The sequence below is a fragment of the Salvelinus namaycush genome, chromosome 35, assembly GCF_016432855.1.
Source record: "Salvelinus namaycush isolate Seneca chromosome 35, SaNama_1.0, whole genome shotgun sequence".
Lineage (NCBI taxonomy): Eukaryota > Metazoa > Chordata > Actinopteri > Salmoniformes > Salmonidae > Salvelinus > Salvelinus namaycush.
The window spans coordinates 20,259,509-20,331,597 of record NC_052341.1 but is presented as its reverse complement, the minus strand read 5'-3'; the positions used below and the strand labels follow the sequence as shown (position 1 = coordinate 20,331,597).

The following is a 72,089-nucleotide window of genomic DNA, read 5'->3' as shown; positions in this document are numbered from 1 at the left end:
ATGCCAGCAAAGCCACTATAAAAACACAACACAACACTAAACAATTCATTAATTGCACTATAACGGTAACAAATGGTGCCCACAAACGGTTTGGGCCTACATAAAGCTGTCCCAACAGCAGAGTCCCAACAGCAGTCCCAACACCTTACCACTGCTGGCAGCAAAACAGTTAATTCTGCCTCATTTACTGCCTTTAAAAAAAACAGCTGATATGGCTGACTTGCTTAAACAAATGTGGTTTCTACTGACATATGAGATGTGCAAACTATGGCAAAAGAGGAGGATGAGCGGATAAGAGGCGATCAGTAATTTCAATTAAGACATTAATGAGCGAGCTAGGACTGACGTAGTCAATATAACTACTTGTTCAGCACTTTCTAAATGTAAAGCGACAGAATTCAGAAGATGGGCCGTTCTTATAGTAATCTCCCGGGAACACCAAGTCAGAGCCGTAGGATAAATAAAGGGGCATATAAGCAGACAATAAAAGCTCTTACAATATTCAATGATTACATTTCTCTAAAACAGGCCATAGGCTACATGTGCACCACCAAGTCAGAACAGTAGGCTAAATTATGAGGGGAAAACTTACCAAATGATTAAGGTGAAGCACATGGGCTACTAACAGCTTACTACACAACATACACTTAGTATTACTTTCTTAGCTTCGGTATACATATCTCCCTGGCATATTACATCATTTGTGCAGCAGCATACAAGACACTTTTGGACTCACCTTGTTATGCTGTGCTCACTTGAACAGGAAGGTGTCGCAGCGGTCCTTCATTGAATCATGATGACGTCAGGGATCTTCAGGTCGGAGCTCTAGAAAGAGGCCCGAGTTACCGAATTGAAATTCTGAGTTGGATGACCGTTGAAAACATATTTTCCCAGTTGGAGTTAGTTTTTTTCCCGAGCTCCCAGTTGTCTTGAACTCACTGAAGTCTGGGATTTCCCAGTTCCTCGTTTCCAGTTGTTTTGAACGCGGCAGAAGTCATGCTGGATTGACAGAGATGATCACCCAGGACAATGGATCTAATCCCAGCAGCCGACCCAAAACAACGGCGCCGCAGAAGAGGCAGACTGAGCGGCCTCCTGGTCAGGCTCCGTAGATGTGCACATCGCTCACCGCTCCCGAGAATACTACTTGCCAATGTCCAGTCTCTTGACAAGGTAGATGAAATTTGAGCAAGGGTTGCCTTCCAGAAAGTCATCAGAGATTGTAACATTCTCTGTTTCACGGAAACATGTCTCTCTCGGGATATGTTGTCGGATTCGGTTCAGCCACCAGGCTTCTCCATGCATCGCACCGACAATGATAAACACCTCTCTGGGAAGAGGAAGGGCGGGGTGCCCTCCCTTCGGCAAATCCGACCACGATGCCATCTTGCTCGTTCCGTCTTATAGGCAGAAACTCAAACAGGATGTACCAATGATGAGAACCATTCAACGCTGGTCTGACTATTCAGAAGCCACGCTTCAAGATGGTTTTGATCACAGGGACTGGAATATGTTCCGGTCAGCCTCAGAGAACAACATTGACCTATACGCTGACTCGGTGAGTGCGTTTATAAAGAAGTGCATTGGAGATGTACCCACTGTGACTATTGAAATCTACGCTAACCAGAAACCGTGGATCGAAGGCGGCATTCGCACAAAACTAAAAGTGCGATCCACCGCATTTAACTATGGAAAGAGGTCTGGAAATATGGCTGAATATAAACAGTGTAGTTATTCCCTCCGCAAGGCAATCAAACAAGCGAAATGCCGGTACAGGGACAAGGTGGAGTTGCAATTCAACGGCTTAGACACAAGATGTACGTGGCAGGTTCTACAGGAAATCACAAACTACAAAAACAAAAACAGCCACGTCACAGACACCGACGTCACGCTTCCAGACAAACTAAACATCTTCTTTGCCCGCTTTGAGGATAATACAGTGCCACTGTCGCGGGTCGCTAAACAAAGACTACACCCCCACCCTCTCCTTCTCCGTGGCTGATGTAAGTAAAACATTTAAACTTGTTAACCCTCGCAAGGCTGCTGGCCCAAACGGCATCCCTAGCCGCATCCTCAGAGCATGCGCAGACCAGCTGGCTGGTGTGTTTATGGACATATTCAATCGCTCCCTATGCCCGTCTGTTGTCCCCAAATGCTTCAAGATGGCCACCATTGTTCCTGTACCCAGGAAGGCAAAGGTAACTGAACTTAATGACTATCGCCCCATTGCACTCACCTCTCTCATCATGAAGTGCTTTGAGAGGCTAGTCAAGGATCATGTCACCGCCACCTTACCGGCCACCCTAGACCCAATTCAGTTTGCATACCGCCCCAACAGGTTCACAGATGACGCAATCGCCATCACACTGCACACTGCCCTATCCCATCTGGACAAAAAGAATACCTATGTAAGAATGCTGTTCATTGACTACAGCTCAGCATTCAACACCATAGTACCCTCCAAGCTCATCATCAAGCTGGAGGCCCTGGATCTCAACCCAGCCCTGTGCAACTGGGTCCTGGACTTTCTGATGGGCCACCGCCAGGTGGTGAAGGTAGGAAACAACATCTCCACTTCGCTGACCCTCAACACTGGGGCCCCACAAGGGTGTGTGCTCAGCCCTCTCCTGTACTCGCTGTTCACCCACGACTGCGTGGCCAAGCACAACTCCAACACTATCATTAAGTTTGCTGGCGACACAACAGTGGTAGGCCTGATCACCGACAACGATGAGACAAAGGAGGAGACAAAGGAGCTGATCTTGGACTACAGGAAAAGGCGGGCCGAACAGGCTCCCATTAACATCAACGGGGCTGTAGTGGAGCGGGTCGAAAGTTTCAAGTTCCTTGGTGTCCACATCACCAACAAACTATCACGGTCCAAACACACCAAGATAGTTGTGAAGAGGGCACGACAACACCTCTTCCCCCTCAGGAGACTGAAAAGATTTGGCTTGGGTCCCCAGATCCTCAAAAAGTTCTACAGCTGCACTATCGAGAGCATCTTCACCGGTTTGCATCACTGCCTGGTATGGCAACCGTTCGGCATCTGACCGTAAGGCGCTGCAGAGGGTAGTGCATATGGCCCAGTACATCACTACTGGCCAAGCTTCCTGCCATCCAGGACCTATATACTTGGCGGTGTCAGAGGAAAGCCCAAAAAATTGTCAAAGACTCCAGTCACCCAAGTCATAGACTGTTGTCTCTGCTACCGCATGGCAAGCGGTACCGGAGCGCTTGCCTAGGACCAAAAGTCTAGGACCAAAAGGCTCCTTAACAGCTTCTACACCCAAGCCATAAGACTGCTGAACAATTAATCATATGGCCACCCGGACAATTTACATTGACACCTCCTCCCCCTTGGTTTTTACACTGCTGCTACTCGCTGTTTATTATCTATGTATAGTTACTTTACAAATTACCTCGACTAACCTGTACCCCCGCACATTGACTTGGTACTGGTACCCCCTGTATATAGCCTTGTTATGCCACTGTGCTTCTATGGCTATATGCACCATACCAATGCCTACTTCATTTGTTCATTTAGCAAACAAAACATAATCCAGTGCCTTTATCACAGTCAACACACCTATATTTTAGCTTTAATAAGCTTAAGAAATGCCAAATGTTCTCTCACCCTCATGGCAAAATGTGTAGAATAGCATGAGATTAGCTATAAAACTGCACCTTTTTTTTCCTTTGCCCCATGGCAAAATGTGTAGAATCTTTTCCATATATATTTTTTGGACCCACACAAATTTCAGCAGGCCCACCCACCAACGAATTTCTGGCTACGTTACTGGTCACGAAAGCTTCTGTTTTCTCTGTGTGCTCTTTGTAAACAAACATACCATGTGACTGGCTCAATCAGCTGCTTTGGGGAACGGCTCTATAATGAACAAATAATGCAACAGGTAAAATTAACAACACCATCTGCAATATCTGCACAAGGTGACTGCAGGATATTTTTTTTATCATACCATGGGTATATATGGTATACCGCCCAAGCCTAGCTGGAGGTGGTCAGTAAGATCAGATCACAATCAGATCACAATGCGTCTTTTAATCGTCTACACCTGTCTAAAAATGTGGGACAATCAGAATTAGGGCAAGATCAGGACAAAGGATACATGTTAGCACTAGGTATTAACAAGGCGTTTTATTTGCACTTTCCTCTTCACAGCGCGCCTACCCATACCCTCCCAACAGAGGTCTTGTACTGTGTTAATGTGCTGACAGGGAGCCTACTCTGTAGTGGTCCATGGGATTATCTCTAAGTGCATACCAAATGGCACCCTATTCCCTCCATAGTGCACTTCTTTTGACCAGGGCACATAGGGTTCTAATGATCAAAAGTGGTGCACTATGTAGGGAATAGGTTGCCATTTGGGATGCAAGCCCTGCCTTGGCAGATGAAAGGTAGCCGTTGGTTATTGATCAGACCTGCCCTGTCTCTGTGTCCCAGAGCCCCTAAACGCATCACGCATGAATTACTGGACCAAACCATCACAGCAGCTTTTAGGAAACAACATGACAATATGAAAAGGCTGGCATGTTTCATATCTCTGTGGTCATCATGTTGGAAGGTAAGTTGATCAGGGAGGGACTTACGGGGTGGACTTCTGTCAGGGAAGTGCAGGAGGTACAGTGTAAGGAACAGAGTAGGGAGGGGTGACATGAATCATTCTGTCTCATAAGTGATCCTGTGGTACCTCTGTTCACTAATCTCACGAGAATGATCTTACATTAGCTACAGTATTTGATTCCTTGTGGAATATAGGCCATTAACGAACAGCTTCAAAACCAAAAACACTTAAAGCATGAGGAGCTACAATACATTGCTGGAGAAGAGAAGTGTTCGGAATGATTTAATGTTACGGATTTAAAGCTGCAATATGTAACTTTTTGGGCAACCCGACCAAATGCACATAGAAAAGTGAGTTATAGATCTGTCATTCTCATTGAAAGCGAGTATAAGAAGCGGTAGATCTATTCTATGTGCACTATTTCTATGCTTCCGGTTCTTCAGTTACATTTTTTTATATTTTACCTTTGGTTGTGTACACCAGCTTCAAACTAGATGTGGCTAGGTAAAATCAATGAGGAAGCCAAGCCAAGCCAGTAGAAAAGGCATATTACAACCTGTTGTGATAATTGCGTTGTTTGCTCTATAACCCATTCGTTCATACGCCACCGTGATATACAATAATGCTGTGACAACAAAAAGACAACAGTCACACAGTAGCGGAATAAATTCAATAACACATACATTTGTTTCATCACAAAACCAGATAGCAACATCTGTCCAGTGAAGTCCACAACACAAATATTGCATATAACAAACAGTTATATCACCTGCAGTAGGGTCAAGCAAGTTACTGTTTGACAGCTTACTAAACAACTACTGATTTAGAACCACAAAGTTACTGTAAGTCAGCACAAAGACAACAGGAGCACTGCCTCAACAATTCAAGCACCATTTCAACTTAAACATGTAAACAACATCAAATCAACAAGACTATATATGCTTAGCTAGTTTAATACACTTGGTGGGAAAAAGGAACTCCTTTTTGTTAAATGATTTAGTTTGATAGGCAACATCTCCCTCTTAAACATCTCCCTCATTTCCCTCTTAAAATAACAAATTATAGTATCTCATCCTCTAATGCGTGGGCTACTGAAAACAGCAGTGACCCTCCTGGTTTGGCTCTAGACACAGCTATTATCTCTCTGTAGAAGCCAGAATGAGTGTGACACAATGCTCACCGGAACTAAAGCTCTTTATTTCATTAAGTTCCACAGGTGTTAGTACACTGTACAAAAAAATAAACGCAACAATGGATATTGATGGGAACTGGAACACACTATCCTACAAGTCGATCAAGAGCATCCCAAACATGAAATCAAACTTTATTTGTCACAGGCGCCAAATACAACAACCTTACCGTGAAATGCTTACTTACAAGCCCTTAACCAACAATGCAGTTCAAGAAAGAGTTAAGAAAATATTTACCAAATAAACCCATGTAAAAAATAATAAAAAGTAACACAATAAAATAACAATAACGAGGCTATATACAGGGGGCACCGGTCAATGTGCGGGGGTCCAGGTTAGTCGAGGTCATTTGTATGTAGGTAAGGGTAAAGTGACTATGCATAGATAATAAACAGCGAGTAGCAGCAGTGTAAAAATAAATGGGAGGGGGGGGGGGGGTCAATGTAAATAGTCCGGGTGGCCATTTAAGTAATTGTTCAGCAGTCTTATGGCTTGGGGGTAGAAGCTGTTAAGGAGCCTTTTGGTCCTAGACTTGACGCTCCGGTATCGCTTGCTGTACGATAGTGGAGAGAACAGTCTATGATTAGGGTGACTGGAGTCTTTAGACAATTTTTTGGGCCTTCCTCTGACACCACCTAGTATATAGGTCCTGGATGGCAGGAAGCTTGGCCCCAGTGATGTACTGGGCCGTACGCACTACCCTCTGTAGCACCTTATGGTCAGATGCCGAGCAGTTGCTATACCAGGTGGTGATGCAACCGGTCAGGATGCTCTCAATGGTGCAGCTGTAGAACTTTTTGAGGATCTGGGGACCCATGCCAAATCTTTTCAGTCTCTTGAGGGGGAAAAGGTGTTGTCGTGCCCTCTTCATGCTCAATGGATGGTGACATGTCTGGTGAGTATGCAGGCCATAGAAGAACTGGGACATTTTCAGCTTCCTGGAATTGTGTACAGATCCTTGCGACATGGGGCCGTGCATTATCATGCTGAAACATGAGGTGATGGCGACAGATGAATGGCACAACAATGGGCCTCAGGATCTCATCACGGTATCTCTGTGCATTCAAATAGACATCGATAAAAGGCAATTGTGTTCGTTGTCCATAGCTTATGCCTGACCATACCATAAGCCCACCGCCACCATAGGGCACTCTGTTTACAACGTTCACATCAGCAAATGAGCTTCCCTGAGACAGTTTCTGACAGTTTGTGCAGAAATTCTTCGGTTGTGCAAACCCACAGTTTCATCAGCTGTCAGGGTGGCTGGTCTCAGGTGAAGAAGCCGGATGTGGAGGTCCTGGTCTGGCGTGGTTACACGTGGTCTGTGGTTGCGAGGCCGGTTTGACGTACTGCCAAATTCTCTAAAACGTTGGAAGCAGCTTATGGTAGAGAAATGAACATTCAATTCTCTAGCAACCGCTCTGCTGGACATTCCTGCAGTCAGCATTCCAATTGCACACTCCCTTAAAACTTGAGACATCTGTGGCATTCTGTTGTGTGAAGAAACTGCACATTTTAAAGTGACCTTTTATTGTCCCCAGCACAAAGTGCACCTCTGCAATGATCATGCTGTTTAATCAGCTTCTTGATATGCCACACCTGTCAGGTGGATGGATTATCATCGCAAAGGAGAAATGTTCACTAACAGGGATATAAACAAATTTGTGTGCAAAATGTGAGAGAAATAAGCTTTTTTTGCATATGGAAAATGTCTGGGGTATTTTATTTCAGCTCTTGCAACATGGGACCAACACTTACATGTTGCATTTATGTTTTTGTTCAGTATAGATTAGACAGCATATCCAATCATGGCCCGGTACTAGGGAGCCACCCTCCACCCCACTGGCCCCATGCCCACAGAGAGTGCACCGTCTGGGGACCACAGAGCCCTCACCTCTACCCCCACCAGCCCCTCGCCACCCTGCCCTCAGGCCTTCATAGAAAACAGCCACTCAGGAAGAACCATGGTTAAAATTGGATGACTGTCACGCCCTGACCTGAGTATTCTTTGTTTTCTTTATTATTTTTGGTTAGGTCAGGGTGTGACAAGGGTGATATATTTTTTTTGTTCTGTCTAGGGTTTTTGTATGTTTATGGGGTTGTTACTGGTCTAGGTGTTTTGTATGTCTATGGTTGCCTAGATTGGTTCTCAATTAGAGGCAGCTGTTTATCGTTGTCTCTGATTGGGAACCATATTTAGGCAGCCATATTCCTTGAGTATTTCGTGGGTGATTGTCTATGGTTAGTTGCCTGTGTCAGCACTATTATTATATAGCTTCACGTTCGTTTTGTTGTTTTTGTATAGTTCGTTCAGTGTTCTTTCTTCATTAAAGAAGATGTACTCAAATCACGCTGCGCTTTGGTCTCATCACTATAACGAACGTGACAATGACAACATGGTTAAGATATGTAAACTCTGTTGATACTTTACTTTTTATTCTGTGTATAGTGTGGATCCATAAAACAATGTAACTATTAATTAAAGCTCTTCATATCTCTGCACAAATTCTGTACTAAAACACAGTCTGCAGGCTGAAGACATACACTCACTAGCCAGTTTATTTGGTACACCACCCCGTTCACGAAAATGGATCGTTCCTACAGTGAGTCACATGGCCGTGGCTTGCTATATAAAGCAGGCAGACAGGCATCGAGGCATTCAGTTACTGTTCGATTGAACATTAGAATGGGCAAAATGAGTGACCTAAGCAACTTTGAGCGTGGCATGATCGTCGGTGCCAAGCACTCCGGATCCAGAATCAGAAACGGCCGCCCTCCTGGGCTTTTCACACACAACAGTGTCTAGGGTTTCCCGAGAATGGTGCGACAAACAAAAAATAATCATGCAAGCTAACATGCGGGCCACAAACAGCATGGACCAACATCCCTTTGGAACATTTCCAACTTGTAGAATACATTCCCCCAGAAAAATTCAGGCTGATCTGGAGGCAAAGGCGGGTCCGACCCGATACTAGATGGGTGTACCTAATAAACTGTCTGGTGAGTGTACTGTACCAAAGTGATGTTGCGGCAGGAGAGGTGTTAGCGTTTTCCATTATTTCCTTCCCTTTTACTTCCTCTGAATTGTCACAGTGCAGTTCCAGGGCTGATTGCTGCCGGTGGGCATGAACACAACTGACAGGGAGAGAACACACATACGTACACACACACACACAGGGAGTTTAAACTCTATGACTTCATCTGTCTGGGTGGGTTGTTGGCCTCCTCCGTGTAAGCTGTAATTCAGTGTGTCATCACCCCCCTGCAGCACGTACAGTATGACACACTGACACACACACACACACACACACACACCACAGTGAGGTAAACATTGCCTCTCTGACATGCCTGATCATCCCCATCTCCTCCTAGACTCAGGAGTGGGATGCAGGGCAGCAGAAAAAAATACTTTCCATTTGCCGAGGGGCGTTGGAGCTCGCACTGTAAACAGTTTTTCACTGTCACTTTCTGCTCCCTGTCTGAGTAGTAAAAATAGGTAACTATTTGTGAGGTTCCCATATATGTATGGATAAAGGGCTGTCTAGTTGTGGATAAACAGGAGTAGGCATCAAGGGAGAAGGGTGCGAGTTTGAAATAAAGACCTGCCACTCACCTTGCACCAAAAGTCTCAGCAACACAGTTCTGTGCCTGGAGAATGTTCAGTGTTTGTTCAGTTAGTCGGCCTGGGAACAGAAGGCTGAGTAACGTTTAACACGTTGTCATCTTTCACACCACTGACTGGACTCCCACTCTTTGAAAGTCAGTGGGGCTTTTTAACAGCAAGTTATAACAACTTTTTTCTTGCCAAACAACCACCTGTTTACTTAGTTTCAATAACAAATTGTATTTATTTTAATTTGAGCTTTTTCACTGGTTTGCTCTTTGTGACTGATTTATGGAAATTGGATGGGTGTCTTGTCTTTGCCATTTCAACTAGCCTAACAAACTGTCACGACTTTCCCCAGTCTTGTATAGACTGCAGCTTCAATAGCCCTACAGCAGTTGGTTTTGCAGTTATGAACTCTTACACTCTATTAAATGTATTCTTCCTCAGGGGAATAAAAAACACAGAAACAGAACAGGTAGCCTCGGTTTGTTTTTCTAAATCTGTCAGTCATCTCTGCTCAACACATGGCCAGCTTGCTGAGTCGCCAGCCCATCTGCATGCCATTACTGTAGGCTTCTTTTGACACTAATGGAGCTATTTCAGAAAGCAATAAACTGTGGGGAACATTAGCTGAGATGCAGAGGGGAACACACTGAAATGAAGAGTAGCTGACGTGCCACACATCGCTAAGATGTCTCCCCCAGGCCTCCAAGGGGAAATTATTATTCCAAATAAAACTATTAAATTGAGAAGGGGGAAAAATGAAAGAAATAAACCACATGTATTCGCCAAGAGATAGAGTAATGAGACGGAAGGCAACGGCTCATGTTGAAGACGTGACAAAAACACTGTGTTGTAATGTAGCCAGTCAGGCAGTCTCACCTGTCGTCCTTTATGGTGCTCTGTCTCTTTAATTCTCCCACATTCCCCTCCATCTATGGTGTTTTTACACATGATTGCATGTGCTTGGCATGCTGACACTGACAATGAATTCCTCCATATCATTAATTGAACGAGCAGAAATAGAAGCAGAAATAGTAGCATGATTAAAACACAGAAATCCAATCAAATATGTTTATTTAATGTAAGTCCACAGATGAGGTGAACTATTCAATAAAGACGTACAGCACACATTTAGAAATAAATCCCTCTCACTGTTCATCAAACAATCCCTTCAACAATGATAATTAATCACACTATCTTTTCCCACACTGGATACATCAGCCCTGGCTCCCCTCTCCAATTAGATTTACCTTCATACTGCAATGTTAGTGTTTGGATTAATTGGAATTACCCAGGAATACTAATATTTTAAATCCTCCTTAGCCTTTGACTCATCGTGTATCAGCCGCTTGACAGCTATCAGGGATTTAACATGCTGTGTTGTGGGGTTTTATATAGTATGTTACGCAAAAATATGCCACAGATATTAGCAGGAGCCTCCCTGTTGGGTTGGAACCCCAGTCAGTCAGTTCTGTGTTCCAACTCAGAGCTGTGGAATGATTCCACCATTCTGGAGATTCTTTCAGAGTTCCGTCAGAGGATTTTTCTGTCCCTGTATGGTCTCCTTTAGAATCTCTGGATGGTTATTAAAACCAAAGAGTAATGGGGCAGAAGTGAGGAGGCAAAGGAGAAAATGAGGATATCTGGGAGAAGGAAGAAGAGAGAAGAGAAGGAGGGGCGGAAGGGCTATTGTTCTCTGCCTTCTCCATCCTCTCCTACATGATAGGGCTTGATTTTCAAAAGGCAGCTTTGTTATAAAATGGGTCCAAAGAGAGGCGACATAGGGACCCAAGTTGAAACACACATTCAACATTTTCCTAGAGCTGGTTGATTCGTCGTGAGAGGAGAGTGACTGTGGAAATATGTAAATGTTCCCTGATACTCTCCCTGAGCATCTTGCCTCACTCTCCCCCATTGTAATGAGTCATTGACAAACTGTAGTGTGTAAAGTGGCTCCCCTGTAATCCATCACTGCAAACACCCTCCAAACCTCCCCACTCTTGTCTCTTTTTCTGTCTGTCTCTCTCTCCAACTCTGTCTGTCTCGCCATCTCTCTGTGTGTCTGTCTGTCTCTCTGTCTCGTATCTGGCAAGCCTTACTGAATTATTCATACAATATGCTTTCTGATTAGTCCCATCACTGCAGTATTTCAACACTCACTATATGTATATTCTTTTTTTTCCCGACTGGTTTTTCTTTCTCTACCCTATTCTATGCCTCCAAACACCATATTTCATTCTCCTTATTGCCATTCACTGTCGCACAGATTTGCTAAACTGGATGTGACAGGGGAGAAGCTTGTTCATGCCTCTTATAAAAGCCATACATTTGGTTTAATGGACATTTCTCTTCCCTTTCCATTTTCTCTCTCTCCGGTTTTCATACATTTGTTCTGACCATGAGGATGCTTCTTTTCGTAAGATGTTTTATTTTAGTTTGTCACAGTGATTCAAGGGCTACCATTTGCATATACAGTACCAGTCAAAAGCATCAAAGACATCAAAACTATGAAATAACACATGGAATCATGTAGTAACCAAAAAAGTGTTAAACTAAACAAAATATATTTTATATTTGAGATTCTTCAAAGTAGCCACCCTTTGCCTTGATGACAGCTTTGCACATTCTTGGCATTCTCTCAACCAGCTTCACCTGGAATGCTTTTCCAACAGTCTTGAAGGAGTTCCCACATATGCTGAGCACTTGTTGCCTGCTTTTCCTTTACTCTGCGGTCCTGTAGGCCAGGTCATCTGATGTAGCACTCCATCACTCTCCTTGGTCAAATCGCCCTTACACAACCTGGAGGTGTGATTTGGGTCATTTACCTGTTGAAAAACAAATGACAGTCCCACTAAGCGCAAACCAGATGGGATGGCGTATTGCTGCAGAATGCTGTGGTAGCCATGCTGGTTAAGTGTGCCTTGAATTCTAAATAAATCACTGACAGTGTCACCAGCAAAGCACCCCCACACATCACACCTCCTCCTCCATGCTTCAAAATGCCAACACAAAAAAGAAATAAAAGTAACAAATAATTAAAGAGAGCCAGTTTCATCATAGCGCTTGATGGTTTTTGCGACTGCACTTGAAGAAACTTGAAAAGTTCTTGAAATGTTCCATATTGACTGACCTTCATGTCTTAAAGTAATGATGGACTGTCATTTCTCTTTGCTTATTTGAGCTGTTCTTGCCATAATATGAACTTGGTCTTTTACCAAATAGGGCTATCTTCTGTATACCACCCTGACCTTGTCACAACACAACTGATTAACTTTTAACAAGGCACACCTGTTAATTGAAATTAATTCCAGGTGACTACCTCATGAAGCTGGTTGAGAGAATGCCAAGGGTGTGCAAAGCTGTCATCAAGGCAAAGGGTGGCTACTTTGAAGAATCTCAAATATAAAATATATTTTGTTTAGTTTAACACTTTTTTGCTTACTACATGATTCCATGTGTTATTTCATCGTCTTCACTTTTATTCTACAATATAGAAAATGGTAAGAATAAAGAAAAACCCTTGAATGAGTAGGTCTGTCCAAACTTTTGACTGGTACTGTATATGTGCAAATGGTAGCCCTTGAAAAGTAAGTATCTTTTTTTTTTGGTAATCAGCTCCTGTTTACATAAACAAAGCAATTAACTTGGAGTGTATCATTGTTTCCCAGCAGCTACTCTCAGGCTGCCTGACTTGTTTGAGCAGCCTAACTCTGCCAATATGCTTTTCTCCTCATCTATATTTTAGTGTACAGAGAAAGCAATAAGCTCAATGAATGAATTATAGGGACTTGTTTTTGGTTTGTAGGCTACCATTGTTGAACCAGAGAGGGAGAGTCATTGTGCTTGATACTGTATGTCACTGTGCCCTGAAAAAGTGGGCTGCTTGAAAAGTCTAAATCTTCTGTCCTATTTTTATTTTTTAGCCCTCTCTCTCTCTTTCTCTCCCTCTCTGTCTCTCTCTTTCTCTCCCTCTCTGTCTCTCTCTTTCTCTCCCTCTCTGTCTCTCTCTTTCTCTCCCTCTCTGTCTCTCCCTCTCTGTCTCTCTCTTTCTCTCCCTCTCTCTCTTTCTCTCCCTCTCTGTCTCTCTCTTTCTCTCCCTCTCTGTCTCTCTCTCTCCTTCTCTCTACATGAAACATCTACTATAAGTAGCCCACTATATTTTGGTTCCTTTATCTAACAATACTCTGCTATTCAAGACCTACACATCTCTCCTTCTCTGTTGCTCTCATAGAAATGACATCCGATGATCCATTTCTTCACAGGTACTATACATGAAGAAACCTAAAAATTCCCCAGGCATTAGTCATAATGCCTTATAATAACTAGACAGATCTGGAGGCAATACAGTTATAACAGTCCTCAAGACTTGGGGTGCTTCCAAAATGGCACGCTATTCCCTATATAGGGCACTGTTTGACCAGAGACCTATCAATCCCGGTCAAAAGTAGTGCACTATATAGGGAATAGGGTGCCATTTGGGACACACACATTTTCAGACACCCGTTTTAGATGTCTTCCAGTCATATGTGGAGGAAATAATGTAAAATGCCCTATAAAAACTAGCCAGTTCTGAAGGCCATACAGTTATCAGACTTGTAGAGCAGTAGACACCCGTTTTAGCCGTCTCCCACAGCTGCGACCTTCCTAATGAGGGTTGGAGGGGAGTGCTGCTGCTGTTTAGTCCATCTCTCTGTCTCTCTCTCTCCCCCCTCTCTCTAGTCATCATTAAATATTATCTTACTTCCCCCTCCAGCCTGCGTGCCTTACATTTTAAGCTGTTCCCGTGTCATTTACACTGGCACACAACCAGTAATGATGTCAGGAAACTGCAAGGTACGAGCTGACAAATAGTATTTTTTTGACTCATCCTATAGGGAGATAAATATGAGTGGAAAATGGATGTGATAGATGCATCTATGACATCCATTCGCATCTATCACATCCCCTGGGACCTGGGGACCTATACAGTCATAAGTAGCATGTTTATGGATAATTTGGTCCCACTTCATGAAACAGGAAGGGAAACGTAATCAAGACGTGATCAGCTGCCTAGTTTTCCCTAGTCTTTCTGTCTCTTTAATCCTAATCACTTTTTGCTCTCATCAAACCCTCATCAAGTCTCGTCACGTTTGACATTACACACTTGAATACATCCTCAGAACAGGAAAAGGATTTTTAGAGAAGTTCAGACTGTAAACATTAGATGAGTTCTACAGTACATCGTGGAACAAAGCAGTAGAATAGAGAATTATGGAGATTGAGCAACAGTAAAACAGTGCTCTAGTGCTCTCTAAAGGCCATTCTGGAACAGGGCATGACTTCTCTTACTTTACATACTGTATGCTTTCTATACACATTGCTTACATTGCCTGCTGCTGTATGACCTGGAATCAACACTGAATAGTGATGAAATGGAGTGATATTCAGTTTAGTTTCCAGGTTAACTGCTGACTGAAGTTGACTGAAGTTCAGTGATGTCGTGCTAGAGAAGGATCTCCTGCTAGAAGAGACCCACAATGACAGTGATGTAACAGACTTTTAGGGCACAGCCAGGCAGCAGATAGCTTGTTTACCCTGGAGGATCATATGTTTGACTGCACCACGGAGATGAACCTATTGAAACATTGATGCCTGTGTTCCATTGAGGTATTCCACAAGCATGGTTTAAGCCTCTCAACCTGCCTAAGTTTCTTCTCTGTGGCTACTTCACTTTTAAGAACAAGAGAAAGGAACTAACTCTTTCTGTGTTGTTAAGTGGAAGTGTTTCACAGCTACTTACCCATATTTTATGGGGAAGGTGAAACAAACGGACTATTCTGAGAATAAATCCTTCTCTGTAGGTCTCACAGTATGCATGGCTCTGGATCGGAAATGCACCAAAATGTGAATACCGGTACGAATGTAAATATTAAAGCATGTAAATGCAGGTCACAGTGTTAAATAGCTACTGAGGTGAGTCATGTCAACAACTTCTCCATCTGACGAGGAGAGCCAGGGTTGGAGGAGCGGGAGCTGTATGTGTGTGTGTGTGTGTGTGTGTGTGTGTGTGTGTGTGTGTGTGTGTGTGTGTGTGTGTGTGTGTGTGTGTGTGTGTGTGTGTGTGTGCTGTCTGAAGCAGACAGAACCCTCCCCCACTCCTTCTCCTCATCCTCCAGTGCCATTTACAAGCCTGTCCTATTCTGAGCTACGATTACACACCTGCCTCTTCACTGATTATGGAGAAACGTGGGTTGGCAGGACATAGCACAGAACATAGCCCAGCTGGGTACAATTTAGCAGCACAACATACACACACGTATGCAACCACTCTACCTTGTCATCGTCTTTTCACTGCTGTGCTCCCCTATGCCTCCCCAGAGGAATCATTAGTGTTTTGTTATTGGTAAATATTGTAGATTTTGTCACCTGATTGCATTTCCCTGCTAGCTCTCAAAATCCCCTGAAGGTGGACACTATGCATGATAATAAGTTGGGTTGTACAGTACATCACAGGTGGCTGGTGGTACCTTAATTATGGAGGACAGGCTCATCGTAATTGCTTGAACGAAATGAATGGGATGGTATCAAACACATCAAACACGTGGTTTCCATGAGTTTGATACCAATTAATTTACTCCATCCAAGACATTTATGAGCCGTCCTCCTCTCACTAGCCTCCTGTGCAGTACATGTCCAGTATGTATGTACTGTACACATGTACAGTATGTAATGTACACATTCCTACTGTATATAGTTACTATTCCACTACAGCAGATGGCGCTAAAAATCCTGTAGCTTGTTCCCGCTTCACCGTTACGTGACCGGATATGCGATTTTGAAAACATTGGTGGGATGTGCAGGCTAATACAATGAAGCTCCTAATAACTCCTAATTTATGCACTTGTTGTTATTTTCTTACAATTGATGATATGCGGGTATACCGAAAGCAGTTTTAGTTAGCAAACAAGTTAAATGTATTTTCTTTACCGACTCGTTCTTGCAGAATACTTCCATGTTGTATAGCTAGCAAGCTAGATAGCATTCAAGCTATATTGTCTGACTGACCAACATTATTACTGACAACAACTCACAGTACACGGAGGGAGATGGCTGGTCAACTACTTGAGTTTGAGACGGAGATGTTCCTGGGTTTGTTTGGCTCGGACGGACTGCTGGTGACTGCGGAGGGCATGGGGATAGACCGCATCCTGCTGCAGTTCATGCGGGTGTACTCGGAGGAGGGGAGTCTGGTGCTGCTGCTGAACACTACCACGCCCGAGCAGGTGGGTGAATAATAGCGGTGCTAGGGGAACGAATGGTCAGGGGCCCAGTTCAGGAGGGGGCAACGTTACACAAAGATCATAGGCAGCTACTTGTCATCTGCTTGACTTTCAAGCTTGCACCAGGAGGGCTTCAGCTATGATGGAACCCCCTTGGTTGCAGATCTTGCATGAATCGAACTATAGGTGATGTTTGTATAACGTTACATGTCTTTCTATGTAGAAAGTTTGTAACAGTAACCAATAACCCATGTTCCTATTTGTGCTTCTATTTCCTCTGCTAGGAGTTCTTCACAGAGCAGCTGCGAGCTGAGGGAGTGAGCCACCTGCCCCAGACAGTGACCAGTGATGTCCAGAGTACAGAGCGCTACGAAGTTTATACACAGGGAGGGGTCCTGTTCGTCACCAGCCGTATCCTAGTGGTGGACTTCCTCACTGACAGGATACCTGCACACCTCATCTCGGGTCAGTATATAGTGTAGACAAAACTAGAGTTTTGACATACCAGTTATGTTATATTAGTATGGATAATGGTACCAAATGGTCCTGGATACAAATCAGACTGGGATGTGTGAAAACAATGCCCTAAGATGTAGTTGCTCAAAAGGACACTCATATTGCTCTCTCTGTCTAAGCACTATCCTTTGTTTGTTTGTGCTGCTTCACTTTATTTATTTACCTTGTTTACATCGACCCACAACTTTCTCTGTTTTCCCCAGGTATACTGGTGTACCGGGCTCATAAGATAATTGAGTCTTGCCAGGAGGCCTTCATCTTGAGACTGTTCAGACAGAAGAATAAGACAGGCTTCATCAAGGCCTTCACAGACAAGGCCACCTCCTTCTCCTCAGGCTTCTGTCAGGTGGAGAGAGTCATGAGGAACCTCTTTGTCAAGAAACTTTTCCTCTGGCCCAGGTGGGTGGGGGAGCCCTTTTTAATTAAATGTTTTACTCCTTTGTGTGGTAACGTCTTGGATTATTGATGATGATGGATAGTTCTCTCTCTCTGCTCCCATCTCTCTCTCTTTTTCTCTCTCTGTCTCCCCGCCTCTTTCAGGTTCCAGGCGTCAGTGAACTCGGTTTTGGACAGACACAAGCCAAACGTGGTGGAGCTGCATGTGTCTTTGACCCCGGCCATGAGGGCCATCCAGAGCTCTGTCCTGGACATCATGAACGCCTGTCTGAAGGAGCTGAAGCGCTACAACCCCACGCTGGAGGCAGAGGACCTCTCCCTGGAGAATACCCTTGGGAATGCCTTCGAAAAGGTCAGACTTGTTAGTTACATAGGAATTAAGCATCAATACCCACTGGAGTAAACTAACTACAACTTCTTGCAGTTCAGCAATAACCATTGTATACATAACACAACTCAATGTGAATGTACATTTAGTGTTCTTTATATTAGCGTTAGTGATATAAAAATACACTGCACACTGCTCGTCTCCAGACTAGAGGTCGACCGATTATGATTTTTCAACGCCGATACCGATTATTGGAGGACCTTTTTTTGGGTCCTCCAATAATATATATATTTGTAATAATGACAATTACAACAATACTGAATGAACACTTTTATTTTAACTTAATATAATACATCAATAAAATCAATTTAGTCTCAAATAAATAATGAAACATGTTCAATTTGGTTTAAATAATGCAAAAACAAACTGTTGGAGAAGAAAGTAAAAGTGCAATATTTGCCATGTAAAAAAGCTAACGTTTAAGTTCCTTGCTCAGAACATGAGAACATATGAAAGCTGGTGGTTCCTTTTAACATGAGTCTTCAATATTCCCAGGTAAGAAGTTTTAGGTTGTAGTTATTATAGGAATTATAGGACTATTTCTCTCTATACCATTTGTATTTCATATACCTTTGACTATTGGATGCTCTTATAGGCACTATAGTATTGCCAGCCTAATCTCGGGAGTTGATAGGCTTGAAGTCATGAACAGCGCAATGCTTGAAGCACAGCGAAGAGCTGCTGGCAAATGCAGGAAAGTGCTGTTTGAATGAATGCTTACGAGCGTGCTGCTGCCTACCACCGCTCAGTCAGATTGCTCTATCAAATCATAGACTTAATTATAATATAATAACACACAGAAATACGAGCCTTAGATCATTAATATGGTCGAATTTCAAAAACAAAACGTTTATTCTTTCAGTGAAATACGGAACCGTTCAGGGTGGCATCCATAAGTCTAAATATTGCTGTTACAATGCACAACCTTCAATGTTATGTCATAATTATGTACAATTCTGGCTCTTCTTGCACAGAATGCAAGAGAATTGACACAATTTCCCTAGTTAAAATAAATTCATGTTAGCATGCAATATTAACTAAATATGCAGGTTTAAAAATATATACTTGTGTATTGATTTTAAGAAAGGCATTGATGTTTATGGTTAGGTACACAGTGCTTTTTTTGCGAATGCGCTTGTTAAATCATCACCCGTTTGGCGAAGTAGGCTGTGATTCGATGATAAATTAACAGGCACCGCATCGATTTTATGCAACGCAGGGCAAGCTAGATAAACAAGTAATATCAACAACCATGTGTAATTAACTAGTGATTATGTTAAGATTGATTGTTTTTTTATATGATAAGTTTAATGCTAGCTAGCAACTTACCTTGGCTCCTTGCTGCACTCGCGTAACAGGTAGTCAGCCTGCCACGCAGTCTCCTCGTGGAGTGCAATGTAATCGTGTCCAAAAATGCCGATTACCGATTGTTATGAAAACTTGAAATCGCCCCTAATTAATCGGCCATTCTGATTAATCGGTCGACCTCTACTCCAGACATTAAATCAAGGCATCCACTGTACTCTATTGACCACTTACAGATTTCCTCTCATATTCCTGTTTGTTGTGCCTGTTTGACCCCCAGACCATCCGTCACTACCTGGACCCTCTGTGGCACCAGCTGGGAGCCAAGACCAAGTCTTTGGTCCAGGACCTGAAGATCTTACGTACCCTGCTGCTCTACCTCACCCAGTACGACTGTGTCACCTTCCTCAACCTCCTCGAGTCACTCCGCTCCAGCCAGAAAAACTTTGGAAGCAACTCTGGTAAGAAGTTGTAAGAACTGTCCTTGGAGAGTGAGAGAATATGAATAGCTAAATGCATTGCTTAGTTTCATTGGAGAGCTATCATATGAAGGTCTCTGTGTTTCCCCTTCCATTATGTTGGTAGCCCTAGATGCTGATTCAAGGAAAAATGTCACTTGCCTGTGGTTCATTTCAACAGGGTGGTTGTTCCTGGACTCCAGCACCTCCATGTTTATTAACGCCAGGAGTCGGGTGTATTGCATTCCTGAGTCCAAGAAGAAACTCAAGGTGGGAGCTGACACAGAAAAACAACAAAGCACTTCAGGTAACTAACTGCTCTCAAAATATACATTCAAGCACAATCTCTGGCTATATTATATGTAATTCTATTTCTTTCAGAGGAAGAGCTTCATGAACATTTCGCTACACCCGCGATAACATCTGCAAAAAATGTGTATGCGAACAATACAATTTTATTTTATGCTTTCTGGAGCTGAAGAAAATTATTTTTGTGTGTCTGCCCCAGAGGTGAAGAGGGTGCTGGTGCTGGAACAGAACCCAAAGTGGGAGGCTCTGACAGAGGTGCTGCAGGAGATAGAGAAGGAGAACAAGAGCTCTGAACTCAAACCAGGTCAGCCACTAGCAGATTACAATATAGATTAAGTATTGTATATGGACACAGAAAGCGTAACATATTCCTACCAAAGCTATGACATGCGTTGGTAAACTGTTCAGTCCTAGGTGGTGAGTCTCACTATTCTTTGTCTGATTCCCCAGGCCACATCTTGATCTGTGCCAGTGATGACAGAACCTGTGCTCAGCTTCATGAGTACATCAGTCGTGGCTCAGACTCCCTACTCAATAGACTCTACGCTCGCACCATTGGCAAAAGAGATGCCCTCTTCGACCCAGACGCACACAAACAACAGGGCCAGGGTTGGTCCAGGAAACAACAGCCTGAGAAAGAGACCAAAGGCAAAAAAGCCAAAGGGAAGGCGGCAACCACGCTGAACTCAAAGAGTAAAAAGAGGCCGTCTCTGACCCTGACTCAAATGGTTGGCAACAGAGAGGGGGATGAGGGAGAAGTGATGGGCAGCAGTGGGGATGAGGGAGGCCTGTTGGAAAAGGAGGAGGAGGAGGAGCTAAAGTTAGACTTGTCGTCTGACGCCTACTACGGTGTTCTGAAAGAGCCATTGACTGTTATCCACCCTCTGAGGGGTTGCACTGACCCCTACAGTCTGACGCGGGTACTGCACGAGGTGGAGCCCAGTTTCGTGGTGCTTTATGACGCCGAGCTCACCTTTGTTCGTCAGCTGGAGATTTACAAAGCCTCCAGACCGGGGAAACCACTGAGGTAATCAAACAAAACCTTTATCCCCTTATTCATTTTACACAGATCTTGTGAATTACATGTTGTTTTTTCCCCAGATGAAGTCACTCATGAAGCATTTCCTCCTCCTCTCAGGGTGTACTTCCTGATCTATGGTGGCTCCACAGAGGAGCAGAGGTACCTGACTGGTCTGGCTAAAGAGAAACAAGCCTTTGAACACCTCATCAGGTAAGACATCTGCTGCATTATATTATGATCATCCTGCAGTTTCCATACCATGTGTTAGTTTGTGAGCTGTGCTGACTGACGGGGTGTCTGTGTGTGTGTGATTGCAGGGAGAAGGCCACTATGGTGGTTCCTGAGGAGAGAGAGGGAAGAGAAGACACCAACCTGGATCTGAGCAGGAGTCAGGAGCCTGCTTACTCTATTACCAACACACGCAAAGCAGGTAAGTGATGTGATGACATTTTATCTGATTCATTACACTGTGGGCGGCTTAGGTCTTACAATCCACATCATCTATCTGAGTCTGATTGGTTGATATAATTTAATGTCATGTCTCTCCAATCAGGGGGCCAGGAGCAGCCCAAGGAGCCTTCCCGTGTGATTGTGGACATGCGTGAGTTCCGCAGTGAGCTCCCGTCCCTCCTCCATCGACGCGGCCTGGACATCGAGCCTGTCACCCTGGAGGTGGGCGATTACATCCTCACTGCCGACACCTGCGTGGAGCGCAAGAGCGTCAGTGACCTGATTGGCTCGCTTCAGAGCGGACGCCTCTACACCCAGTGCCTGTCCATGACGCGGTACTACCGGAAGCCCGTCCTGCTGATCGAGTTCGACTCGGCCAAGCCCTTTTCCCTGGTGGCCCGCACCGACTTCCGCCAGGAGATCTCAGCTAACGACGTCACCTCCAAGCTGACCCTCCTCACCCTGCACTTCCCCCGCCTCAGGATCCTTTGGTGCCCCTCCCCACACGCCACCGCAGAACTTTTCCAGGAGCTGAAGAAAGGTCGACCCGAGCCGGATGCCGCCGCTGCCCAGGCCATCACGGCCGAGTCGGACACGGTGGCAGAGTCAGCTGACCTCTTCAACCCTGGGCCATACGACTTCCTGCTTCGGATGCCAGGGGTTAATGCGAAGAACTACAGGGCTCTGGTTAAACACGCAGATAGCCTGGCACACCTAGCCAAACTAAGCCAGGAAAGGCTAGCACAGATTCTGGGGCATGCTGGCAATGGGAAGTCGCTCTATGAGTTCCTGCATAATACTGTGGACATCCCTGCCCCTGCACAGAAAAGTAAATAGTCATACACTTAAAAGGAACAGAGGCTGACATGTGATATCAGCTATGCTCAGGTTTGACTTTTAGAAAGACTATGGAAGGAACTGTGCCTTGTGTATGGACTGACCTCAATTGTGTTGTCATTGTACGTGTTTGTGAATTTAAAAATGTTGTTTTCCAACTTTGACTTTGTAAATCTTTGAATATGTAAATGGATGTTTTGCTTACATGAGCTGAATTATATTTAGGATCTGCTGTTGGATTTGATACTTGCAGTACTGTAGTAGAAAACTGCTGATACAGAGAAGTCAGTAAGCAGAAAGTGTTTTAAATCGGGTGTGAAGCATCCGGTCTGTGGGTGGTTTCATAAAAACAATAAAATAAATGTGTGGGAGGAACGAAGTCAATATACTTTCAAATTACTAAAACCAAATAGAAACTGGAGCATTCCAGTTTTGACAGCAAGGAAATATAACACATTTTCAGTGCGGCCCTCCGAACCTCATTGATGATCGAATGCGGCCCCGAGGCAAAATTTGTTTGCCACCCGTTTTAAAACAAATGAAGGTTTATTTGTTGCATTTACAGCATACGACAGATATTAAAACTGTCCAGGGAAATGCTTAGTTACAAGCTCTTACTCAACAATGCAGTGTTTAAATGCTAGGTTTTATTATGATGAATGAATTGTCTGATAATGTTGGTAATGATTTTTTTTTATACTGTTTGTCAGAACTAGACTAGGGGTCTATTAAAATATGCAGGTATTGAACATTGGCTCTACATACGTTTGGTCTTATCTCTTGCAAAATAAACTTGCCAGAAAGTGCTTCATGATTTTTAATTCTTTGTTTGCTCAGAGTTATAAGATATATATAGCTGCCAACGATAAACATTTTTTATGTATGGCTTTGGGGTGTGGAATGATTTGCCATCTAAATTGAAGACTCGAGCGCCCCCTGTGTCTTGAATGCAAGTGAGGTAACGCAAAGCTTCCGTTTGACTACTGATTACGTCACCAAATTTATCTGAACATATCAGCAGGAGCCATTTTATTCCGCGAATGAAACTTCCGATTTCCTAAAAAACACAAGACATTCTCCTCGACATCAATTGCAGTGTGTCGTTGAATCGAATGATAAACCTTTTCATACGGCAATGCGAAGGAATTGGGTAAGATATTTGAACTGGGTAGGGCTGTCTTGTTTTTAACGTGCGAGCAGAACTAGCAGCATGGCTAGTAGCAGAGTAGCGTTAGTGAGTGCGGTGGTTGTTGATGCAGTCATGCCATGCAGAATACAGCGAGCTAGTTAGCTACCAGTGCGAGTGGTTAAAGCCACAGTAGACAATGTGTAAACTGATTTAAATTACAAGATGACAATATTGTTCCGTGTCTTTTCTTTCACCCTGAGCCTACCAGTAGCCGCTAGTGAATTGAACTCAATGTTTTTTGTGTATACTGTGTTATCTCTAGACCTCCCAGCAATGCCACCTGTTACAATGTAACGTTAGCAGCTAGCAAGTCAACTCTTTGATATCCTACCCCATTTGCTTCATTATCACGAAGGATATCTGTTAAAGGGCTGCCACATCTTTTGTCAACTGTTAGCACTGGGAATGCTTGACTCTGCACACAGGTAACTCGGCGAGGTCAATTTAGGTCTGTCATAAATGGGTGAGTGAGGATGAGCCAGCCCCTTGGGATATGGCCTTGGGATAACTAGCACCAAAGAGAGACTGGCAGATCAAAGAAGCTAAATATGAAAGTGAGGCTGAGAGTGAAGTGGTTGCTGCCTGCAACACGTCACTGGATGATGACACACACAACACAAACACCTCACCTGACAACAGTCTTGCTTGAAATGGGATAAGGTAGACTTGAGATTTTGCATAGGACTTCGTCAGAGTCACATATGGCTCTGCCTTATGAAGCTAACAGATGGTGAGGAAAACAATAGTGAATTGTTCTGGCATACTAAATTGTGATTATAATCTGTCTTGCCAAACTTTTTACTTCTAACTGATGTTGCCAAGTTTTTAAAGCTTCTCTCCTCATCCTAACAATGTCTTGATTGGTGGTTCATTGGTTGCCAGAGTTAGGTTCTGTTTTTCCTGCACACAAAAAAATCTTATCCAGTTCTAACCTTCACACCAGAGTAACCTGAACCATCCACCCAATTTAAACCTCTTATGATGTCTCAATGAACTGTAACCTTCGGTCTATATATTAATAGATGCCTTCTCCTCTTGGATTTCTGCCTATTTTCTCTGTTTGTTGTGATATGGCCTCATGGGTCACAGATTAGGCTAAGTTTGTTGTGCCTGTCTCTCTCTAGAAGTCAGTAGAGTCACTGTCACGTTCCACGCAATAACTTATTTCCCTCAAGGAGTAGGCGGGACGTGAGTGGTTTTGGTTTTGTATTTACATTTGACATTTGACTTATTTAGCAGATGATCTTATCCAGAGCGACTTATGGCAGTGAGTTGTACTAGTCCCCTGTGGGAGTCGAACCCACAACCCTGGAGTTGCAAGTGCCATGCTCAACCAACTGAGCTACACGGGACCTTTTATCTTGTCTGTATTGATTTTTTTGGGTGGCGGGGGTGAAAGCAGTTGTCTAGCAGGAAATGGTCTGTCTGGCCAGCTGGCTGAGGTGATAGAGCAGACTTTACTTTAGTGAACTCTATGCAGTAAAATACTACTTGAGTAAAAGTCTAAACGTATTTGGATTTAAATATACTTTAAATATAAGTTAAATATTAAGCAAACCAGATGCCTCAATTAAAAAAAAAAAAAAAAGAATGGATGGATAGCCAGGGGCACACTCCAACATAATTTACAATCAAAGCATTTGTGTTTAGTGAGTCCACCAGATCAGAGGCAGTAGGGATGTTCTCTTGATAAATGTGTGAATTGGACCATTTTCCTTGCCTGCCAAGCATTCAAAATGTAATGAGTACTTTTAGGTGTCAGAGAAAATGTATGGTTTAAAAAGTACATTATTTCCTTTAGGAATGTATCGAAGTAAAAGTTGTCAAAAAGACATAGTAAAGATGCCCCAGAAAACAATTTTTACTTAAGTACTTTACACCACTGACTCAGACATGAACCATAATAACATCAGCATTGGCCTTATCTCAAGAAAAAGCAGTAATTTTTGTTGGACCAGACTTGTGGGCTATTTCAGTCTCTGAGAAACCAACTTCAAATTGCTAGGATTGGGATTGAGGGGCAATAAATGTCTACAGCACAAGATACTGTTACTGGGCTGTGACTTGCTGCAAAGGGACTGGTTTTATATCTGACACACACACCAGGAGATTGTGTGTTGAAGTCTGCCGAGAGAGACTAGACCACCCTGACTGAACAGAGAGCAGAATACTGGGTGGGTATTTACCTAAAGACGGTGTGAGGAGGAGTTCCTCCCTGTAGTGAATATGAAGCATGTTACCACTGCAGTAGCCTGGAGTAGCATAACCCCTTTACAGACTGGAGAGGGGCTTGTGTTGTGTATAGATACTTAGCTGACCTATGACCTCTTCTTTGTAATGATGAGGAAGGGGCAGTCCCAGACCCTGTGGGAGAATGTGTTTAGTTCAAGCTGTCTTATTGTTTCTTTGATATTCTGGAACTATGTTATCCCAGGCTGTAGACTGCTGTTATGCAATATTATGATATATTAATTGCAAAGTTATGTTTACTGTTAGGTGTATGTCTCCATCCTGCGTCTGTATGCCCATAGTTGGTGATATGGACCTTGTATCGTTACTTTAAGACTGCTGGGTCACCACATACTGGATCAGTAGGATACTACTAGGCAGGAGCAGAAGGTAATCGATCTGTCATACACACCCTCGTGCATTATCATGCACAGCACACTTAGACCCTTGTAGACTTTGCACCCAACAACCTTCAGTTTTATGAAAGCGCAAAACAACAGTATTTTAAAGCTGAATTGTAAACACCAGCACATTTACATACACCTATAATCTCCAAAGCCATCTACCATTAGGCCTAGCTGGGCACCACCTTGTACATTCTGTGGGTTTCCCTTTGATGAACACATGGTACTCGTTGCTAATGCCTATAGCAGGACAGCGCAGTTGGGTAGGAGCACGGTTGATATTTACCACACATTGTCTAGTCATGCATGATGTTTGCTTTCCCTCTGAGGGGACCAGGTACTTCCCTCTGTTTGAATGTAAACAAACCTGTTGACCTCAATCTTCAGTGGTCAGTCAGCAACTGTGCTCCTGGAGAGCAACACGTTTTGTGCATGCTCACTGTTTTGTTCCAGCCCAACAATAAAAACTCCTCCTGATTCAACGATCACCAATACCTTGATGAGTTGAATCAGGTGTTTTAACATGACGTGCACACACACACTATCTGTTCAGGGTGCATTGATTGTGGCCATTGGTAGCCCAGGACCTGAGGAGAGTGCACTAGATCCTCTGTAGCTTCGAAACTGAGTTCTGAGGTGTTTTATATCTTGTTTGAACTGGTTGGTGCTACTGTCACAGTTTGCCTTTCAGTAAAGAGCCCCTCATGTAGGTGAGAGCTTGTCCAGCTACTGTGTCTCCTTTCTATCTTTCAATTTCAATTTAAGGGACTTTGTTGGCATGGGAAACATATGTTTACATTGCAAAAGCAAGTGAAATAGATAATAAACAACAAACATTAATAGTAAACATTACACTCAAACTCTGGCTCGCTGGCTTCCTGGCTCTGACTCTCAATTCAATTTCAATGTAAGTCCTTTATTGGCATGGGAAACATATGTTGTCATTGCCAAAGCAAGTGAAGGAGATGATAAACAAAAGTGAAATAAACAATAAAAATTATCAGTAAACATTACGCTCACAAAGCTCTCTGGCTCTCTCTCTCCCCCCTCCTCCAGAACACCCCTTCATCCCATCGCCACAAAGACCGCAGCATGCTGTTGCTATAGCAACCGTCACTTGCCGCTGCAGTCCCGGTGTTCCTTTGCAATACCTCTGTTTTTGTCTCTGGTAGCCTGTATGCTTTGGTACTTTGGCGACTAGTATTTTTTGACCCCCCCCCCGCTTTGGGCTGAGTGTGTCAATGTCTAGTTTATACATGCAGAATTACTGTTACCTCAATTAGTCACGAAATCCCTAGTTTGAAAGCGTCTGTTTTCAGTAAGCTGTACTGTGTCATTTTTTTTCTTCTACATTTCCCCCCACATGGGCCAGCACCCTAGCAATTCAAGTTCCAGCCAATCAGATTCAGCCCCTCGCCATTTGAGTGACCGCTAGCAAGAATCACATACAGCAGAGCAAGAGTGCAATGACGTGGTGCACATAGCTGTACCAGAGAATCCCTTTGTCCTTTTTACTTGTGAGTTCCAAATATCTCTTAACGGTCTCCCCAGCGTGAGTTTTCTTATGCGCGTGATGTCAGAATTTACTCACTGTTCGTAAATGTGTTTGTTACGCAACAGGACAAATGCCGTCAAACCAAGACACGCTGCCTGCTAATTATCAATAGGGTGTGTTTCAACTTGTCAATTTTACATGATTTTCTAACAACAGTTTGAAATGAGGTATGTTCCGCCTCATTAATTCACAGAACAGTGGTTCCAAAACTTTTTATAATCCCGTACCCCTTCAAACATTCAACCTCCAGCTGCGTACCCCCTCTAGCACCAGGGTCACTGCACTCACAAATTTTGTTTTTTTGCTATAATTATAAGCCTACCACACACTATACAGTACATTTATTAAACATAAGAATGAGTGTAAGTTTTTGTCACAACCCGGCTTGTGGGAAGTGATAAAGAGCTCTTATAGGACCAGGGCACAAATAATAATATTATAATAATCTTGCTCTTTATTTAACCATCTTACATATAAAACCTTATTTGTTCATTGAAAATTGTGAATAGCTCACCACAGGTTAATTTGAAGGGTGTGCTTGAAAGGATGCACATAACTCTGCAATGTTGTATTGGAGAGTCTGTCTTCAATCATTTTCCACACAGTCTGTGCCTGTATTTAGTTTTCATGCTAGTGAGGGCCGAGAATCCACTCTCACATAGGTACATGGTTGCAAAGGGCATCAGTGTCTTAGCGCGATTTGCCAAGGAAGGACACGCTCAGCGCAGCCCAGAACAGAATTCTGGCAGTGGCTTCTGATTTTAAATTCAATTTTCACAGAACAGCTTGTTGCAATTTCGACGAGGCTCTCTTGTTCAGATATCGGTAAGTGAACTGGAGGTAGGGCATAAAGGGATAACGAATCCAGTTGTTTGTGTCATCCGTTTCGGGAAAGTAATTGCGTACCCAACTCACTCAATCTCACATTTGACATTGTCAGAAAAAAAATCATAGAATGATTCATAGAATGAATAGCTGTGTGTTGTCCTTGTTAATGCAGACGGAGAAGAGCTCCAACTTAATCATAGCCTCAATTTTGTCCCGCACATTGAATATAGTTGCGGAGTGTCCCTGTAATCCTAGCTTCAGATCATTCAGGCGCGAAAAAACATCACCCAGATAGGCCAGTCGTGTGAGAAACTCATCATGCAAGCGGTCAGACAAGTGAAACTTATGATCAGTAAAGAACTTTAAGCTCATCTCTCAATTTAAAAAGACGTGTTAATACTTTGCCCCTTGATAACCAGCGCACTTCTGTATGTTGTAAAAGCGTTACATGGTCGCTGACCATATCATTGCATAGTGCAGAAAATACACAAGAGTTCAGGTGCCTTGCTTTAACAAAGTTAACCATTTTCAATGTAGTGTCCAAAATGTCTTTCAAGCTGTCAGGCATTCCTTTGGCAGCAAGAGCCTCTCGGTGGATGCTGCAGTGTACCCAAGTGGCGTCGGGAGCAACTGCTTGCATGCGCGTTACCACTCCACTATGTCTCCCTGTCATGGCTTTTGCACCATCAGTACAGATACCATCACATCTTGACCACCAAAGTCCATTTGATGTCACAAAGCTGTCCAGTACTTTAAAAATATCCTCATCTGGTTTGCAGAAGAGGATGTCTTCCTTAATTGACCCCCCCATAAACGTAACGGACATATACCAGGAGCTGTGCCAGGCCTGCCACATCTGACTCATCCAGCTGTAATGCATAGATTCACTGCCTTGTATGCGAAACAGGAATCTAATGCCATGTCACTGATGCGTTGTGAAACAGAGTTTGTTGAAGGCATTGTCTGTATAGTTTTTTGGGCCTTTTCCCCCCAGCATTGTCCCAGCCATATCCACGGCAGCAGGAAGAATTAAGTCCTCCACAATGGTATGGGGCTTGCCTGTCCTAACCACTCGGTAACTCACCATATAAGACGCTTCTAGACCCTTCTTATTAATGGTATCTGTTGCTTTTATACATGTCATACTACTCAAAAGTAGTCTTAATTCTCGCTCAAAAAACTCCTGTGGCTTATTTCAAATTGGCATGTTTTGTTTCTAAATGTGTGTGCAAGAGTGAAGGTTTCATTGAGTTGTGAGAGAGTACTTTTGCACTGTGGCTGAGGAAAGGCACTACTCCCAATATAAGTGAACCCCAAATCAATGTGGTTCTCATCATATTTGCTCTTCTTCGATGGTCCAACGTCCCTGTCTTTTCGATGCTTTCCCGGGTAAGGGGGCAGTAGCTCTTCGGCTGCATCAGATTCACAACTGTCAGTGTCCATGCTAGCTGGGCTAAAAACAAATGTAGAATTACTGATGTTAGCATTGGATGTGCTCGTGGAAGCAGAACAACTTGTGTCGTCGACAGGTGCAGGTGTAGCAGAGCTGGTATGTGTCTCTATGGACACGGGCCTTTTAAATAAAAAAATTAGAACCATTTATCAATTTTGAGCAAATGGAATGAGCAGCAGCTACGTTTGGCTACATACGGACCGTTAGTGAAATTCCCGCGAGAGAGTAACGGTTAATGTGATCGGATGTAAATTATTTGACTAGGCTACCAGTATTTGACATTGTGTTATTTCGCTGAACACTAGACAGTTTAGTTTTACAAGGAACTGATTTCACACAAGGAACTGATTTCATAACCTTCATACATTTTTCTAATAGTTCTGTAAAACAATGCTAATGCTAATGGCATCAAATAAGTATTAGCTTTTGTTGTATTCTTTGAAAATGTCCTGGTCGTATCATGACCATTGCATTGACCTGTGTATTAATTTGGCCTGCATATCTCTGCCCTGCCTGCTTGTGGAGCTGTTCAGTTATGTTACTTGTAATATTGTTTTATTTATATATCCTCCTTTCTATAGCTCAATGGGTGGCATGTCTGGTGAGTATGCAGGCCATGGAAGAACTGGGACATTTACAGCTTCCTGGAATTGTATACAGATCCTTGCGACATGGAGCCGTGCATTATCATGCTGAAACATGAGCTGATGGCAGGTGATTGGCACGACAATGGGCCCCCTGTTATCTCTGTGCGTTCAAATTGCCATCAAAAAAATGCAATTGTGTTCGTTGTCTGTAACTTATGCCGGCTCTCTGTTCACAACATTGACATCAGTAAAACATTCGCTCACATGACGCCAAACACGCTGTCTGCCGTCTGCCTGGTACATTTGAAACTGGGATTCATCCGTGAAGAGCACACTTCTCCAGCATGCCAGTGGCTATCGAAGGTGAGCATTTGCCCACTGAAGTCGGTTAGGACGCCGAACTGTAGTCAGGTCCTAGTGAGGACGACGAGCACGCAGATGAATTTCCCTGAGATGGTTTCTCACAGTCTGTGCAGAAATTCTTCGGTTTTGCAAACCCATAGTTTCATCAGCTGTCAGTGTGGCTGGTCTCAGATGATCCTGTAGGTGGAGGTCCTGGGTTGGAGTGGTTACATGTGGTCTGTGAAGCTGGTTGGACATACTGCCAAATTCTCTAAATTGATGGAGGTGGCTTATGGTAGAGAAATGAATATTCATTTGTCTGTCAACAGCTCTGGTGGACATTCCTGCAGTCAGCATACCAATTGCACACTCCCTCAACTTGAGACATCTGTGGTGTTGTGTGATGTGCATTTTAGTGGCCTTTTATTGTCCCCAGCACAAGGTGCACCTGTGTAATGATCATGCTGTTTAACCAGCTTCTTGATATGCCACACCTGTCAGGTGGATGGATTATCTTGGCAAAGGAGAAATGCTCACCAACACAACATTTAAGAGAAATACGCTTTTGTGCGTATGGAACATTTCTGTGATCTTTTTATTTCAGCTCATGAAACATGGGACCAACACTTTACATGTTGTGTCTATTTTTGTTCGTAATTTTTTGAAGGTTGTACTGATTATGATGAGCTAATGCTAAGCCATTTGCTCTTTGTGTGGAGCCATGTTTGTTGACATCATTCAATGCATTCTGTGTGTCACGTAAATGTCTCAGACAAACAATGTTTATAGCAAAACGAGGAGAAGGGATGGTTCACTCGTCTTTCAAGTAAACTTCCGTAAGTGAATGATGGTAGATGACGCACTCCCTTCAACATGCATACTGCAAACAGACCCAACATATCTTGTCACCTCATGTTTGGTTGACGCAGAAAAACGAACATGGCGGCACGCACAAACTACCCACTGTGGGATTACTTTTGACTTTTAGAAAGTATTTTACTGAGTTATTTCAATCACTGGTTAGCTCACCCGTGATGTGATGAATTGTAAGTAGTAATTGATATTTAGCTAATTCATATTATGGTTTCTATCAGCTGATAGTTGGCTATATATGACCGCTAGTGTTAGCTCACTCTTTACTCAGTTAGCATTAGCACTATTGTAGCCTACGTTTTCAGATTTGGATGAGAATTGTGTTATGCTACTTCTGTGACTCTCTGAACATTGCATCCATAATAAACTGCTCACATTGAGGACCTAACATTGTAAAGACTGTTTGTGAAAAAAGTGTGGCTAGCTCAAATGCTGACTGTTGCGTCAATTGTAACTACACGTTCTAATCACACCGGTTTGAGTCTACGCTGCAGGGACCACTGTGTTCATATGCGTTAATGATTTTCTGATCTGATACAAATCTTACAAAGGTTGGTGGTCAAGGTCTTCAACATTCAAATTTGCACAAAATGCTTTCTTAGTTCTGATAGAGCATTAATTGTAGTTTGTAGCAGAATGTAATTTTAAATAGTCTCTGTCTTCTGTTCCCAGGTCTGTCTCCATGGCTTAGTGTGCTGTAGCAGCTGGACCCAGGCAGAAGTCTCTCTTCTCCTTCACCCCTTCTTCCAGCGGTGGTAAGGAATGGCATTATGAGATAACGTTTCCATACCGAATGGTACTAAAAAAACAATTAAGACTCCTATTAGGCTATATAAACACATTTTGGCCAACATTCAGTTGTCTAGCAATAGTAACAGGTAGACCTTTTACTAATAAAATTAACAATCCAAGGTAGAAAAGGTATCTACACCATTCAAACAGAAAGATTAGGCTACATCAACCTACATTTTTTATTTTTTTTATTTGATCTTTATTTAACTAGGCAAGTCAGTTGAGAACAAATTCTTATTTTCAATGACTGCCTAGGAACAGTGTCTACGCTGTTGGTTCCAATAATATTAGGCCTAAGTCTGATATTAAGGGCCAACTACTTAAATCTGGAAGAAATGGGAGTTCAGGTAAAATTTAGGAGCTGAATCTGAGACTCAACAGCCTCTTTTGAAATGTCCTCTTTTAGAAACTCAGAACCAGCTGTGGCGGGCTGCACTCCCCTCACTAGGGCACAACACTGGAACTTTCAGAATCACTCATGTTGTGTAGAACAGACCAGGGCTGTTGCAGTGACCATATTACCGCCACGCCAGCAGTCATGACAACAGTAAAATTCCACATGACCGTTGAGTTACGGTAATTTCTTATACACTCTGGACATGCGTTGATAGTAGCCAACTTGCTAACGACCATCAGGTCGCTAATGGCCTGGTACTCAGGGCTCTATTGTCCCTCTAACCACTCTGACATCAATGTAAATGCAATGAAAAATCACGTCAAACATTTAACTGCAAACCAATATCAGGCTTTTAACACTCGCCTCACTGTGATTGATCAATTTGAAGAAGTTCAACAACATATTTATTTTTATTTCACCTTTGTTTAACCAGGTAGGCCAGTTGAGAACAACTTCTCATTTACAACTGCGACCTGGCCAAGATAAAGCAAAGAAGTGCGACAAAAACAACAACAGAGTTACACATAAACAAACGTACAGTCAATAACACAATAGAAAAACCTATGTACAGTGTGTGCAAATGTAGAAGAGTAGGGAGGTAAGGCAATGTGGTCGTTGTGGATGTTGTTTCAAATCCTAACAACGAAATGGACCCTGCTTTCTAAGGTGACGATTAATTCAAAACACCCAGACACATAAGCTCAAATACACATAGTCCTATACAGTGCAGACTCCAGCCACCCTAGTCATAGACTGTTCTCTCTGCTACCACACGGCAAGCGGTACCGGCGCGCCAAGTCTAGGTCCAAGAGGCTTCTCAACAGCTTCTACCACCAAGCCATAAGACTCCTGAACATCTACTCAAATGTCTACCCAGACTATTCACATTGTCCTCCCCTCTCCACACCACTGCCACTCTCTGTTGTCATCTATGCATAGTCACTTTAATTAACTCTACCTACATGTACATACGACCTCAACTAATCGGTGCACACTGACTCTGTACCGGCACCCCCCTGTATATATTTTTACTGCTGCATATTTTTTTTTTTATGTTTTAGGGGCTCGTAAGTAAGCATTTCACTGTAAGGTCTACACCTGTTGTATTCGGTGCATGTGACTAATACAATTTGATTAGCATTTGGAAAGTATTCAGACCCTTTGACTTTTCCACATTTTGTTGTGTAACAACCTTATTCTAAAATTGATTAAATGAATTTTCCTCGTCAATCTACAAACACTACCTCATAATGACAAAGCAAAAAAAGGTTTTTAGAAATGTTTGCAAATTTATTACAAATTAGAAACAGATACCTGAAGGGGTCCTAAAATTCTAAATCCAATAGCTAAATGAACAATGGTATGACCATCTAAAACAATTGTCTTTTGCATGACTGACCGGCTGACAAAGTCATGACTGCTACAACCCTAGAACACACACAACTTAGTAAGGGATCATGTCGTGGCGTTAGGGATCATGTCAGCTCTATTCATTAAATCTCTAATGGGTTTTCTGCTACGTTCAGAACCTTGCATCCTCTTCAGCGCAACCCTAATATCACAGTCGGTCTCCAGCCCATCTTTCCTCCACCAGACAGACTGACTTTATTGTTCTAACCTGGGCCCAGTCTCCAGTGACATAATACGTTGAATACCCAGAGCCTCAAGATAAAGTAACATTTCATTTCAACTGTTTTTTAACTGGCTCATGTGGTGGGCTCGACTACCTCTGTTTGGCTGAGGAGAGGTGGAAGGCAAGTGCTGACTGACCAGATTATATAAATTTCCTGCCTCTTGAAATGTGAATATTTGTGTGTTTAGATGTACTTGTGGGGACACTTTGGTCAGTACATATGATCTGAAATAAAGACTGCTGTAGATTGACATTCATGTAAACCAATGCATAAGGCATAGTGTGGTTGATAGCTGCTTGGTTACTCATCGATGTCTGTAGTTTCTAGTGTCCCCACTGTCACCAGTTTTTCTTCTTGGAAAAGAAAACATAACCGTAGATACTGATTAATGGATATTTGTCTCTTGAGGCACACTAAAGTCAGACATGGCAGAACAGTGGTTGTGTCTTCTGTATCTGTACACACTGACTCTTGTATTTGTGTGTGTGGGTGATACTGCTGGGTCTCTTAGCAACAGTGGCCATTTTAGGAGTGGCTGCGCTCAAATCACTGTCTTCTGGACCATGTAAGATAATGTTTATTATCCAACAGATGTAACAATTAAGTTATTTGATTATTGAAACGATTGGACTACAGCAACGGAATGGCAACAGTAATGAACGAAGAGAGGGATGTTTCTATGTAGAGAATCAACAATCCTCAAGGGATTCACAGAAAATCCCTGATATGGTCTCAAGTATTGTATTCTGAAGTTGGTTACAGATTATTATTTTTTTTTTTATGTGGTTGTGAACAAAAGTTATGACGTGTGTGTAGACGTTTTTAAAATCTTTGTCCTTTAAGTTGGTACATTGGTTGGAATGTTGGTGCTGTTTCTGAGTCCAGAGGCGAAGCAAAGTAAGAACGTAGCTGCATGGTGCCATGCCAATACCAACATGTCAGGATTGTGCCCTTTAGCCCTACATGGATGTGGTTTGAATGGCTGAATGGAGCTGATGGTGGGACCGGAACCATCATCATAAACCGGTTATTAGGAACTATAGTTGCCAAACTGTTTGTTTTGCTCCCTTAACACTAGAACCGCCTGGCCTTACAGCCTATAAGTACCCGCTAGAGAACGTTGCTGGGCGTCCCATTTAGCATATGCATCAGATCAGTGGTGTAAAGTACTTCAGTAAAAATACTATAAAGTACTACATAAGTAGTTTTTTGGGGTATCTGTACTTTACTATTTTATATTTTTGACAACTTTTACTTCATTACATTCATTACTCCATACATTTTCCCGGACACCCAACAGTACTTGTAACATTTGTAATGCTTAGCAGGACAGGAAAATGGTCCAATTCATGCACTTATCAAGAGAACATCCCTGGTCATCCCTACTGCCTCTGATCTGGCGGACTCGCTAAACACACGTTTTGTTTGTAAATTATGTCTGAGTGTTGTAGTGTGCCCCTGGCTATCCTAAATAAAAAAACAAAGTTATGCCCTCAAGTTTGCTTAATTTAAGGAATTTGAAATTATTTATACTTTTACTTTAAAACCTCTTAAGGATCGTACCCCCCTTTTATCATTTCACCTAAAATTACATACCCAAACCTAACTGCCTGTAACTTGGGACCTGAAGCAAGGATATGCATATTGTTGATACCATTTGAAAGGAAACACTTTGAAGTTTGTGGAAATGTGAAATTAATGTAGGAGAATATAACACATTAAATCTGGTAAAAGATAATACAAAGAAAAAAACATGACTTTTCTATTTATTTTTTGTTCCTTCTTTGAAATGCAAAAGTATGGCCATTATATGACTTAGGAGTCTAGCCACAATTTATATTTTGGCCAATAGATGGCAGCAGTGTGTATGTGTGTGCAACGGTTTAGACTGATCCAATGAACCATTGCATTACTGTTCAAAATGTTGTATCAAGTCTGCCCAAATGTGCCTAATTTGGTTTATTTATACATTTTCAAGTACATAACTGTGCACTCTCCTCAAACAATAGCATGGCATTCTTTCACTGTAATACCTACTGTAAATTGGACAGTGCAGTTAAATTAGCAAGAATATCAGCTTTCTGCCCATATAATACATGTCTATGTCCTGGAAAGTTTGCTGTTACAACTGTCATGCTAATCACATTAGCACACTTTAGCTCAACTGTCCCGTTATAGGGACACTGATCCTGTATATTTGAGCAGTTACATTTAATTTTGATTCTTAATTATATTTAAAACCAAATACTTTTACTCGAGTAGTATTTTACTGGGTGACTTTTACTTGAGTCATTACTCAAGTATAACAATTGGGTACTTTTCCCACCACTGCATCAGATGCATATCAACCCGCAAGGTGTGCAAACATAAGCACCAACGTGCATAAACTATTAGAAATAATTAATTGCATGAAGAAATATTTGTGCAAATATATATATATATATATATATATATATAATTAAATGACAATAGTTTTGTTTAGGTAGTCATGGATATGTTTTGTATAATTCTACAAAGGGCTCCCGAGTGGTGCTGCGGTCTAAGGCACTGCATCTCAGTGCTAGAGGTGGCACTGCAGACCCTGGTTCGATCCCGGGCTGTATCACAACCGGCCGTGATGGAGAGTCCCATAGGGTGGCGCACAATTTGGCCCAGCGTCGTCCGAGTTAGGGGAGCCCCGGGGTAGGCTATCATTGTAAATATGAATTTGTTCTTAACTGACTTGCCTAGTTAACTACATTATTTTTAAAGTCCTAGAAAAAATGTGTTTTCATTGGCCTTGTTTCGTGTGCACCTGCCGCAGGTGTCTCATCTCTGAAGCTGTTGTGTGCCATGGTCTCTCAGAATTGTCCACCCCATACCTATCAGACAAAAAAGACCACATCCATGCTCTTTCTGCCGAATGCCCGGCAGACATACAAAAGTGCAATAAATGCTTTGAGTTCATCCCACGTACTGTTTCCTTTTCTGTGCCCATGAGCAACAGTACAGTCTCTGATGTGCTGCAACATCTGAATGTCACAAACTCGTCACTCTTTTCTACCCAAATTGTGCCATCCCTCCCAGACTCCTGTCTCTCCTTGGCATTTGGGATCACCGTCTCCGTTGGCTCTGTTCTGGTTTCTCTGCGGCGAGGCTCGAAGTCAACATCAGAGTCCGATAAAGACTCTTCATCAGCAAAGTCGATTTCAAGCTCAATCGCCAATCCAACTCCAACTCTGCTATTTTCTGCAGCATTTACAATACTGTCATTGCGTCCATTAGTTTTGGTTCGGCTTGCCATTGTGAACTACACACATTGTATGTTGTACTCAGTGTCTGATTTGCCTCTGCAAGGGGAAATTATATACCATTTCCAGCCTTTCAGAATAAAATAATTAGACCGCCCACAATTCTTCATTACACTATTGTTCTAAATTCAATCATCCTATTCACTCTCATCATTCAGATCAATCAATCATCCTCCTCATCCTTCAGTTCATTGAAGTAACATGCACCATTGCGTTTCTATCGCCTGTTCAGCCATTGACGACAGAATAGCATATTTACATTTTAAGTTTGTTACTAGTGTTTGCGTAGTCGCCAGATCAATGCTGCTGCGCGAGTGGTCATGTGCTGAATGCATGGATTTTCTTGGAAAAAGTGACATTTGGAAATCGAGCTGCACTCTTTTAATTTTGAGCTCTTTCTGATACTATATAGAAATCAAAATGTTTTACCTGCATGTGACTCGGAAGGAGGATTTCATGAAGTTATGCTCCTTTCTCTGCATCTCTCAATTACAAGATGCACCCATCTATTCATGTACAATTTTATAACAGATAGGCCTAATATAGTCACTCATCAGATTGTCAATTTAATCTTGTCTATGGGCTAACTCTTGTGTGAAAATGTGTAATTTCGATGAGCCGGCTGTGCAGGCTGGCATCGTTTTCTTTCCGCTCATCAACTTGTTAAAGGATATGTTTTGCATTATTCTAAAGGCCTACTGCAACACAGCATGTGTTAGTTTCCCTTACAATACATTTGATTAGTAATATTTATAGTTAATATAACTGTTCCATAACAGCTTCTTTTTACAAAGTAAAACATAAGAGAATGGTATCAACCCGCAAGGTGCGTGGACAAATGATTTGCTGAGGAATAGGCATACACAAACTCCTCATTACACTATTGTCTTTCTAAATGAAATCAACCTCTACCCTCATCATTCAGTTAGGCCAAATTGAAATTTAATTGTGAATTAAAGTGCACAATTATCATCCATTCATCCGTTTGTCATTCAGTGAGGAGAGGGCGAGAGAGAGAGAGACTCATTAGCGCCTGGCTGGGTACCAACATCCTATAGCACATTGTCATGGGGGGTTACGTTGGGAATAGGTGTGAAAACTGGTAAAAAGGCTCTAAATACTTTTCTGTTTGTGATTTCAAAATTCAGACAAATGAGCAGTGTAAAATACAAACATTTAGGAAAAGTCATGGAAGGAGCAGGACAGCTTATTTTTTTTGGCAGATGGTTTTTTTCAGTGGCCTATGGCGGTTCTAGTGTTAAGTCTTTCCATTCCCACTGTTTCAAACCACCATCAGTTAGGCAACTCTGGACACGATTCATTCATCTTAGTGACTGAGCTTCTTTCTTATAACTGTTGGTTAAAACGGGTATTTTACTCACGCACACATCAATACCTCCTAAATGAATAATATGGTTAGAACTCTTCCAGGTGGTCGGTTCTATATTAGACATTCCACACCACCACTCCCAGTAGGTTGAGGAGTCATGCCATTGATGTCAACCTGGAAATCATGTTGAGTTTAGAAGAACACTCTTATCCCAGGGCATGTTGTAACATTCTTTACTCATTTATAAGTGTAAAAGTTGATTTTGCCTTTGAACAAGTCCCTGTTCTGTTCTTTGTGTCTTGTTAAAAAAAAAAGATGGGGGAAAAAAAGATTCTATTCTCTCTTCCCATGCAGAGATCATCGTGACATCACACCAGGACGGTAACTGCCCCTGCTGGTTACTAGGGAGTCCCCTGACCCCCCCCCCGTGGAGATGGAGCCCCAGGGGCTGCCCAGAGCAGAGGGGGATTATGAGATGTTGGGTCTGCTGGTGCCCAGTCCCCAGAGTGAGGCGGTCACCCATGAGCTGGAGGAGCTGACCCTACAGCCCAGCAACAACCTGCCCCCCCTCAACGAACGCAAGAACGGTGAGTGGGGAGGAGAAACAAGCACACACTATGGTGATCGTCAAATTGATTGTCCTTTTTGGTTTTGAGTTGTGACCATCTGTAATCACTGGATGTTCTCAGCTGACTCACAGTGAAACAGACTCTGGTAATAATAAGTAATCAGCTTTGTAGCATGCAGGCGATCTACTCACATTGCACAGTTGTTGTTCTGGCAGCTCTATGCGTCTGGCTATGGCACTGATGAATGAACACATGATTACTGGTTTGAATGGGGCTTTAGAAACGCCATTCTGTTTGCCAGTTCCTAATGACAGCTTAGATGGCTTAAGGATATCAGTCCGACTGATTTTATATTGGGCACCCTACACAGGAAGTCTGTTTCTCATACATAATGATCAGTTTGTTCTGCTCCACTGTGATAAATGTGGTTGATTGGTTGCTCACTTGCGCAGGGCTATGCTTGAAAAGACCTTACTCAAAGCCTGGAAGATGGAACTCCAGTGAACCTGCCATAATCATGTTTATAGTGTCTTTGTTTACAACTGTGATTGGTCTTTTAACCCTTAACACTCGCATATGGGTTGAAAATAGCAGATGTGGGTACTGATAAGTATAAATTGGAACCCTCCAGCTCAGTAACATGCTATATATTACATCATAGCTCAGGCTCTGCGCTTCACAGCGTTGTATGGGTTTGACTGCCAGCCGTCCTGAACGCGACAAGAGGTTGACCCCCTCCCTCCCCCAATTGGGTAACTTTGCATGATTTTAAATGGTTTAAATTAAGGGGACTTTATGTATTTTGAAAGATGAGAAGGTGAGTATTTAAATATTGCAAAAGGGTTTTCTAATGATCAATTAGCCTTTTAAAATTATACATTTGGATTAGCTAACAACGTGCCATTGGAACACAGGAGTGATGGTTGCTGATAATGGGCCTCTCTACACCTATGTAGATATTCCATAAAAAAATCTGCCTTTTCCAGCTACAATAGTCATTTACAAAATTAACCATGTCTACAGTGTATTTCTGATCAATTTCATGTTAATTTAATGGACAAAAAATAGAATTGTCCTTGTTTTTTAAATAAAAGCAAAGTGACCCCAATACGATATGTATTGTGCCGATACGATATGTATTGTGCCGATACGATATGTATTGCGACTCTGACGATTCGCAATTCTATATCTATTGCGATTTGATCTTCCAAACATATTGCTCACCATGTCTGCTGCAGAGACACGAGAGAGCATGAGAACTATTTTGGATCAGTCATGGAAATAAAAGTGAGGAAAACACAGTGGCTAAGCTATAGGATGAAAAATACCAGAGTTTTTGCACAGGTACAGCCGACTAACATTAGCTAACGCTACTTAGTTATTTTTACAAATTGATACTTTGAGTCAAATATCGACGTAATATTATCCAAAAATTATATTGCGATATGTAACTAGATTTTTTTTTTTACCCCCCACCACTAGTCTGTGTGTTTGCATGTAAACTTGTTGCCGGTGTATGTATATGTGCGCACACCTACAGTACCAGTCAAAAGTTTGTACACCTACTCATGCAAAGGTTTTTCTTTATTTTTATTGTAGAATAATAGTGAAGACTTCAAAACTATGAAATAACACATGAAATCATGTAGTAACCAAAAAACTGTTAACAAATCAAAATATATATTTGAGATTCTTCAAAGTAGCCACCCTTTGCTTTGATGACAGCTTTGCACACTCTGGGCATTCTCTCAACCAGCTTCACCTGGAATGCTTTTCCAACAGTCTTGAAGGACTTCCCACATATGCTGAGCACTTGTTGGCTGCTTCTCCTTCACTCTGCCGTCCAACTCATCCCAAACCATCTCAATTGGGTTGAGGTTGGGTGATTGTGGAGGCCAGGTCATCTGATGCAGCACTCCATCACTCTCCTCCTTGGTCAAATAGCCCTTACACAGCCTGGAGGTGTGTTGGGTCATTTGTCCTGTTGAAAAACAAATGGTAGTCCCACTTAGCGCAAACCAGATGTGATGGCGTATTGCTGTGAGTGTGCCTTGAATTCTAAATAAATCACTGGCAGTGTCACTAGCAAATCACTATCACACCACCTCCTCCATGCTTCACTTAACAGTGGGAACCACACATGCGGAGATCATCTATTCACCTACTCTGCGTCTCACAAAGACAAGGCGGTTTGCACAAAAAATCTAAAATTTGGACTCAAGACCAAAGGACAGACTTCCACTGGTCTAATGTCCATTGCTTGTGTTTCTTGGCCCAAGCAAGTCTCTTCTTCTTATGGGTGTCCTTTTAGTTGTGGTTTCTTTGGAGAAATTCAACCATGAAGGCCTGATACATTGTCTCGTCTGAACAGTTGTTGAGATGTGTCTGTTACTTGAACTCTGTGAAGCTTTTATTTGGGCTGCAATCTAAGGTGCAATTAAATGACGATTTCCAATCAAATTGTATTAGTCACATGCTCCGAATAGAACAGGTGTAGTCCTTACAGTGAAATGCTTACTTACGAGCCCCTAACCAACAATGCAGTTTCAAAAAAATATGGATAAGTATAAGAGATAAAAGTAACAAGCAAGTAATTAAAGAGCAGCAGTAAAATAACAATAGTGAGACTATAGACGGTGGTACCGATACAGAGTCAATGTGCGGGGGCACCGGTTAGTTGAGGTAATATGTACATGTAGGTAGTTTTTATAGTGACTATGCATAGATGAAAACAACAGAGTAGCAGCGGTGTAAGGGGGGGGGGGGGTTATATGCAAATAGTCTGGGTAGCCATTTCATTAGATGTTCAGGAGTCTTACGGCTTGGGGGTAGAAGATGTTTAGAATCACGTTGAGGGAGAGGTTGTTGTCCTGGCACCACACGGACAGGTCACTGACCTCCTCCCTATAGGCTGTCTCGTCGATGATCAGGCCTACCACTGTTGTCATCGGTAAATTTAATGATTGTGTTGGAGTCGTGTCAGGGTGTGCAGTCATGAGCGGACTGAGCACGCACCCCTGAGGGGCCCCTGTGTTCAGGATCAGCATGGCTTGTGTTACCTACCCTTACCACCTGGGCACGGCCCGTCAGGAAGTCCAGGATCCAGTTTCAGAGGAAGTTCCAGGGTCCTTAGCTGATTGATTAGCTTTGAGGGCACTATGGTGTTGAATGCTGAGTTGTAGTCAAGGAATAGCATTCTCACATTGGTGTTCCTTTTGTCCAGGTGGGAAAGGGCAGTGTGGAGTGCAATAGAGATTGCATCCGTGGATCTGTTGGGGCGGTATGCAAATTGGAGTGGGTCTAGGGTCTCTGGGATAATGGTGTTGATGTGAGGCATGACCAGCTTTTCAAAGTGCTGCATGGCTACAGAGGTGAGTGCTACGGGTCGGTAGTCATTTAGGCAGGCTACCTTAGTGTTCTTGGCTACAGGCACTATTGTGGTCTGCTTAAAACATGTTGGTATTACAGACTCGGACAGGAAGAGGTTGAAAATGTCAGTGAAGTCACATGCCAGTTGGTCAGCGCATGCTCGCTGTACACGTCCTGGTAATCCGTCTGGCCCTGCGACCTTGTGAGTGTTGACCTGTTTAAAGGTCTTACTCACTCACATCGGCTGCAGAAAGCGTGATTACAGTCATCCGGAACAGCTGGTGCTCATGCATGTTTCAGTGTTATTTGTCTCGAAGCGAGCATAGAAGTAGTTTAGTTTGTCTGATAGGCTCATGTCACTGGGTAGCTCTCGGCTATGCTTTTTTTTGTAGTCTGTGATAGTTTGCAAGCCCTGCCACATCCGGCTAGCGTCAGAGCCAGTGTAGTACGATTCGATCTTAGTCCTGTATTGACGCTTTGCCTGTTTGATGGTTCGTCGGATGGCATAGCGGGATTTCTTATAAGCTTCCGGGTTAGTGTCTCGCTCCTTGAAAGCGGCAGCTCTAGCCTTTAGCTCAGTGCGGATGCTGCCTGTATTCCGTGACTTCAGGTTGGGGTATGTACATACGGTCACTGGGGACAACGTCATCGATGCACTTAACGATGAAGCCAGCGACTGATGTGGTGTACTCCTCAATGCCATCGGAGGAATCCCAGAACATATTCCAGTCTGTGCTAGCAAAACAGGCCTGTAGCTTAGCATCTGCTTCATCTGACCACTTTTTTTATTGATCTAGTCACTGGTGCTTCCTGCTTTAATTTTTGCTTGTAAGCAGGAATCAGGATGATAGAATTATGGTCAGATTTTGTAAATGGAGGGCGAGGGAGAGCTTGGTATGGGTCTCTGTGGAGAATAGGTTGTTCAGAGTAGTTTTATTTTATTTTTTTCCAGCTCTGGTTGCACATTTAACATGCTGATAGAAATTTGGTAGAACGGATTTAAGTTTCCCTGCCTCTGGGTGAGCTTTTTCTTGTTTTCTTATAGCGGAATACAGCTCATTCAATGCTGTCTTAGTGCCAGCCTCTGACTGTGGTGGTATGTACACAGCTACGAAAAATACAGATAAACTCTCTCGGTAGATGGTGTGGTTTACAGCTTATCATGAGATACTCTACCTCAGGCGAGCAATAGCTCGAGACTTCCTTAGATATCGTGCACCAGCTGTTATTTACAAAAATACATAGTCCGCCGCCCCTTGTCTTACCAGACGCCGCTGTTCTATCCTGCCGCTGCAGCGTATAACCAGCCAGCTGTATGTTGACAGTGTCGTCGTTCATCCACGACTCCAAGAAGCATAAGATGTTACAGTTTTTAATGTCCCGTTGGTAGTTTAATCTTCCGTGTAGTTCGACGATTTAATTCTCAAAAAATTGCACGTTTGTTAGCAGAATGGAGGGAAGTGGGGATTTATTCGATCGCCTACGAATTCTCAGAAGGTAGCCTGCCCTTCCTCCCCTCATTCTCCGCCTCTTCACGCAGATCATGGGGATCTGGGCCTGTTCCTGATAAAGCAGTATATCCGCCTCGTCTTGCTCGTTAGAGTCGTGAAAGGGAAAAAAGGATTCTGCTAGTCCGTGGTGAGTAATCGCAGTCCTTATGTCTAGAAGTCATTTTTGGTCATAAGAGATGGCTGCGGCAACATTATGTACAAAATAAGTAAAAAAAAGAATTTACAAACAACGCAAATAAACAAATAAAAAAACGCAATCGGTTGGGGACACGTAAAACGTCTGACTTCTTCTATGGCGCCATTTTCTGTTAACTCTAAAGAACTTATCCGCTGCAGCAGAGGTAACTGGGTCTTTCCTTCCTGTGGTGGTCCTCATGAGAGACCGTTTCATCATAGCTCTTGATTGTTTTTGCGACTGCACTTGAAGAAACTTTGAAAGTTCTTGCTTTTTTCCGGATTGACTGACCTTCATGTCTTAAGGTAATGATGGACTGTCTTTTCTCTTTGCTTATTTGAGTTGTTCTTGCCATAATATGGACTTGGTATTTTACCAAATAGGGCTATCTTCTGTATACCACCCCTACCTTGTCACAACACAACTGATTTAAAAAAAAAAAAAAAAATGTTAATAATATTTTAAATGACTTGCCTAGTTAAATAAATTAAGAACACATTCTTATTTACAATGACGGCCTACCAAAAGGCGTCATGCGGGGGACGGGGGTTGGGATTAAACATTTTAATAAATGTTTAAAAAATATATAGGACAAAACACACATCACGACGAGTCAACTCAACATTACATAAAGTGACACCTAAGACAACAACATAGCATGGCAGCAGCACAATATGGCAGCAGCACAATATGGTAGCAGCACAAGACAGGGTACAAACATTACTGGGCACAGACAACAGCACAAAGTGCAGGAAGGTATAGCCAACAATACATCATGCAAAGCAGCCACAACTGTCAGTAAGAGTGTCCATGATTGAGTCTTTCAATGAAGAGATTGCGATAAAACTGTCCAGTTTGAGTGTTTTGTTGCAGCTCGTTCCAGTCGCTAGCTGCAGCGAACTGAAAAGAGGAGCGACCCAAGGATGTGTGCTTTGGGGACCTTTAACAGAATGTGCAGAACGGGTGGAGGATGAGGGCTGCAGTAGATATCTCCGATAGGGGGGAGTGAGGCTCAAACGCATTAAGAACGAAAGAAATTCCACAAATTAACTTTTAACAAGGCACATCTGTTCATTTAAATGCGTTTCAGGTGACTACCTCATGAAGCTGGTTGAGAGAATGCCAGGAGTGTGCAAAGCTATCAAGGCAAAGGGTGGCTACATTGAAGAATCTCAAATATATAAAATATATTTTGATTTGTTTAACACTTTTTGGGTTACTTCATGATTCCATATGTGTTATTTCATAGTTTTGATGTCTTCACTATTATTCTACAATGTAGAAAATAAAGAAAAACCTTTTGAATGAGTAGGTGACTGGTACTGTATGTGTGTGTTTATCTCCTGCATGTTAACTCAGCCCTACAGAAAACAGTGTTTACATATCACTATGACTGACAGTCTGGTCAGTGTTGTTACTACATGGAAATGTGAATCAGCTTAACAAAACAGACCCCAGTGTCACTCAGCTAGTGTTTTTGTGACTTTTTCTTCTAAAAGATGCTGTAAGGTGTTAACTTGAACTGGTCCACCCTCCTGTCCTGGTGGGTCGGTTGCGATTGACGAGGACATGCACAATCCATCTACTGATGCTTTAGATACAAACAAAGAGTCTAAGAGAATGTGCAAGAGAGGGGGCAGTGGTTGATCTGCCTACAAGAGAAGAATTGTGAGTGACATAAAGATGAAGAGTGTAGTAGAGTAGAGCTTTGAGAGAATATTGAGGCATGGACATCCAGGAAGACTTGTGGTACGGTGGTTCATCTTTCCTGTAGCTCTCTGTGTCGGCTAACAGATTGACTGACCGATAAACATATGGGACAGTAATTAGTCAGTCGTGTGCAGACCTTCCAGAGCCTCCTCAGCCCTGTCCTCCGTGGCTGATATTGACTATGGCTTGTCTGGATGTGGAGACCCCCTCGGTCTGCAGGGACAGTTTGGGATCAGGTGATTAGCTCTTTCAGTACTCGCTGCATTGCCTCTGTCAGCCTTTCTTGTTTATCAGTTGGTTGGCACATGGTGCTTGCAACACCAGAGTTGTGAGTTTGAGTTCTGCATGGGCCATAGACACAAAATGCATTTGTTAGCTAAATTAGCAGAGAGATGTTATCATCATATTGTATCATCAGTTAGACAGTATTGTGTTAGACTGGCGATTCAGTGAGGGAGTGGATTGGAGGTAGTTTCTCAGGGTCGGATAAGGTTTCTGTCTGCTCAGAATGACTGAGGTCACAGGCTACTGAGCATACTTTAATGTGATGGATGTGTCACATAGAGGGTTTAGCCACTAAATGGTACAACTCAAAATGCATGTTCTGTATTCATCCAGTAGACTGTTTTTGTCTGGGTAATCAATTTGGTTTCCTGGTTGCAATAATGTTGTTGTTATTGTAACAAGAAGGATTCACTAAGCTTGGGTGGCATACCGTATGCTGGGGAAAAAGACACGGGATGATTTTTCAATACTGCTAGGGGTGTTGCCAGGGGCGTTGTCAGCTGTAATCTTGTACCCATTCGTTTGAACCCCACTCTTAGATCTGCTATTGTCAGCTCAAAAGAAGAGCCCACTGTGGTCTGCTCACCCAGTGCTTTAAGTTCAAATGTGAATTCCATAAACGTGAATACCCCCTCGGTTCTCACATCACGTAGAGTGCTTGGGTTGTTACATGGGCTTTGGTTGCTATCATGTAAGTCTGTTTATAACATTCCATCATTGGTTACTGAGTTCTTCATATTGACATTGGCTGCAGTCTTAGGCCCTATGGTGCTAACCTTAATTCAAATTCAAAAAGTTATTCAAATTTCTTCTTCCTTTTTATTATTAGGGATAGACCAAATGGTGCAGTTCTGTGCAATCGTATAGCCATACCAACTATATCAATATCAACCATCCGACAGGGCCCAAAACCGTCTATTGAACGTAGCTTGTTGGAGTTTCCATGTGACTTTAAAAATCATAAAGGACTTGGGTTGATGCATCTGAACATTAGGAGCTTACTTCCTAAACTAGATTTAATTCAGAAATCTGGGCTATGCAGACAAATCTGGACGTTCTGGTATTGACTGAAACCTGGATATCTGGGGACATTCTGGACTCTGATATTAATGGGTATCATGTGTTCAGAGCTGATAGACAGAGTAGAGGTAACCGAAGCCCAAAAATGGCGTGGCCATTTTTATAAAAAAATTCTGTCTCTTTGGTGAAATCCATTTCCCTTGCCTAAAAATTGTAGCTACTATCTTTAAGCCTTTGTCTGGAGAAAGATGTGTCCATAACTGTTATAGGAGTCTGTCCTCCCTCGGCTAACCTTTTGTGCACTCGCGGAGTTAACTAGTTTGCCTTCTTTTACTAAATCTTAAGTTATTATTCAGGGTAACATGAATTATGATTGTGAAATGCAGGCTTTGGACAATCTAAAAAAGTGTGTAATGATCTAAACCTCACTCAGCTGGTGGCTAAGCCTAAACGGCCCAACCCTAAAGATCCTTCAAAGTCAAATCTGATTGAGCTTATTTTAACGAATACACCAGAGAAATGTCTCTACTAGTGTCTTCGCCAAAGACATTAGTGACCATTGCCCAGTTGTTTGTATTATACATGTGAGAATACAAAAATCTAAGCCTTGTGTCATCAAAGAGGACCTAAAAAAAGTTCAGTGAATAGGCTTTTTTACACTATCTTTATTTTAGTGACCTTGATTGTATTTCAGCTGTCCCTGAAACTGATATAGCTTTTAGCCTCTTTGCAGAAGTCTTCAATACTATTGGATAATCATGCTCCGTTCAAAAAATGAAGGTTTAAAGGTAGATTGAATGCCTGGTACACTCCGGATTTATCAGAAGTCATTCATAAAAGAGATGACGCTTGTGTCAAGGCCGGGTACACAGGCTTAGGTCCAGACTGGCAAGCTTTTAAGAAACTGAGGAATCAAATCATTGTGCAAAAAATAAAATCAGAAAGGCTAATGATTATGATGTAACCGCTCCTTCAAATTGTAATAGGAACCCGGCTAAATTATGTAAAACTGTCAAATACCTGAAGGGTTCTACTTCCTCCTCTGCCAGAACAAATGAATTTAGATACTGGCCTCATTAGTGAAAGAAATACCGTCATTGATGCGTTTTATTTCGGCGGGCTATCTCTTTGAAAGAACTTCTAAGCCTGTTCACAATGTTATTGGTCTGGATGCTGATAAAGGAAACTTGCTGAATGATCAGAGAAATGGTAGTCTCAGCTTTTCTTTTAGGCTATTTGCAGAATAGTAAGACCTGGATGCTTTGCTAGCAATAGACAACAAGAATTCCACAGGGGCCAACCAATTGGATCCTGGTCTGCTTAAGTGCGTAGCGCCCATCATTGTTGGCTCAATAACACACACTTTTTTAAAAATTTAACATTGTTATCAGGAAAAATTCCAGAAGTCTGGTAATCAGCTCTTGTGCTGCCTCTCCATAAGGACGGGATAGTAGGAATCTTAATCATTATCGACCCATTTCAAGGCTTCCTTGTCTAGCTAAGATTCTCGAATCGTTGGTAAATTTACAACTTTGCTCTTTTTTTTATCTAAGAAATATATGTTGAATGTAAACCAATCAGGGTTTAGGCCTGGGCACTAATACAGCAACCACTTTAGTTGTTAATGTTCTTGTCAATGCTTTATACACTAAATAAAATGTGCTGCTTTGTTTGTGGACCTGTCAAAAGCATTTGATAATGTTGATCATGCTATTTTATTTAATAAGTTGACCTCTATAGGCCTGAGCTCTGACGCATGTTCATAATTTCTTGATTATCTTAGTGACAGAATTCAGGCCATCGTGATTGATTGGGTTAAAGTCTGAATTTCTTGAAGTGCATAAATGTGTACCACAGGTTGTTTTTGGGACCTGTTCTCTTCACTATTTATACAAACACCATTGGTCAATCTGTTAAAAATGGTCAAATTCATCTATATGATACTGCCCCGACTGTTGATCTAGCTTTTTCAAAACTACAGTCAGATTTCATAGCTATGCAGTAATCCTTTGCTGATTTTAAAACTTGGACTTAATACTGGCAAAACAAAATGAACGTTTTTAAACTCGTGTAAGAATGTTTCAGATTGATTACATGTTCACTCATTAGATGGTTTTCCAATAGAACGTGTTAGCACATGTAAGGGCTGTCCCCAATTTTTTTTAAATAATAATCTTGGTTGACCAATAGTTGTCTGGTTTTTCAAACAATCGATTGGTCGAAATTCTAAAACGTATGTTTTTCCATATATAGACACACCCTACAGTGCATTCGGGAATTATTCAGACCCTTCCCTTTTTCCACATTTTGTTACGTTACAGCCTTATTCTAAAATTGATTAAAAGTTAATTTAAAAAAAAACGTATTTACATAAGTATTCAGAACTTTTGCTATGAGACTTGAAATTTAGCTCAGGTGCATCCTGTTTCCATCGATCATCCTTGAGATGTTTCTACAACTTGATTTGGAATCCACCTGTGGTCAATTCAATTGATTGGACATGATTTGGAAAGGCACACACCTGTCTATATAAGGTCCCACAATTGACAGTGCATGTTGGAGCAAAACCAAGCCATGAGTTCGAAGGAATTGTCCGTAGAGCTCCGAGACAAGATTGTGTCGAGGCACAGATCTGGGGAAGGGTACCAAAACATTTCTGCAGCATTGAAGGTCCCCAAGAACACAGTGGCCTCCATTCTTCTTTAATAGAAGAAGTTTGGAACCACCAAGACTCTCCCTGGAGCTGGCCGCCTGGCCAAACTGAGCAATCGGGAGAGAAGGGCCTTGGCAGGGAGGTGACCAAGAACCCAATGGTCATTCTGACAGAGCTCCAGAGTTCCTCTGTGGAGATGGGAGAAGCTTCCAGAAGGACAACCATCTCTGCAGCACTCCACCAATCAGGCCTTTATGGTAGAGTGGCAAGACGGAAGCTACTTCTCAGTAAAAGGCACATGACAGCCGGCTTGGAGTTTGCCAAAAGGCACCTAAAGACTCTCAGACCATGAGAAACAAGATTCTCTGGTCTGATGAAACCAAGATTGAACTATTTTGCCTGAATGCCATGTCTGGCACCATTCCTACAGTGAAGCATGGTGGTGGCAGCATCATGTTGTGGGGATGTTTTTCAGTGGCAGGGCCTGGGAGACTAGTCAGGAGAAAGGGAAAGATGAACGGAACTAAGTACAGAGCGATGCTTGATGAAAACCTGCTCCAGAGCGCTCAGGACCTCAGACTGGGGTGAAGGTTCACCTTCCAACAGGACAACAACCCTAAGCACACAGCCAAGACAACGCAGGAGTGGTTTTGAGAAGTCTCAATGTCCTTGAGTGGCCTAGCCAGAGCCCGGACTTGAACCCGATTTGAACATCTCTGGAGAGACCTGAAAATAGCTGTGCAGCAACGCTCCCCATCCAATCTGACGAGCTTGAGAGCATCTGCAGTGAAGAATGGGAGAAACTCCCCAAATACAGATGTGCCAAGCTTGTAGTGTGATACGCAAGGCTGTAATCACTGATTTTAAGGTGCTTCAACAAAGTACTGAGTAAAGGGTTTGAATACTTACGGAAATGTGATATTTCATTTTTAGATTTTTTTAGAATTTTTTTTCTTCTGAACCTGTTTTTACTTTGTCATTATGGGGTATTGTGTGTAGATTGAGGGGAAAAAACAATGTAATCCATTTTAGAATAAGGCTGTAACAAAATGTGGAAAAAGTCAAGGGGTCTGAATACTTTCCGAATGAACTGTATGTGCTTTAATTAAATAAACTATATGTAAGCTTGTCTAATGCTTTAAGCACACACTGTGATTAAATAACTAAGACTGACAAATGACTCAAGAGGGAGCCAGAGACCAAGGTGGCCTAACCAGAAGAAAAACAACTTTTCCAGACCCCCCTCCTGCTGCTGCGGCTGGCCTTTGTATATTCTGCCGTTTTATGCTCCTGAAGTGAGCAGAGTGTGAGCCACTGTGTTCTTGGGGACCTTCAATGATGTAGAAGTTGTTTTGGTACCCTTTCCCAGATCTGTGCCTCGACACAATCCTGTCTCGGAGCTATGGACAATTCTTTTGACCTCATGGCTTGATTTTTGCTCTGACATGCACTGTCAACTGTGGGACCTTACATAGACAGGTTTGTGCCTTTCCAAATCATGTCCAATCTAGAGGTCGACCGATTATGATTTTTCAATACCGATACCGATTATTGGCGAACCAAAAAATACCGATTAATCTGACTTTTTTTTTTATTTGTAATGACAATTACAACAATACTGAATGAACAGTTTTATTTTAACTTAATATAATACATCAATCAAATCAATTTAGCCTCAAATAAATAATGAAACATGTTCAATTTGGTTTAAATAATGCAAAAACAAAGTGTTGGAGAAGAAAGTAAAAGTGCAATATGTGCCATGTAAAAAAGCTAACGTTTAAGTTCCTTGCTCAGAACATGAGAACATATGAAAGCTGGTGGTTCCTTTTTAACATGAGTCTTCAATATGAGTCTTCAATTCCCAGGTAAGAAGTTTTAGGTTGAGTATTATAGGAATTATAGGACTATTTCTCTCTATACCATTTGTATTTCATATCCCTTTGACTATTGGATGTTCTTATAGGCACTTTAGTATTGCCAGTGTAACAGTATAGCTTCCGTCCCTCTCCTCGCCCCTACCTGGACTCGAACCAGGAACACATCGACAGCAGCCACCCTCGAAGTATCGTTACCCATCGCTCTACAAAAGCCGCGGCCCTTGCAGAGCAAGGGGAACAACTACTCCAAGTCTCAGAGCGAGTGACGTTTGAAACGCTATTAGCGCGCACCCCGCTAACTAGCTAGCCATTTAACATTGGTTACACCAGACTAATCTCGGAAGTTAATAGGCTTGAAGTCATAAACCGCTCAATGCTTGAAGCACAACGAAGAGCTGCTGGCAAACGCACGAAAGTGCTGTTTTAATGAATGCTTACGAGCCTGCTGCTGCCTACCACCGCTCAGTCAGACTGCTCTATCAAATATCAAATCATAGACTTAATTATAATATAATAACACACAAAAATACGAGCCTTAGGTCATTAATATGGTCAAACCCGGGAACTGTCATTTCAAAAACAAAACGTTTATTCTTTCAGTGAAATACGGAACCGTTACGTATTTTATCTAACGGGTGGCATCCATAAGTCCATGTGGTGATGTTACACTTGTATGCAATTCACTACTAAATGTTTGCCATCAGATAGCCTATAATGTCTTCATGCCAGAAGTCAAAAAGCTCTGGATGAGTTATTTCTTCCCTGTGCTTCCTACTAGCGTTTTTTTTTCTTTTTCTCCCATTTGTGCCTTGTACATGCATGCTTTTCATAACTTTGTTCATTTGCACAATTTCTCTCATTCACTTTTGCATGTAAATGTCCACACTCACCGAAAATGACATTCGGTAGCTATTGGCTATGCTTGTATAACTTTATGATCTGTATTTTGCTGTCTTTGCAATTTAGTTTATGTTCGTTTTCGCTCGTTAGCATTTAGCTGACAGCGTCTATGTGATCTCGCTATTAGTTTGCTAATTTTGTTAGCTTTCTGGTACTAGAGGCCCAATGGGCTTTTCTTGTGTGCTATGCCAGTAATACCATAAATCCCGGGATGAGAGAAGGACGGTATGAAAATCTAGATACCGCCCAAGCCTATTAATCAAGTACATTTAGGCTAGCTGATTTAGCTGTTTGAAATCATGTTTTGCCTATTTAGCTATTTGAGAGAAATCACAATTCCCCCTGATTTCTGTTCCTGTACAATTTTCCAATGCTTTTGATTATTGAAATGAGTTTGTGCCGGATTTGATTAGCCTTGGCTGCAGCTAAAAGGAACAAAGAATGAAACCGTTTTAAGTAATTAAATTATTGTTCAGAAAAGGGATTCAAGTGAAACCAACCAGGCTTGTTAATAATTTGATGGACATTCCATTGTTGTCACACTGCTGGTGGTAAAGGAAGTGAGTTGTGGTGGCCGTGGGAGTCCAAACTCTGCTGGTCTGTGTGTCTAGCGTTCTAACAGAACCACATCCTCTTGTGAAACCTCAGATGCCTCAGTTACTCATGATGACTTCAGACCCGCAGATGCAGGCAGTTTCTGGTTGTGTTTACTGAAGAGTCTAGAATTCTCTCTCGCCCCCCCCCCCCCCAACAGTCCTTCAGCTGAGGCTACAGCAGAGACGTACCCGTGAGCAGCTGGTAGACCAGGGCATCATGCCTCGTGAGTATGGGCACTGCCACTTCATGTAGTCATAATTGAGTTATGTGTTAGAGTTAGAGGTGTCTGTTGAGAAGCTGACAATGTGTTTCTCTCCATGCAGCTCTAAAGAGCCCAGCGGCATTTCATGAGCAGATACGCAGCCTGGAGAGAGCCAGGGTAAGAGCTCAGCCTTGCAAATACATTCCCCAATATATTCAGTATTCTTGTATGGACATTTCTTGAAAATGCCCTGTCCCCGTTTTCCCTTTCCCAGACTGAAAACTTCCTGAAACACAAGATCCGCAGCCGACCAGAGAGATCTGAACTGGTCAGAATGCACATCCTCAAGGAGACTGGGGCAGAGCCCTCCCTGCAGGCCACCCAGATGAAGCTGAAGAGGGCCAGGCTGGCTGACGACCTGAATGAGAAGCTGGCCCAGCGCCCCGGCCCCATGGAACTGGTAGAAAAGAACATTCTGCCTGTAGAACCCAGCGTCAAGGAGGCCATCATTGGTAAGGCCTGGTAGAGAGAGAGAAAGTGATATGGAGCCGTATCAGGAGTCTGAGTATAGGAGTGCTGAATTGGGATCAGTTTTGTTTTTTAGATCATAATAAATACAATTAGATGGACAGCCTGAACCTGCCTAAATCACAGAATTCTGAGGCCTGTTCGTTCACCTTTACCCCTTTCTAAACTTGATGTGGACATTTTGGTTAATGTGCTGTGTTAATGTTGAATGTGTTGGTCCCTCAGTAAACTACCCCAAAGCGCTGGACATGTACGGGTTTGAGGAGGACAGCGGGGACGCCCTGTCTCCAGAGCAGCCGGCCAGCCATGAGTCCAAGGCCTCCACACCCTCCCCTGGGGAACCTCGGGCCCTGGAGGCCCCCTGCCCACCACCGCTGCCCACAATCACCAACAACCACACAATCCTACAGGTAGGATTAGGGAGGTTCTTTATCCACTTGAATTTCCTTTTGAAGGACAATACATATGCTTCATCATACCTGAGTTACAAAGAGAGGGTATATTACTTGAAACTTTCAGAGTTTACCAGTAAACTACTAGAATTTTGGTAGCTTTCACGGTTTGGGGGGGAATTTTATAAGATGACATCTAGTGGCCTTTTGGGTACTACAGATTATCACAGGTGTCTAATTAGCTATGGTTCTCTGTGTAAAATATCGAAAATAATCAAATAAGATGATTTTAAAATAAGCATTTTAATGACAAAGCTGTAAAACATGATCTTATATATATATATATATATATATATATATATATATATATATATATATATATATATATATATATACCATCAACTTAGTGAATACCATTGATGTTTTAATATGAGGGTTTCAGCATTAAATATATTTTATATTTCTTTACACAGTTATTTATTTTACTATGTCTTTGTTATCAATGTTTTGCCATTAAACTGGTGGCAGTTGTGAAAAAAGTTAATAGTTGAAAGACTTTCAGTTAATTAAAAATAATGCTGTTGATTTTAGATGCTTTTTTCATTACTTAGGCTATTTTCTCTTGAACAATATGGTCTATCCACTAGAGCAGTGTTTCCCAACTCCAGTCCTCGGGTACCCTCCAAAAGTACACATTTTTGTTGTAGCCGTGAACAAGCACACCTGATTCAACTTGTCAATGAATCATCAAGCTCTCAATGAGTTGAATCAGACGAGTTTGTTCGGGGCTACAACAAAAATGTGTGTTGATGAGGTACTTGAGGACTGGAGTAAGGAAATCTGGACTAGAAACTCATGGAAAATATGGACACGTATAAAAAACGAGTATGTATATGAATATCTTTTTTTAAAGTTATCCAAGTATAAATGACCAAAGTAACTTTGGTAAATTACCAGTAGCTTTGCAACCTTAATCATACCTCTCGTTCTTTGTCTACCCCTGAATGATTGTAATAATTTATGTAAATGTTCAGAGAAATGCAAATTATTAACAAGAACCTTAGTTACAGTTATGACTGAAATCTGTTCCTCTGTCTTCTGTCCCAGCCCTTTCCTGTTGTCACCCAGGCAACGGCAGACTTCCTCAAAGCTCTCTCCACCAAAGAGCTGCCAGTCAGTCGCCCAGCACCCGCGTCTCAGCCTATCATCACTGTCGTTCCTTCAAAGCCAGGGCCCACCCTAGTGAAAGTAAGCAGACACTTTGTTCTGTGTACTGTTTAGGAAAGTATACTTTCTAAACATCAAGCTTCACATTGAAACAAAAGCTCAGTCTTTGAACTAGCATTGAATCCAAATCGCTGAATAAATAAATGTAAATATATCTTTCTGTACTAAAATCTGGATTGTCATCTTTCGGTCATTGAAAAAAAACAGTACTTGAGTCACTTCTCAACACAGATTGTCAGACCTGTCCCTGTTCATTAAAACAAGTCTGTAAGGCAGACTGACTAGTTTTCAATCATGTGCATCTTCTTTATCTTGATGTTTCTGCTCTCTCATCCCACAGCAGAGCCAGCCCAAACAGCCGGGAGAGAGGAATCGCAGTAAGAAGGGCAAGGAGCCAAAGCCCCGGGTCAAGAAGTTAAAGTACCACCAGTATGTCCCCCCAGACCAGAAACAGGAGGCCAGCGATGCCCCCATGGACTCATCCTACGCCAAGATCCTCCACCAGCAGCAGCTTTTCCTCCAGCTGCAGATCCTCAACCAGCAGCAGCAGCAGCACTACAACTACCACACCATCCTCCCAGCACCCTTAAAGTAGGATTTTACTGTCATATCAGGGCAAGAAAATAACACTCCTGGGGTCAAATCGAAACTTCCACTTAAGTCCAATCTCCACTTTGTCAATGGGAGACTTAGTGAAAATGTGATTTAAGTTTGCATTTGCCCCAGAGGCTCAATAGACCTGAAATTCCGAGATCCGACCCGAGCGGGTCCGGTAGTCTTGGGTGATACCCTGGTTTACGGTATAAACAGTATATTTAAAAAATACAGATGGTCTGATTTTCAATACCGGGGGGTTGGTGGCACCCCCGCCTCGCTGGTGTGCGTGCTACGCCACTGCTTGTAACTTAAAGGAAAATTCCACCTAAAAACTATATTTTGTTATTTGTTTCTTTAGTCCATTGTTGACATAGTCACAACATGTTTTGCTTATCAGCAATCAAGTTTTCAAGATATTGTATGTAACTTTCAAAATACAGAATACACCTATAAAATACACCTATAAAGCAAACCAACTGTTGTTGTTTCCAATGGCCTGAATGGCAAACTGACAATTAGCTAGTTTCCAATAACAAATCCTCTGTAATGATATTAATAACCTGCCGGATGTTGTTTTAGCCTTTTCTATCATTTCCCTGTTAGTGGGAGTTGATCCAAGGCCCATTAGAACTGTGTATGTCAGTTATTGTTGGAACTCTGCATTGTTCTATTGACTGATTGTGTACTAAGGTGCAGGGCAGATAAAGCTCCTTATTCCTTTCATATTGCTAACACATTTCCCTTCTCTCTCTCTTTCCCCCACATTTCCCCTCCCTTCTTCACCATATCTCACTCCACCCTCTTTACACTCCCTTTTCCTCTTGTTTCTCTCTCCATTCACCTCCCTCTCCTCCTCCAGGCCTGTAGCTGAGGGTCAGAACAGCAGTGTGAGCGGCCTGCCAACCTCTATAGTGCTGTCCCTACCTCCTGCCGCCCATGTCACTGTCCCTCCTCCCACCCCTGTCCGTCCCAACAGCCTGTCCAACCGCAAGCCTGGCCACCTGCCTCCTAACCTGGAGGACATGAAGGTGGCCGAGTTGAAACTGGAGCTGAAATTGCGAAGCCTCCCTGTCTCAGGGACCAAGACTGATCTCATCGAGAGGCTGAAGCCCTACCAGGAGAGTCCCAGCACCCCGGTCCCAACCCCCGGCCCTAAAACCCTCCCCTCCTCAGTTCCCATAGAGGTTGGCTCATCCCCTGCACTTCTCCTACCTGCCCACCAGGTGGCACCAGAGAGCATGAGCGCCACAGCCCCAGTGTCCCCAATCCCCACAGACCTCGCCACCTTCAGAGACGACGGAGGGATGCCCAGGGTATCCAAGCTCCTTTGCGACCCCCAGAGGGTGAGCCTCTGTCGGACAGGCGCGGGGATGTCCCACCTTGGGCTGGGTGTTGTCCCGGAGGAGAAAGACCGACGGCTCCACGAGAAGGAACGTCAGATCGAGGAGCTGATGAGGAAGCTGGAGCAGGAGCAGAGGCTGGTGGAGGAGCTCAAGATGCAGCTGGGGGTGGAGAAGAAGACCCAGCCCCTCCAGGAACCCTCCTCAGACCCCGTCCCCATGATCCAGACCTCCAACGCAGTCAAAATGGAAGGCAGGGTCCTTCCTAACTGCTCAGCCATGATTAACTCAACCCTGGCCCCACAGACTCTCCCCACTGTGGTGAAGGTAGAGGATGTCATTTGTAACTCCAGACCCCATTCCCAGCCCAATCCGGCCCCCAGTCTGCCCCAGTTCTTCATCAGCCACCAGGGGAGAGTGTCCCAGGTTCTAGGCCAGCCTGTTTCCCAGACCCTACTCACGGCCCAGGATGGCTCTACTCAGATCCTCCTTCCTGTCCTCCAGGCAACGTTGTCAAATCAAGCCCCAGGTTTGATGCAAGCCTCCATCTCCCAGCTGCATACCACCAAGATGGAGACAGCCTCCACTCAGCAGATAACTAATCACAACCACATTTTGCAGGTGATTTCAAGTCACATAGATGCACATCTTAAATCAGGTTACAGACCAGTTAACTAGGCGTAAGACCCCTAGACTTAGCGAGTGCAGTGATATTAGCAAGCTAGTTAATTGGTTTCTTAACACTACGATCCTGTATTTTTACCCCCTTCTGTGTCTTTTCTAGACTGTTACAGTTTGTAATGGCTCTGGGATGGTGGAGAACCAGACTATGCCCGACATGCCTCCCCAGTGTTTCCTGAGCAGCTCCCCAGATAACAGGCTCTCTCCCCGTGGGGCTTCACCCAGCCACAACCTTTCCAATGGGCCTGTTAACAAGGTACGCTTTCTCTATTTATTATTAGGAAAACATCATACTCTAACCTAAATGTGATGCAAAATACATATTGCAAACCTACCTTTCTCTCTCAAATCCTTTCAAATCTTACATTCGGTATATGAGTCTTTGTTACAGACCAGGTAGGTTGTGATAAATGTTTTCCTCTTCTCTCAATCCCCCCAGTCTCCATCCCAGCCCGCCTTCATCCTCCACCCCTCCCTCGTTACCCAGCCCCCCAAGAACAGGGACCCCCCCCGCTACGAGGATGCAGTTAAACAGACCCGCAACCTGCAGCAGGCCAACAACCTCACACAGGTGAACACTAGGGTTGAATGGCATTTACCAAGATTTACTGCCCAAAACCACTCCCTTTTCCCGCCATAAATAACTGCGAGAAACCGGTAAATTATAATCAAATTTGTATGAACAGCATGACGTTAAATTATATGCAATGTCTACATCTGAGTTCTCTATGGCCTTCTCTCTGGTCAATGCATGATGAATCATCAACACTTAGGTTGGAGACAGACAGCCCATCTAAGTATAGTCCTATCATCTCATGGTAACATTTTATTGTGACAGGTAGACCTACATTTGCTGCAGCTTAGCCTGTGCTACAGTCATATAAAGACCGACTGAGCATCTAATTTACACATCTCCATCTGGCTTTCGGGGGTCAACTTATTTTTTAATTGTATAGAAGATTATAATTTTTTATTTTATTGCAGCTGCAGAGTTTTAAAACAGGTTTAAGGCACTGCATCTCAGTGCTAGAGGCGTCAGTACAGACCCTGGTTTGATTCATGCCAGCAGCATACCACCCTGCATTCCACTGCTGGCTTGCTTCTGACGCTAAGCAGGGTTGGTCCTGGTCGGTCCCTAGATGGGAGACCAGATGCTGCTGGAAGTGGTGTTGGTGGGCCAGTAGGAGGCACCCTTAACTCTGGTCCCCCAAAAAAATCCCAATACCCCAGAGCAGTGATTGGGGACATTGCCCTGTGTAGGGTGCTGTCTTTCGGATGGGACGTTAAACGGGTGTCCTGACTCTCTGTGGTCACTAAAGATCCCATGGCACTTATCATAAGAGTAGGGGTGTTAACACCGGTGTCCTGGCATACCATCATGGTCACTTAATAATCCCCAGTTTACAATTGGCTCATTCATTTCCCCTGTAACTATTCCTCAGGTTGTTGCTGTAAATGAGTGTCTTCTCAGTCAACTTACCTGGTAAAATAAGGGTTATTTAACAAAAAGATATCATGCTGTATCACAACCGTCCGTGATTGGGAGTCCCATAGGGCGGCGCACAATTGGCCCAGCATTGTCCGGGTTATGGTTTGGACGGGGTAGGCCGTCATTGTAAATAATAATTTGTTCTTAACTGACTTAAATAAAGGTTCAATTAAATAGAAATATTATTGCTTTAAGTCAGTGCACATGCGAACACTCTCTAGCAGTCTTTATCTCTCCAACTCCATTCAAATTGCATCCAAAATAGATCATCCTGTTCAAGATTGATATATAGATATCCTAGCCTACCTCTTTCAGGTTTTATTTTTATTTAACTAGGCAAGTCGGTTAAGAACACATTCTTATTTACAATGACGGCCTACCAAAAGGCAAAAGGCCTCCTGCGGGGACGGGGATTAAAAATATAAATAAATGAAATACAAATATAGGACAAAACACACATCACTACATAGAGAGAGACCTAAGACAACACAGCATGGCAGCAACACATGACTACAACACATGGCAGCAGCACAACATGGTTACAGCACAAAACAGGGTACAAACATCATTGGGCACAGACAACAGCACAAAGGGCAAGAAGGTAGAGACAACAATACATCATGCAAGCAGCCACAACTGTCAGTAAGAGTGTCCATGATTGAGTCTTTGAATGAAGAGATTGAGATCAAACTGTGCAGTTTGAGTGTTTGTTGCAGCTTGTTCCAGTCGCTAGCCGCAGCGAACTGAAAAGACGAGCGTGCTTTGGGGACCTTTAACAAAATGTGACTGGCAGAACGGGTGTTATATGTGGAGGATGAGGGCTGCAGTAGATATCTCAGATAGGGGGGAGATAAGAGGGTTTTATAAATAAGCAAAGAACCAGTGGGTCTTGCGATGGGTATACAGAGATGACCAGTTTACAGAGGAGTATAGAGTGCAGTGATGTGTCCTATAAGGAGCATTGGTGGCAAATCTGATGGCCGAATGGTAAAGAACATCTAGCCGCTCGAGAGCACCCTTTCCTGCCGATCTATAAATTAAGTGTCTGTAATCTAGCATGGGTAGAATGGTCATCATCAGGGTTAGTTTGGCAGCTGGGTTGAAAGAGGAGTGATTACGATAGAGGAAACCAAGTCTAGATTTAACTTTAGCCTGCAGCTTTGATATGTGCTGAGAGGACAGTGTACCGTCTATCCATACTCCGAAGTACTTGTATGAGGTGACTACCTCAAGCTCTGAACCCTCAGAGGTAGTAATCACACCTGTGGGGAGAGGCATTCTTCTTACCAAACCACATGACCTTTGTTTTGGAGGTGTTCAGAGCAAGGTTATGGGTAGAGCATTTAACACAAGTATAAGACTGTAGCATCTGCACATAAATCTGCACATAAGTAGATGAGAGAGCTTCCTACTTCCTGAGCTATGTTGATGTAAATGGAGAAGAGCGTGGGGCCTTGGATCGAGCCTTGGGGTACACCCTTGGTGACAGGCAATGGCTGAGATGGCAGATGTTCTGACTTTATACACTGCACTCCTTTGAGAGAGGTAATTAGCAAACCAGGCCAAAGACCCCTTAGACACCAATACTCCTTAGCCAGCCCAAAGAATGGAATGGTCTACCGTATCAAAAGCTTTGGCCAAGTCAATAAAAATAGCAGCACAACATTGCTTAGAGTCAAGGGCGATGGTGACATCATTGAGGACCCTTTAAGGTTGCAGTGACACATCCATAACCTGAGCGGAAACCAGATTGCATACCCGAGAGAATACTATAGACATCAAGAAAGCCAGTCAGTTGATTATTGACAAGTTTTTCCAACACTTTTGATAAACAAGGCAAAATAGAAATAACAGTTTGATCTCCCCTTTAAATAAAGGACGAACTGTGGCTGCCTTCCAAGCAATGGGACAGGTTAAAAAGGTCAGAGATAGGCTTGGCGATTTTATAGGGGCAGCAACCTTAAAGAAGAATGTGTCTTAACCATCTGACCCAGATGTTTTTTTGGGTTCAAGTTTATGGAGCTCCTCTAGCACCTCGGACTCAGCGACCGCCTGCAGGGAGAAATTTTGTATTGGGGCAGGGGAAAAAGAGGGAGGAGCATCGGGGCTAGTAGCATTATAAGGGGTGGGAGATGAGGAAATGTTGGATGGGGAAGGAGGCATGGTTGAGTCGGATAGGAATCCTGACTTAATGAAGTGGTGATTAAAAAGCTCAGCCATGTGCCACAACCATATCATCAACTTTAAGGGACATGGGCAGCTGTGAGGAGGAGGGTTTATTCTCCAGGTCTTTTAACCGTTTTCCAGAACTTAATGGAGTTAGACTCACAAAGGGAGAACTGCTTCTTAAAGTAACTAACTTTGACCTTCTGGATAGCCTGAATGTACTTATTTCTCATTTGCCTGAACATGAGTATGCATGTGCCGAGCCTTTCGCAAAATGCAATTCTTGTGGTGGAGTAACTCTGCAAGATCACGGTCGAACCAGGGGCTGAACCTGTTTTTAATTCTTATTTTCTTTGTGGGGGCGTTTTGTTAACAAAATCACTTACAATATCGAAAAATAAGGTCCAAGCGTCTTAGACTGAGGGGGATCAAGCTGATTCTTTATCAATTTACAGAGGCCAGGTAATGCATTCAGTGCCTTATATTTAGGTAATTAATGATGTGTTATGCATAATAAGCTTTTAACTTAAAGCCTCTGTCTCTTGCGCAATACGCAAGCATCTATGCTTCGTTGGCCTCTAAAAAGGCTCCTTAGCTCTTGGAGTCCCATGCAAATAAAGCTAGACTAGAATAGCATGCTGGACATTATGCTTTTAGTGTTTCTTATACGTATAGTCTATTCGAAGAGGGACGGAAGCTCTTTTTTTCTGAATGTTAAATACAGCAGCCCAATAGAACTCACAGGTAGATCGAAAGAAGAGCGAACTCTCAGTGGCGGTAGGCTATAGCAGTTATTTATTCAGACCCATAACAATTCAATGCTCTTGAAGAAAAGTGAAAGCCGTCTGCATCTAATTCTAGTCATATATTATTCAAGCATGTCATTAGAATGATGAAGATAAGGACAACAAAACATATTTAATTTAACTGTTGAAAGCGAGGAAGGAATGAAATAACACTAAAGAGAGAGAGGAGATATGCTAATAACGTTCGTGGAAATATTATGAGAAATGTAAATCCAACTCGCTAGCCTGTACTTGTAACTTTATAGGCCTCTTGTGCTGCACCAGAATTCAATGTTTTCGCTCTGCTTTATCGTGGTTTGAACGAGGTGTGTAATTCCAGTCCATATAATACAATACAGTAATAGTCTACACTCAAAAAGATTAGCCTACTGGAGCTAGTTTAATTTATTTACCCAAGAGAGCATATAACTAGTTACATCTATGGGCTTTCATGTTTTTCTGCCGTGCGTAATGTGGAGTAGCCTATGTCATATAGCCTATGTATTGAATAACGGCACAATCATTTGAGTTTTTGGGGCTTGGGCTCATTAAATGTCTTTTAATGTAGGGCTCATAAAATGTATTTAATCAGGCTCAGGTTGCATCAGGTTTGAATTTTCAATCAAAGCTCTAATCAAATCCAGACATAGGCCTATTTATATGTTTTATAATGCTTTTGAATGATACTTCTGGTTTTGGCGGGAAATATCGGGTTACATGCATCTCCACCCCCTTACCTTATTGGCTCTCTCAGGTTTCCACGGCAACCAGCCAGCAGATGGACGACCTGTTTGACATCCTGATTCAGAGTGGAGGTGAGAACTTACAGCATGAAGAAACATTTACACCTTTAGCTCCTTGTCCTAACCCTGAAGCGACTAAGTTACAACAATCTGGTCTTTTCATGTCTGCAAACAGTGATACGGTTGGAGTTTCTTTTTAGACTTCAGCCTGTGTTACAATACAGGTGAATAATCTTTGCTATCCTGTTCCTGTCTCTTCTCTCCTCCAGAGATCACTCCATTCATCCAGCAGGACCTGCCTTCTCTAAGCACTAAGACTGTCCCTGTCACAGCCAACATCACTACCCTCCCTGTCAACACCGCCCTGTCCAGAACCCCTCCACAGATCCAGGTAGCTCCCCCTCCCACCCCTCCCTTCGACCCCCTGCCCCTCCCAAACCTGGCCTCCGACAACCAGCTGGAGGCCTTCCTGGAGGGGACTCTGAACAACCCGTCCCCAACCACGGACCCCCGCACCCTGGGTCTGATCGAGGAGTTGCAGTCCCAGCTCCTGGATCAACCCTACTCCCCCATGGACACCTCAGAGCTGTCCTTCTGCGACTCCACGTCTCCCCCTTCCTCCCTCAACATGGGCTTGTCCGACACAGTCCTGGACAACATGGAGTGGCTGGATCTAACCATGCCGTCCGACCCCGCGGGGGGGCTCACACCCATGGGGATTCCTTCAGACTTCCTGGATACACACGACCTGCAGCTGCACTGGGACTGAGGGAGAAGGGGATAGATGGAGTGAGGAAGGAAGGAAGGAAGAGGATTGGTGTAGGGATAGAGGGACTCAAGGTAACAAATGCAGACCTGGTAAGTGAGGTTAGTCCTCCTTGTGTATTTAAAACATAACAAAAAAATAAAAATGTTCTTCCATATAATAAGATTAGCCAGCTGGTGATCGGGGCATTGGATGTTTCATAGGAGTACTGGGACCAGAGCCAAATGAACAAGGAGGCAGACGGTATGTAAATATCCTGTAAATGACAGTTATTTGAACCAGAACAAGGTTAGATGTTCACTCAGCCCTGCTGGAGTTTTTATTGAATTGGGCAAAGCTTTCACTATACGACACATGGCAGTCAGCCTTACGCTGTTCAGCTTTCCTTGCGGTGAACACGTGGATGTGTTAACTTAGCATGCGTTTCACATCGGTCATGCTACAGGGTCTGGATCTACAGCCATTGCTCTGTGGAAGCATGCTGCTGTGCCATACAGTCTGAGAATGTGGTTTGTTTGTTACAGATCTGTTGTGCACAAGCCACGACAAACCGCATAACTGACATAAGTAAAACTGACAAGAGTACAAGGCTGTTTTACACTGGTCTTTTTTTGCGACATACCTATATTTGGTATTGTGACATAGCTACATATTGTATTCGATGAGACTGTTTTTTTCCTGAACAAAACAGACGTTATGGTCAGTTGGACTATTTAAGCAATGAACTGAACTGACACTGAGAACAAAGACTCACTCCTATTGGATGAGGAGGAGTGGACTCCTCCCACTCTGAGCTATGCACTAAGGATGTGGGCCTTACACCTGCACCTCACACAAGGAAATCTGAATCACAGATAAAGATTTTAATGAGCCGTTTATTGAAAAAATGTCGATCCACGTGTTGGTTATCTTTGTGTACTTTCAATTCAAGGATTCCAAGTTGATCCGTCTGAATGAAAGTGGAAACTTTACATTGTTGGCAGCTTTATCTTCTGAAAGACAACTGATGTATTAGTGGCAAGGGAACAATTATGCTATCACACAGGTACACTACATAGAGGTTAATGTGTGTATACTTACTGTATGCTAGCCTGGTCCCAAGTCTGTCTGTCTGCTCTTGCCAACTCCATTGCCAAGCATGTTTGACATGACAATGAGTGACAAGAAGTTGGCATGATAGTCTTGATTGTTTTGATTGTTTTGTATGCTACAAGTGTTTGTGACATGTTTTAATGTGGCTGCATGACCTCTGGCAGAAAGAGGTGCTATACTGTAATCTTCTCTGTCTGTCCTGAAAACTGTCTGTCAAATCTCTGCATGTGTCTCTGTCTCTCACTGTGTGTCTGTGGTTCTGTCTGTCAAATCTCTGCATGTCTCTGTCTGCATGTGTGTCTATGTGTGCCCTTTCTGTATGTCTCTGTGTTGTTGAATGCACGTTTTAAACCATGTCTGATATCGGGCTATATTTGTCTCTGTCACTGAGTTGGCTGCAACTCACTTAAGTCGTCTTTATTTTTATGAAGTTGGACGTTCATAAGACAAATGAACAACTTTTATAGGCTGAGTTTTTTTTAAAGGTTCGTCTCACAGAACAGCTTTGTATGACTGTTCCATCTGTCCTGTTTGGTTTGTGTTATGTGGTAAAACACACAGTAAACACCCACAGTGGTGTGACCAACAGAGTTAAACTAAAAGGGATGACATTAAGCTTCTGGTATAGCTACCATTTTGTGGATGAATTTGATGATGATGTTTATGCGTATAATACCTTTTTAAATTTGCATTGTGTAGTTCTACCTGGCATATCATGTCAAACGAGTTTAGTAGTATTCAGCATCTCAATCCAAATATTATTATGATCAATATTGTATAGAACTAATACGGTTGTACTGTGCAGCACTTTGGGATATCATGGCTTTATTTTTATGTTTGAACAATCATTCTTATCCAACAAGTCTAACACTAAGGATAACCTGTAGGCAGGTAATAATGCCAAATACTGTACTGTTACCATTAGGAACCAGATTCTTGTAACTGTGGTTTAGGGCTATCAAGGAATTATTTGTTTTTCAATTGTTGCCTAATAAGGACAGTGAAACATTGGGGAATATCTATTGTTGCCACTTTTTTAAAAATTGTATTTATCACATTTTTGTGTTATAAAATCAATTGTTTTTTCTGTATATATGCAAGAGGAAGATTACTGTAAATGTTTTTTACCACCCATAACAGAAATATATGGCCAAATGCATCTATACATGGGTATGTTGTAAAATATGACGGCTGGATTCTAAAACATTTTGATTCTGAATCATGTCAAACCTATGTACTACTACTGTTAATAGGATGTTAGTGAAGCAATAAGGCCATAGCCTTGCACTTACAGTACTGGTGCATTTGTGTTGTCACCATCTTATAACAAGATGTCATCATGTTAATTATTGCAAGCAAATATTGATTTGGGCCTTACCTAATTCTGTGTCTTCTGTATGGTACTGTCTCCCATTCAACCCTGGTTCTTTGTCTGAAATGTAACTACACTGAACAAAAGTATAAATGCAACATGCAACATTTTCAAAGTTTTTACTGAGTTACAGTTCATATAAGGAAATCAGTCAATTGAAATAAATAAATTAGGCCTTAATCTATGGATTTCACATGACTGGGAATACAGATATGCATCTGTTGGTCACAGATACCTTTAAAAAATCAAATACAGGCGTGGATCAGAAAACCAGTCAGTATCTGGTGTGACCACCATTTTGCCAAAGGCAGCGCAACACATTTCCTTCACAAAGAGTTGATCAGGCTGTTTGTGGCATGTTGTCCCACTCCTCTGGGTATTAGTGGGAACTGGAACATGCTGTCATACACATCGATCCAGACCATCCCAAACATGCTCAATGGGTGACCTGTCTGAGTATGGCACATTTCTGGAACATCAGTTCCAGAAATTGTGTACAGATCTTTCTGACAGGGGCTGTGTATTTTCATGCTGAAACATGAGGTGATGGCGGCAGATGAATGGCACGACAATGAGCCGCAGGATCTCTGTGCATTCAAATTGCAATCAATAAAATGCAATTGTGTTCATTGCCCGTAGCTTATGCCTGCCCATACCATAACCCCACCGCCACCATGGGGCACTCTGTTCACAACGTTGACATCAGAAAACCTCTCGCCCACACATCTGCCATCTACCCGGTACAGTTGAAACCGTGATTCAACCATGAATAGCACACTTTTCCAGTGTGCCAGTGGCCATCGAGGGTGCGCATTTGCCCACTGCAGTCTTTTACGACCCCCGAACTGCAGTCAGGTCAAGACACAGAGGACGACGAGCACGCTGATGAGCTTCCCTGAGGCGATTTATGACCGTTTGTTCAGAAATGATTCGGTTGTTCAGACGCACAATTTCTTCAGCTGTCCGGTTGGCTGGTCTCAGATGGTTACGCAGGTGAAGAAGCCGGATGTGGAGGTCGTGGGCTGGCGTGGTACACCTGGTCTAACCGGATGTGGAGGTCGTGGGCTGGCGTGGTACACCTGGTCTAACCGGATGTGGAGGTCCTGGGCTGGCGTGGTTACACCTGGTCTAACCGGATGTGGAGGTCGTGGGCTGGCGTGGTACACCTGGTCTAACCGGATGTGGAGGTCCTGGGCTGGCGTGGTTACACCTGGTCTGTGCTTGTGAGGCCGGTTGGACATACTGCCAAATTCTCTAAAACGACGTTTAGGCTGCTTATGGTAGAGAAATGAACGTTCCATTCTCTGACAACAGCCCTGGTGGACATTCCAGTAGTCAGCATGCCAATTGCACACTCCCTCAAAACTTGACTGCAAATTTCAGAGTGGACTTTTATTGTCCCCAGCACAAGATGCACCTATGTAATGATCATGCTGTTTAAACAGCTTCTTGATATGCCACACCTGTCAGGTGGATGGATTATCTTGGCAAAGGAGAAATGCTCACTAACACAACATTTGAGAGAAATAAGCTTTTTGTGTGTATGGAACATTTCTAGGATATTTTATCTCAGCTCATGAAACAGGGGACCAACATTTTATATGTTGCGTTTTATATTTTTGTTCAGTGTAGTAGACATCTGCCACTCACCCACACGCACTGTCAAGTCTCTGTCATCATCTGGACGCCATACATACATTTTGCACATTGTGTACACAGTTATGTCATGCATATTTTTATACATGTGTAGCACATCCATTATATCTATTTTGTAAATAATATGAAAAAATATATGTACTGAATGCCTTTTGTGTCAATAAAATGTGGTGCATTGTGAAAGTCTCTCCTAACATCTGGGGCTGGAGGCCAGCGCTCACGTGAGGTTTGGTCCTGGGCTGCTGAGATTATTGTTAAAGTAAAGTTTTACTGTGAATATCTTTTGAAATGATGTTAAGCTGTCAAAACAAACACAGCATCATACTCCATTATATAATTGTACTATATAAAAGTAGTAAGCATTTGAGGCATTATTAGATTTGATGTTATGTAGTTCCACAAGATTAATCAAAACACTTGAAAGGAAAATAGAAAATGATAGTTCCCAACATTTGCCAGGTTAATTCACTTACATTGACCTTTGTCACTGTAAAGAAAGAGGGAAGTAGAATATACAGGCTATTGTTGCTTGCTGGTAAAGTTTGTCTTCATTTTCATAAATCCTAGGTGGTTGTGTGGTAAATGGCTTACTGTCAGTGCATCACCTGCTTTCCCTTTGACATTTGCATGACCAATGCGTTGATTAGGCTTCAATGATAATGTTCTCATACGGTCTCTGGTGAGTAGAAACATTTTCTCTCTTAAGAATATACAAACATATGTTCTAAAGATAATGAAGCAAGGAATGCTATATTCTTTCAGTATGTGTTATTCCAGTCCATAATTTTGGTCAAAGTCTTCTCAGGTTCTGTTGGTATCTGCACCGTTGATAGAACCAAATGCTGTCACAGCTGGACACTGCTTGAGATTCCCAGTGCTTTTTAGGATCATCCTCCCAACTTTTTCAAGAAAGAAACTATCACCCCAACAACAGTCAATCTCCATCCCCTCAAACTGTGATCATAACACAGTACTGTACGGCATCAGCCACCAGGTGTCATTAGAGCTGTCCAGTCTCGCCTTCAAATGTCCCACAGTTCAGAGGGCATAACGCCCATCCAACCACTCCATTCACTGTCCCTCTCCATCCAACACCAGAGAAACAGTAGCCAGTGATATAGTATCTGTAGAAGTACCATTCTGTCTTCACATCCGTTCTGCGGTGTAGATGTTGCTGTGACACTCAGGGCATCGATGTCTGACGTCCTTTAGGTTGTCCAAGCAGAAGGGGATGAGACAGCACCCAGCCACACACCTGGCAGAGGGGGTTTATACAGTATTTACAGTATTATAAACTGGGTGGTTCGAGGTCTGCTGAAAGCCATGTATATCAGACCTTATACCACGGGTATGACAAAACATGTCTTTTACTGTTCTAATTATGTTGGTAACCAGTTGATAATAGCAATAAGGCATCTCGGGGGGAGGGGGATATACCACGGCTAAGGGCTGTATCCATTTACTCTGCATTTTTGTGCATAATAACAGCCCTTTGCCCTGGTATATTGGCCATATACCACCCCCCCCCCCGGCCGTATTGCTTAATTAAGACAGACTAAAGTAAGAGCACATCTGGTTTCTGCTCATCTGGTTGTAGGATAAAGTTGCCCCTAGTCTTTGATATAAGGTCGGATGTTTTAGAGGAGTGCTGACCTATGATCAGTTTTGTTTTTTATATAACAATGAATAAGACCACATGAACATGGGGGAGCAGCTCCTAAATCATCACTCCTACTCTGTGATGTTTGATACTAGAACTTGTCTGACAGGACTCACCCTAACATGCTGGACATAAGGCATAGCGTCCAGGCTGCCCCGCCTATTTTGCGATATGTTTCCGTGGTGATGACCTGCTCGCAGATAGGGCATTGGACGATCGCTGGGTCACTGTTGAGTTTCTCCACCTCCACTATGTCCTCTGGGGCCACTGGAGGAGAGGAGAAAACAGGCATTGTCGTTGCCATCTATGCTCATCTGGACATACTGTAGATGGAGAAATTACAAGTACTGTAGAGCTTATGTCAGAGCTTGTCTCATGTATCTACTCTACCTAATTGTTCATCCTACCAATGCTCACACACACATACCTGGCACAGCAGGAGGTGTAGCCTGTTGTGTATATTGATTCATGTTCTCTGGTGTGTTACTCGGTAGGACATACACTCCTTGATAGGGGGCCATTAGTTCCTCTGTATAGTCTATAAAATAGTGTGCTCAGTCATGAGGAAATAAAGTTATGAAACATCCTATTGACGTCTATCCAAACATGAATGGAAAGCATAAATCAATCGTTTTTACGGACAAAGATCTCTGCTGCACTTTAGACTCAAGCAAACAATCAAGATTAAAATATCTAGGATAAGGCAGCTTGTTTCAAAATGTATTTGCTGTGTACAGGACTGGTATAGTGAGCAGGTGTCTACCTGACAGTGGTTTGTGATCCGCTCCAATGTTGTTGGCTGTCTGTATCTGTAGTAGCTCCTGTTCTCTTCCCACCAGATCATGTAGCTCCTGTTCTATGGCCTCCAGCTCTGTAGGCTCCGACTCCTCTGGGAAAGAGACTGTAGGGGACAGAGCTGGGCGACAGAGGGAGACAGAGGAAGATGTGGTTGAAAAGCTTTGGGATACACTGCTTTTCAGTTCCTCAATAAGTAGGGGAGACCAGGGTTGGTTCGTCTCCCTGGGCTGGTGTTCACAGTGCTAGTTACTCACAATCTAAATGGCACTGTCTAATTTATATTTCAACCTGGACTCGGGTACACAACGAAGTAAATGTCTGGGACACTCCAATTAGTATATTTTATGTTTTGTATTAATTACGTGGATGTCCATCCATTTTGTATATGTTACGAATTACAATTTGTGCAACATGTTAAGAATTGCAATTCCTACAATATGTTACACATTTGCTAAACCTATGTTATGAATTCCAATATGTTGTCGCTAACGTTAACTAGGTGGCTAATGCTAATGTTAGCGAGGTGGCTAACGGTAGTTAGGCTAGGGGTTAAGGTTAGGGGAAGGGTTAGCTTATATGCAAAGTTGAAAATTAGCTAAAGCTGTCCGTGATGAGATTCAAACACGCAACCTTTGGGTTGCTAGACGTTCTAACCAACCAACCTACTTTAATATTTGCCTAAAGTACCTTGTCTTATG

At 42.8% G+C, this 72,089-nt stretch overlaps 2 protein-coding genes across 2 annotated transcripts; both read left to right on the top strand.

The window, feature by feature from the left end:
* Positions 1-16,220: 16,220 nt before the first annotated feature.
* On the top strand, positions 16,221-23,131 carry ercc4 (excision repair cross-complementation group 4). Its single transcript, XM_038975168.1, has 11 exons — positions 16,221-16,648; positions 16,930-17,110; positions 17,365-17,560; positions 17,702-17,909; positions 19,531-19,711; positions 19,890-20,015; positions 20,217-20,321; positions 20,468-21,044; positions 21,156-21,248; positions 21,356-21,468; positions 21,592-23,131. Exons 1-11 carry the CDS (start codon positions 16,472-16,474, stop codon positions 22,323-22,325), a joined length of 2,691 nt encoding a protein of 896 aa, XP_038831096.1. The 5' UTR covers positions 16,221-16,471; the 3' UTR covers positions 22,326-23,131.
* A 199-nt stretch (positions 23,132-23,330) lies between these two features.
* On the top strand, positions 23,331-67,446 carry mrtfba (myocardin related transcription factor Ba). Its single transcript, XM_038974885.1, has 14 exons — positions 23,331-23,475; positions 32,458-32,540; positions 39,583-39,815; positions 54,055-54,120; positions 54,221-54,276; positions 54,374-54,611; positions 54,853-55,037; positions 56,127-56,267; positions 56,587-56,837; positions 57,703-58,804; positions 58,968-59,120; positions 59,304-59,435; positions 64,059-64,119; positions 64,317-67,446. Exons 3-14 carry the CDS (start codon positions 39,662-39,664, stop codon positions 64,814-64,816), a joined length of 3,039 nt encoding a protein of 1,012 aa, XP_038830813.1. The 5' UTR covers positions 23,331-23,475; positions 32,458-32,540; positions 39,583-39,661; the 3' UTR covers positions 64,817-67,446.
* The last annotated feature ends 4,643 nt before the right edge of the window (positions 67,447-72,089 follow it).

Bases quoted from the DNA above. Each gene is read 5' to 3' on its own strand.
- mrtfba (XM_038974885.1), top strand. From the start codon at position 39,662: ATGGAGCCCCAGGGGCTGCCCAGAGCAGAGGGGGATTATGAGATGTTG. The intron at 58,805-58,967 runs GTGATTTCAAGT...TGTCTTTTCTAG, and splicing joins ATCACAACCACATTTTGCAG to ACTGTTACAGTTTGTAATGG. The intron at 59,121-59,303 runs GTACGCTTTCTC...CAATCCCCCCAG, and splicing joins CCAATGGGCCTGTTAACAAG to TCTCCATCCCAGCCCGCCTT.
- ercc4 (XM_038975168.1), top strand. From the start codon at position 16,472: ATGGCTGGTCAACTACTTGAGTTTGAGACGGAGATGTTCCTGGGTTTG. The intron at 21,249-21,355 runs GTAAGACATCTG...GTGTGATTGCAG, and splicing joins GCCTTTGAACACCTCATCAG to GGAGAAGGCCACTATGGTGG. The intron at 21,469-21,591 runs GTAAGTGATGTG...CTCTCCAATCAG, and splicing joins TACCAACACACGCAAAGCAG to GGGGCCAGGAGCAGCCCAAG.